The sequence below is a fragment of the Vicugna pacos genome, chromosome 36, assembly GCF_048564905.1.
Source record: "Vicugna pacos chromosome 36, VicPac4, whole genome shotgun sequence".
Classification (NCBI taxonomy): Eukaryota; Metazoa; Chordata; class Mammalia; order Artiodactyla; family Camelidae; genus Vicugna; species Vicugna pacos.
Window position 1 is genome coordinate 3,647,752 of NC_133022.1, and position 72,089 is coordinate 3,719,840.

Consider the following 72,089-nt stretch of genomic DNA (forward strand, 5'->3'; position numbering starts at 1 on the left):
CGTATGGTAAAAACTCACACAAAACTAAAATATATATAGTAAGTTAAGTCTCCTTCCCAATTTCTGCCCCTAGGTCCCGCTTTTCCCCTTCTCAAAGGTAACCATTTTTTTCATTTCTTAAGTATTTTCCAGAGATATGTATATATAGAAATGAATTTACTCAAATCCTCTACCTAGGACTTTAAAATATATTTTGAATACCAATTGAAGGCTTATCTATAAGGGAAAGAATAAGTTTGCCTCATTTGTATTATGACTAATCAAAATAGTATTAATCATAGTTTGAATAATAATAGCTGTCTTTGCTATGAAGCAGACACTCTGCTAAGTTCTAAAACCAAAGTATCTGATGTAGCACCTGTAGCAACCCTCTGAGGTGAGTATTGTTATCATCCCTAATTGATATATAAAGAAACAGTGGCCAAGAGAGACTACATTTTGGAGAAGTCTTTGGATATCACTTTCTTGGATGTAGATCCAAGGGAGCAGTTGCAAATTCCCTGATGCTAGAGAATTTTAAGTGTAATATGGGGATTTCTGTCCCACGAAACACTTTAGCAAATCTCAGCGACCTAAAGCTCTAGATACAAATACTTCCAAGGCATACTGGTGACATAATGCATGTACATATTACAGCATCTTCTTTGAGCCAAAAAGTGTCTCCTGACATTTCATGGGACAGTCCTCAGAAGTGTAATTCTGAGCAGTAGGCACTGAAAATTGTCATGCTTACTTTGGTCTGTAATGTCTTTGAGTCATTTTGTCTTTCACCACTGAAAGACTGATCTCACTGGGCAAAGTCAGCCAGAGCAGCTTCTTAGATCTGTTAGCATAATTTCTTATTTATTTTTAAGGAGGAAGCTTGAGTTTTTAGAAACTGGTGGAAAGACAGAGTTGGAAGGGGTTTAAATGAGTTCAGAAGTAAATGACAAGTGAAAATGATGCAGCAGGAGAAGTTGTGTTCAGCTGCTGGCCTCTGTCTCTTCTCTGATTGCCCTCCAGCCTCAGCACAGCCCTTTTGTACTCAGGAAAGCCTCTTGGTACTCATGTGGTCCCTTTATCTTTTCTGCAAGAACTTGCCTTCACACAACTGCCTGTAAAATTCCAGCGTGCTGAAGTGATTCATCACTAGTTATAAGGGCGAACACAAATTATAAATAAGAGGCTTAATTATCCTGTTTGAAAATAAGGGAGGAGACTCCCTACCCCTCCCCTTTCCTAGAGCATTTAGTTTAGAAACCTAATCATTTTAAGTTCTTTTCCATTTCTTTGAAATTCATGTAAATCTTTTAAAAGCTAAATAAGCCTCTTGCCAAGACTGTCTCTCTCAAGGACCTGGGAGCCACCTGTCAAATATAGTCAGTTGAGGAAGATAACCCAACCTGCGGGAGGGCAGGAGTCTGGCTTCAGTGAGCACTTCATTCCAAGTTGCAGAGCTACCTCCTTTCATAAAGATATGAGAAATTTACTTTTCCTCTGAACAAAGCCAATTAACCAACACAAGTGGTCACAGAGATTACCAGGTGAATTTAGGATGAACCATGTGTGAGACAAATGGTGCTGTTAAGTACTCTTATTTGAGGACGAGTTATTGGTTGTCTTAGCACAGGTATGTAATGGGTCGTATCTGCCCAGCTACATAGAAAGGTGAATTTTCTTTGTGTCTTTGCAGTCTCTTCAAAGGCTACCTATAATGCTCATCACATTCTGGTTTAATGCTTATTCAGTAATAAAATTGCTTTCTTTCCCTACATTTGTGAAGAGGTTTTTCTGGGTTGGGAGGAAATTTTTTTAAATTTTATTTCCCAACATAATATACTCTGTTCAGAGGCACCTATTTTTTTAACTGAGGTCAAACCTTAAAGATTATGTCACGGAAAAATTGGCCACTGCACCCTGAAAAGCAGATTCAAACTTGGAGGTACAGTTTTGGTAGCAAGGAGCAGCTTAATTGTTTAGCCCGGCATAGGGAGTCATAGCAGGCTAATGCCTTAAAGACTGAATATTCAGGTTTTATATAAAAACTGGATGGAACAGAAAAGGTGATAACAATCAGAGCATTTTACAGAGTGCTACATTCCTCTTAACCTCATTGAATCTTCAGGAGGATCTCTGGAGGGTCTGTCTATTTGCAGATTATCAGCCTGATATCTCCTTCCTGGAGCATAGTCTTTGGGTTAAAGTTATTCTCAGTAAAGAATGAATCAGAAAACAGCTTTGCATCAGGGAAGTCAGTTTGTTAGTTGCTTTATACTCCTTCAATTAGAACACAAATTTCTATAGCATTTTAAGTACCGTAAACTGAGATGGGAAGTTAATCAGGAAAACTGAGACTAGACATAGCCAAGGAATACCTGAAGTTCTATCCAATAGCCAGTCTCTTGGAAATGTGAAGTGCTTTCTTGATGGGGTGGAGGAAGGCGGGGTGGGGGGATGGACGGGTAACTACCCTCCAGTGTTTGACTCCTGTTTGGAGGACATTCACACTCTTCGAACATTAAAAGAGAGCAACTCAGCCTTGTTCATAGGAATTTCTCTGGCCTGAAAATCTGACATTGTTGCCACTTGTAAGTTTAAATACTTTCATCAAATAATAATAAGAGACACACACTAAATTTAACATATTTTTTTAGCAGTTCAACTGTCTTTTTTACTGGGCCACTTACCAGCTTCCCCAATCGTTCCTGAGTTTTTGTAGCACTCAAAGAGTATATTGTAGTTTTCCTTGCTACTGGTGATGTCATCCATGAGGTTTATATGTCCTTGAGGATAGAAACCATGTTTTATTCATCTCTGTCCCCCAAACATCTGGGCACATAGCAAGTGCTCATTAAATACTTGGACGAACAAATAAATACATGGGACTTCCAATGTACAAGGCATTATAAAACACAAGAAGAATACATAGGTGATTAAAAATAGCTAATGATCCTTGAGTTTTTACATAATTGATATTGAAAAAGCCTGACTCATGGGAGATAATTATCAAAAAATTTTATTGTCTCCCACTCTTGCTTTGAGATCTTCTCTTTTGGGATAGTTCTTCAACTACCCCGTACCTTTCCTGACTATGACTTGTTAAGACAAAATACTGAGTTCTAATTATCACCTCCAATTTTACTATATGAATACATAGTTTGAAGTTGTTTTAACTTTGAGGCACCTCCTCTCCAGCTCAGGTCTGACAAAAAAGGGGAGCATCCTCAGTCAGGGAATGGGGAGTGGTCAGCTTCTCTTCTCTTACCTCAAGTGAGATTTTACCCACTTGGGATCTTATTTGTATGGATTTCTGGTGTTGTGGGAGAATAGGTTCTTGCCTTGCGCAGGAAAGAATTCAAGAGCAAGGCATGGTAAAGTGAATGCAGGTTTATTTAGAGAGAAACACACTCCATAGACAGAGTGCAGTCTGTCTCACTCAGAAGGGAAAACGGCTTAGGAGATACACACTCTACAGGCAGAATGTGGGCCATCTCAGAAAGACGAGAGGAAGAGAAGCCAAGAGGTGTGAGGTGTTTAGTTTAAAGTAAAAGTAGATACTCACTCCATAGACAGAGTGCAGGATGTCTCAGAGGGCAAGAGAGAGCGACAGAGCCAGAACGACCAAGAGGTGCAGGGTTGTTGGGTTTTATGGGCTTGGTAATTTCATATGCTAATGAGCAGGACGATTATTCCAACTACTTTGGGGAAGGGGTGAGGGTTTCCAGGAAACACCCCCTGCCCACTTTTTGACCTTTTATGGTCAGCCGCGTAACTGTCATTGCACCTGTGGGTGCAACATGAGGCTCAAGGTCTACTGGAAGTCGCAACTTCTGCCATCTTGGTTCTAACCACTTTGTCCTGTCCTCAGTGGCTGTCATTCCTTCAGTGGTTGTGACCTGGCCCCTTCGCTCCTATTTCAGTGGAATGCCCTTGGATTGAGTTTCCTTTGGTCATGCCTGATGGGACAAATGGCACTGAGTTGTTTTAGTTGTTCAGATAAAAAGCTTTGGCGTCATCCTTGACACCTATCTTTCTTCCATGAGCTATGTCCAATTCTTCAGCAAATCCTTCAAAATTCTCCCCCATCCAGCTATTTCTCTTGCAAATGCCACTTCAGGCTGCGACCCCCACACCCTCTGTTTAAACTTTAGCACTAGTTTTCGAACTTTTCTCCCAGCAGATTCCATCCACCACCTCTAAGTCTACTTTCCACTCAGTACCCTGAGGGGTCCTTTGAATATGCCAGATTGTATCATTTCATTCTTCTATCCTAAAACCCAGAAGGATTCCCATCCCTCTTCGTTATGGGTGTTTAGGCCAGCTGATTTGAGAAGAGAAGGTAGAAATTGTGCCCTGTGACTCTGAATGTGTGTTTTTGCAGATAATAAATATCAGCAGAAAAAGGATTAGGTGGCTGTCATTTCACCAGTGATCCCCTAGATGACACTGTGGGACCGAGCAAATTTCTGCCCGGGTGGTGATTTCCAAGGGTCTCGGAGAGCACAGTCACTTCTAGAGGAATACTTTGCTTCAGGCAGTCGGGACTAAAACGGACAGAATTTCCTGATCTTTTTCTTTCTTCTTCTTCCCAACCCCATTTTTTAAAGGGAACCGACTGTAGCCTGAAAGAAATAATTGGAAAGATTCTGAAGGGGCTGAATTCTCGCAGAGAAACAGGTTGCTGCTGTTTGATGACGGAGAATGACGGGGATCCGCGCCCAGGAGGTTGGAGGGTCAGGGCGGGCGCGGCGCGGAGAGCACCCCAGCCCCCAGGAACTCGGACTGCTTGGAGGGGCTTGTTGCCGAGCCGAGATGCCAGACTGGAAGCGTTGGCGTTTGGGAAGAAAGTTCACAAAGTTTCATCCGAATTCGTCACTTTTACGAAACGTCTTCTTTTCTCTGAGGCCAAGCTTCTGCGAATGCAGAAACGAGGCGGGTGTCAACAGGCGGCCTGAGGGGAGCAGGTGCAGGGCGGCGGCAGCGGCGCGGGTTTAGGGCAGCCGCTCCTCGCACCCGGGCCGACGGGGAGCTGAGCCTGCGCACGTGGGGTGGGGGCGGGGGCGGGGGCGGGGGAGCGGACGGTCCCCTCAGGCCTGCGGGGAAGGAGGAGAGCGGAGGGCGGTGCCCGCGGCCTGACCCAGGCCGGACGCGGCCCTGACCTGTGTCTGAGGAGGGGCCGGCCGCCCAGGGGCCAGCGGGCCGGGCGCTGTAGGACGCGGCGCCCCCCGCGGCCCGGGACGCTCGCGCGCTGCCGGCGGCCCCGGCGAGGCAGTGCAGGGAGCGCGTCCCGCCTGGAGGCCGCCCCCTGCCCTCGCCCCCCGAGGCCCGCGCCGGGCGGCCGCCCAGTCCTCCCCGGTCTGCGCGGCGCCACGCCGGCGCCTGCGAGTTTTCTTCAGGTGGGCAGGGGGCCCGCTGGGACGCCTCGGTGTTTAGGACGGGAGCCACCAGAGTCGCCAGTTGTGTCCCGGGTTGGAAACAGCCCGCACACGCCCTTGTTGCAGCTCTTTCGCTTGGTCAGTGTTTTTCTCGCGGAGGCTGGAGGGCTCCATGAGGTTCCTCTGGGTCGTGAGGAGAACATGATTTGCGCGGCCCAGAGAAAAATGAAATTGTGCGAAATTTTAAGAATTTCAAGACTGTGGTGGCAGAGCATTGGAACAGACTGGTCCTCATGAGTGTGACTGCTCAGGTGTTGCCCATTAAGCCCACGACGCCAGCCCTGCCTCCAGGCACCCCCTTTCCCGTGTTCAACCGGGGGTATCCGTTTTAGCCCCGTCTCCCCTACTTTCTTGACCTTTAGGGGACATTGTTGTCTATCTCGGACCTACAGGGGAGGGACTCTTTCAATAAAGGGTGAAAAAAGCCACTACCTTTTTAGAAACCATGCTCCTAACCCCTCTTCTCATTCATGTTAATTTAATGGCTGCCTTGATATCTTTCAAAGGAGCTTCCTCAAAACCGTGTGTTTCTGAAGCCCAGGAACACTTTCTGTGTTGTTCTGAACACGCTTGTAAGGAGGACAATCCTCGGTGTGGAAGAGCTCAGGAGAGGCCACAGCTGAACTCAGACATCAGGAGAGAGGGGCTTTGAAACTGCCTGAAAGCCATCCTGGTTTTGATGACAATGTGCAGGTATCTGGCTCTTTTTAATGCAGGGAAAAGATGTTAAGTTTAAAAAAACTTTTTTTTCATTTAAAATCTTCCAGATTATTTTCTTCTCCCTTTTGAATGAAATTTATTTTATGTTTTGCCGTAAATAAAATTAGTTGATTTACCATTCTTTGATTAGAAATGAATAAACATAAGTGCTATAGTCAATTTTTAGTAATCACACCACTCTCACACACAAGATTTCATTTAACTCTCACAGAATCCCTGTGGGGAGACCCTCACATTGCCATTTTCCAGAAGAAAAACAGCCTCAAGAATATGAAGTGACTGACCCAAGGTCACACAGCTAGGAATAAGTGGGGAATCTGAGGTTGGATTCTCAGGACAATGCAGATCTTTTATTTCCAAATCCATACCTACTCCATTGTATCACAGTGCCTTTTCAATAGTTAGTCTCTTGGTATACAGATATGAAAGTTCACAGGTTAATCCTTTGTTAGAGTCTCCACTTTTTGTAGCCAGAGATAGCTTCATAGTAGATTAAAATAAAATTCAGTCAGCATTACCTTTCTCTTGAAAATATTCAGTTAGTGGTCAAAGAGTGGGATAGTTTTGGCCTCATTTTTAGGATAGTTTCCCATGAAGAAGTCTGTGTTGAACAATACCAAAAGTATGCCCGCTGTGCCTTCTCCCATCAGCCAACATCTATTGCATATGTAAAAATCCTTTCTGTGGTAATATAAATAGAATAGACTAGCATTTATCTTTTATAAATCTGCCTTTCCAATTGACCTTAAGTTTTCTTTTGACTTTTGTAGTGGTAGCCCATCTGGGGCTGAGCATGCACGTATTATTTATATTTTATCAGTTTAGAGTCTATATTTTAGTTAATAAGTTTCATCTCACATGCTTGTCTTGATGATTGGCAATGAATTTCTATAGCATTGTTGTGAAATAACCTTCTCCCACCGTGCAGCCCATCATTATAAATAACACTAAAATATACCTAAGTTGTCTACCATTCCTCATCTACTATAGATTATTTATACTGGGGTTGAGGGAATCATGTTTCAATGTGTTTATTATGTCTACCATTGCCAGGAAAGTCTGCTGGTAGTCTGCTGAACATCAGCTAAATCTTCTTTAGATCATAGTGACCTGTCTGGAAGCACTAAAAATTGCTGTCTGTCTTCCTGTTGTTTATCTGGCTGCTTCACTGCATCCCAAATCTAATGCAGATTTTCCTGGCATCCCAGTAGCTCCTTGGTAGATAGACCTCTTGCTTCCTCCTGGCAGGCCAACTGACAAATGCCAGATGCTACCTCTTGGCTTCCTTTGATTTGCCCTTCAAATATGTGGCCAGGTCTTTCCTCATGTGGCCGTCTGATTCCATGTTTTGTGTGCTCTTCAAAGACAGGGGTCTCAGGCACAGAAATTTTTCAGAGAGAAATAAGTCTATGTAGAAATTTTGAGTCTCATCGACTATAGTAAAATACATGAATCAGATAATTAGAAACTTGAGAGCTGATTCAGTTCACAACTAAAACATTAAAAGTCTCTTTATGCCAGATAAGTATTTGCCAAATTTAAATCAGAAGATCATTGGAGTATGAGAACCTTAACAAGTCTCATGATTGGGCAAGCAATGGTTCCTTTATTTCAGCCTTGAATTTTTCACTTTTTTAGGACACATTTAAGAGAGCCAGAGGAAGTCTGTCCTTCTAAGCACATTTAAGGGGAAGCTAATTTATGCTTGTGCATTTTTTTACGCAAATTTATGGGTTTGGATTTTAAGATGTCAAACAGAAAGAGCAAGGTGGGAATAAATAGCATGGGGAATAGGAGGCAGGTGACTTTAAGGCGAGGGCCTCCTGGAGTCTGAAAAATACAGCTAGTTGTAGAGATCAAGTTCAACTTGAAATGGGGTTCTCAGGGGTCAGACTGCACAAGGCAGGGCTTTCACCTCATGTTGTTTATATTAACAGATTAACTTTATTGTCCCTTTCCCCGGCAACATCTTTCTCTCATGTTATTGATCTTTATTCAGTTACTTGTATTTATAATATTTTTTAATCTTAAAAGCTCCCCAAATTTGACCCTAGATACAGATATTCATGAATAGTGAACTGGTTCTAACACAGATTCTTTTGTGCCTCTTCACAAGATGGGATTGGAGACCTCAGTATTCATGAGTAATTCTACAGGTTTTAGTAATGGTTCTCCATTAGAATATTCTGAATGCCTCCTCTTTTCAGCTTTGCTAACTCTAATTCTAGAGATAAATTGAATAGGGACTCCACTTTTACAGGCTTGAAAGATGAGATCTGAATTGTCATTGCTTATGATGTGGGGAGCATCTGAAAAAGGAGTCACTGGAACAAAAATAGTGAACAAAAGGTAGCAGTTTAACAGACTGGTATGGGATGATATTGTAATTAAACAGAATTTAAGTTTAAGACCCCAAGTTAAAAGTCACAAGGGTAAAGTTGAAAAGTGAAAGATGATTTGCAATTGAGAAGCTTCTCACTTGGTGACTTTATGTGTTTTCATTCAAGGTAAGGATCAAAGGGATACTTTACTTAATGATAGATAATAGATAATAGTTCTTTGAATGTAGCTGGATAGGTCAGCTAGGTTAGAAAGAAGATTTTTTTTCTGTGAATATTTAAAAAGAAAATATTGAAGAGCATATTCTGAAATCAAGTTAATTTAAATGTTTTATTTTTGAAAAGAAGGTCAAAGCTGTATTTAAATATAGTTGGTTAATTTCTTCCATCCAGTTTTTAAGCTTTCTGTTTATAGTCATTGTCAATTTGAAAGCTTAGTCTTGCAGTAGAAATAAAAGTAGCTGGGAAAACAGTGAAGCATGACTTAGAGTTTCTGCCTTCTGCTGTTAAAGTGATCTTTTATAGCTTCTTGCTATTTCCTAGCTCAGAGGCAGTGTTAGAGAAGCAAAGCATTTGAGGTCAGAAATCATTTGTCAGGCTAATAGGAATGATTTTTTCAAGAGTTTCCCTAAACATGACAAAGTTAGGTGAGGGAGGGAATGTTTCCAAAATGAGAGAGAATTGCTCACATGGGAAAATTCCTCAGGGAAGCTGGTAGGTGGAGATGAAAAGGAATACATCACATTTCTTAGTGACTTAACATTGAGAAGTAGGAAGATGGTTGAAGTAATCTCTTGTTATTATCTCTTCAACTTCTATCATTTGATTAACAAGAACCTCAAGGAATTAATATTTAGAGTAATAATATAAAACATTGGATTCCCCAAGTATTGTCAATAAATGACTCTTTCCTTTCCACCCCCTTGCTTTATTCTTATGTCCTTTTCTTTCTGGCAAGGTTACTTCTGAGCTGCTTAGTGGGTATAAAGTCCAGAAACTCCTTATGGAAAAGTGTTAAATGACTATCAATATTAAAATCATAAACAAATTAACACAGGCATGAAGAAAATCTCTCTTCTGGAAAGTAAAATAACAGCAACACTTGTTAAGTGAACTTGAAAATAAAAACATTAAAATGTATGTCAGCACATTTGCATCCATTAATGTTCAGTTTTACAAGCTGTGTGATAAGGCAGTTTTTTTAAAGAAACTTTTCTGTGTTTTAGTATTTTATGTGCTAGTACTTGTTCTTCTCTTTGTAAGCCTAAAAATGCATTTATGAGAGATGTAGGAAATATCAAAAAAAGGTAAATATAGTAAGATGTGCTTAATATATATTTATTGATAGGAATTAATTATATGCACTTATTGGATATCTATTAAGTCCTATGCTTTGGAGATAAGAATAAAATATAAGATATAGCCCCTGTTCAAAGATGTTTACCACTTAGTTATGATTTTAAACTTAAGGGTCATTAATCATAGAGGATCACTGAAAAGAGGTTTACTGGCCCTGACTGCAAGTCTATGTGGAGTTTAAAGAAGGGAACAATCTTGAGTTGAAGTCATCCTGGGTAGCTCATTACATTAGTATGAATGTTTTCTTTTTGACTTCCAGAGAGTAGGGAGACCTTTCCTTTCCAGGGCTAAGTCTTCTCTTTATCTCTTGCCTAAGGCAGGAGTAATTATTCAGAATCCTGAAGAGTTTTGGGAAGAGAAGGCAAGGGAGGAGGTGGATAAGGTGAGAAGATTGTGGTGGGCAATTTCTGTACATCTATAGGTGTTCTAAATTAATAAAGTCTGAATTAGAAGAATGGGAAGAAAATTTAAATATTGTTCCATTACCTTAAAGTAGATGTAAAATTGTAATCTATTAACTAAGCACTATAGTCTATGAGAGGTCCCTACAGGTCTTACTTCAATGTTAAGACTTGGTTTTCCACAGATGATACATTTGACCTCAGTTACTGCTTTAACACTAAAAATAATTTTATCCAAAATTTCTTCTTTTCTTAAACAAAATCTGCTTAATAATACTCTTTTGTAGACAATGGGACAATAAGCTTTGGCCCCAATTCAAAGCAGAAAGTCACAAATTTGAGATCTGAATTTACAATGATTGTATCTTTTATTTATGTGGTTTTTTTTACAGGTGACTTGTTTGTCATTTAACAAGTATTTTTTGAGCTCCTGGCATGTGCCAAACACTGTTTTTAGGTACTAGAGATACAACAGATAATAGAGATAGAGTGGTAAGTAAGACAGTCTCTACTTTTGTGGAGCACATACTGTAGTTTGGGAGTGGAGAGTGAGAAAAGGGAAAACAAATAAAAAGCAAAAACGTAAACAAGGTAATTTATGAGCAGTGTTGTAAAAATAGAGAAATGGGGTGATGGGTCAAGATAGAGGTGTAGGGCCCAGGTAGATACTGCATAGAAAGATTCCGATAGGACAGAGAAGGTTCTCTGTGGAGATGGTTTTTAACCTGAGAGCTTGACAAGGAGAATGGGTTGGCCATGGGGAGAACATTCCAGGCAGAGGCAGCTTCCATGGTGAAGGCTTTGAAACTGAAGTGAACTTGGTTTGTTTGAGAAATGTGAAAAAAAGCCAGGGTGGTTGTAGTATAGTGACTGAATAGGGAGTGGTATGGATAAAATTGAAGAGGCAACAGAGGCTTGATCATGTAGGGCCTTGTAAATAATAGTGGGAAATTTTTCATTGCTCAGTTCTATGTGCAAAGTCAAAATATTGGAAGGTGTGTATAGGAAAGCACAAGGCCTTTATGTTTAAAAAAATACTGTTCTGGCTGCATTCTGGAGAATGAATTGAGGATGGCAAGAGTAGAAGCAGGAAGACCAGTTGAGGATTCTGCAGGGGAAGGTCCTGGCTATTCTCATTTTTGGTGGAAGAGACTGGGATACAGGATGCTCAGTGACTTGCCCAGGCTCATACAATCAGGAAGCAACCAAGTGAGCCTTTCTCAATTTAGTTCTCTTTAACTCATATCCCGGATATGAAGAACTGGGAGTCTTTGAGCCTAGTTGGGAAGAACAGAAGACTTGGTGGTAGAAAGTTTCATTCAGGTTCTGGCTCCGTCACCTACAAGATGAGAGAACCTGGAGGAAGCCACTTGGTACTCAGCTTCTGTCAATTTGTGATTCCTTTTTCAAAGAGTTCTTATTAGGAGATATAATTCTTATGAGAAATAAGATTTAGATATGAAAGAAATATCTGTGTTTCTCAATGCAAATGAAAGAGCTATAAATTTTTAAAAGGCCTCATAAAAGTAGAAAAGTTGAAAGGGATTAAAAGTGAAGACAGCCAGGAGCTTGTTTGCCTTCCTGCATTTTAAAAGTTGTGAAAGTTCAAAATAAATTGATCAGGAATATACTGATTCTGTTGTCAGTGGCTTGAGGGCAATAAAGGGGTCAGTTGTTTAGAAGCCAAACCCCTTCTCTGCTGACTCTGGGAGACTTACATCTTTGAGAAGACAAGATATTCACCTGGAACGATATACAGACCAAAATGGAGCTGAGAAGTAGTAATATAGCTTATTAGATGAGTGACTTATGAGGGGAAGGTAATATAATCGTTTTTCTTGGTGTTTCTTAGTGTTTCATTTATTCTACAGAGGGATGGCAACATGTTTTATGGTCTATAGAGCTTGTTTTCCCCTAAAGTGAATATCCAAACTCATAAGGACTCATTTATTTGAGATCACAAGAGCTAGACAGTTCTGTAGTGGGTGGGCATTTGTGTAAAGAAAAAATCACACAAGCTGTTTGGCATTGTTTTGGCGAGAACCCTCTGGGTTTGGACTGAATGTTTCACTTTGCATCCAAGTTACATTTGTGCCCTGTTGGCACAGCCTAATGCTGATGAGTTAGATTGGGAGAAGGAAGATTGTTGTCTCACTACTTGGCTCTGGGCCATTTTGGTGCTTAAAGAAATATTGATCCCGGAACTTCCAAATAATAGCTAAGAGTGGACATGAGGAGCAGGTCAAAATTTCTTTGACAATTTAAATAGATTTTCCAGAAAATATATAAACAGTTCAAAGTCCAACATATTTTAAAAATTACTGGATTTTGATTTGGAGGCAGAAAGACTGTGACTAGGAATGATTGCACTAATTGCTTTGCTTACATGGAAGCAAATCAGTTACTTACCTGTCAGCTGTTCAACGTTATCTAAATTATTTCTTCTCTTTGAACCTCAGTCTCCTAACCTAAACAATATGAGGAAACAGTACATCTTCTCTGGGTTACTGTGGTGGATAAATGCAGCAATATATCTGTAAGAACTGTGTGCCTGGCACATAGGAAGCATCAAACCTATGTGAATTTCTCACTAGACCAGGAGCAATGTGTTAACTGTGAGGTCTTTGGCAGAGCAGACCTGGGTCTTTGTTTGAATATGTAAACTACCAATAATACTGACCTTTGCTTGTGTTCTACATGGATTTTTAAATTGACAAATATTAAGTTGCTGAGCTGGGGTATAAATTAGGAGTGAAAGAGGAATACTTTCCTCAGTAGGTAGTTATCTTTTTTTTTAATTTAAAAATACTTTATTGCTAAAAAATACCATCATCTGAGCTTTCAGCAAGCCAGTTTTTTTGCAATAGTAACATCAAATATCACTAATCACAGATCACCATAACAAATACGGTAATGAAAATGTTTGAAATATTGTGAGAATTACCAAAATATTTCACAGAAACACAAAGTGAGCAAATACTGCTGAGAAAATGGTGGTGATAGACTTGCTTGACATATGGTTGTCACAAACATTCAATTTGTAAAAATGCAATATCTGCAAATCTTTTTTTAACTTTTTTTTATTGAGTTATAATCATTTTACAATGTTGTGTCAAATTCCAGTGTAGAGCACGATTTTTCAGTTATACATGACCATACATATATTCATTGTCGCATTCTTTTTCACTGTGAGCTACCTCAAGATCTTGTCTATATTTTCCTGTGCTATACAGTCTAATCTTCTTTATCTGTTCTGCATATGCCTGTCAGTATCTACAAATTTTGAACTCCAGTCTGTCCCTTCCCTTCCCCTCCCCCTTGGCAACCACAAGTTTGTATTCTATGTTGGTGAGTCTGTTTCTGTTTTGTATTTATTTATTTATTTATTTATTTATTTATTTATTTATTTATTTGGATTCCACATATGAGTGATCTCATATGGTATTTTTTTTTCTTTTTCTGGCTTACTTCACTTAGCATGACATTCTACAGGGACATCCATGTTGCTGCAAATGGCATTATGTTACAATTTTTTATGGCTGAATAGTAGGTAGTTATCTGAGTAGATTTTTAGGAGCTGGAGGAAGCATGAAACAGTGGAAAGAGCTTGGACTTTCATGCCAGACAGTACTTGCCTTGAATCTTAACTGTGCTACTTACTAGCCCTGTGTCCATAGCAGGGTGGAAGAAGTTGTCAGTTTTGGAGCTTATACCTACCTCTTTAAGCCAGTTTTTATCTCTGAAACATTGTTTGACTCTCCTGGTATAGCAACAAAAAAATGGTCTTTGATTATTTTATCTTTTATTTCAATCGTAGGCCCCTAGATCTTAATAGAACACTCCTCCAAAACTTACCAGTCTTGGATCATGTATCATGACTAAAGGATACTAATTAACTATTTAATTAACTATTCCAACTAATTTCAACTAAGGTGAGTATGGCTGACAGTGATTAAATATGTGACTCCTTTCAAGAAATGCTTGTACAAGTTACACAATTCTAAAATAAAATGAGTTAATATTAGAGAAATTCTTAGCCCTATAACAAGACAAACTGGGTAAATGTTTATATATAGGAAGCTTAAGTTTGTAATTTTTAACTTATATCACATATGATTTGGAAAAAAGGGATTATTTTAAATCTGAGTTTAACTTTGTTTCAGCATAAAGCCATTCGGTGATGCTGAAACTACTTTAGTCTGTTATTGTAACAAACTCCACCCACTGTCAGTCACAGCAAAGTTTCACACATTAAAAGAATGATAATCTTTCTATAGACATTTGTTAAGCACATATTGTCTTTTCGTATTGGAAATAGTGGATAAAGGAATATATCCCTCCCCCAACCTCCAGCATTGAATTAATCCTTGAAGGATTTTGAACACACGGTTGTAATATGAGAAGTACACTCTCCTAAGAAGGCATGTAACCTGGGATCTCCTGGCCTCTGGCTGGTTAGGATGGGCTTCTTAGAGACCGTTGAAACTGGGGCTGAGAGAAGGAGTGTGGGGTTCACCATTTGGAGGACAGTGGGAGCAGAGGGAGCAAGTGTGCTTGGATTTTACTTTGAACTCTGTACTGCTTACCAACTGAACTCACACTGGCTTGTAATTGTGGTTCAGTTAATGGTATTTCCTCCTTCTGATGGACCTGCCAGCAAGCCTGAAGTGATAGTGAAGGTTGTTTAAAATATTTAGATACTTCAGTGCCCTCTTATTGGGTAATTCTCTGGTACAAAACAGAGTTGACCTTTTGCAATACTTTTTTTTTTCCTCTTTGTTTCCACAATACCAGTCTCTATTCCCCCTCCTTTCTTACTGGCTTGCTTTCTGATTATCTTTCATTTGACTTCTAAATTTTGAAGGCTACCAGGTCTTGATCCCAGGCAACCTCATTCCTCTACTTGTACCCTTTCCCTGAGTCATTTCATGAATCCCCTGGGTTACCATGGCTTTAACTACCATCCATAAGCTTATGACTCCCAAATATATCTTTCCTTGGACTCTAGAGTTGTGTATTAAGATGCCCACTGACATCTCTATCTTGATAAAGGCATGTAAAACTTACAATAGGCAGAGTAGAATTCATGATTCTAGCCTAAACAATTCTGTACTCACCTCTGTTCCTCACTGCCTGCTCCCTCCCATATAATCTATTAAGAAGTTTTGGTGATTAGCCTTCTAAAGGGTTAACTTGCTTCCTTATCTACCACTCTGGTACAATTCATCATCTTTTCTTTCCTGTTCTCTTGAAAAGCCCTCCAGACTGATCTTCTTTCTACTTTTGCCTCTTTACAGTCTATTCACCATAAATCAGTCAAAGTTATGTTTTTTGAAAGATCATTTTTTGGGAGTAGTTTAGACTTATGGCAAAATTTAGAGGAAAGTACAGAGATTTCTCGTATGCCCTGTACCCCATCACATGTATAGCCTCCCCTGTTATCACCGTCTCACAAGAGAGTAGTGTATTTGTGGATGGATCAATGGATGGATCTACCTTAACACATCATTATCACACAAAGTCTATAGTCATTCTTAAGTTGTATATTCTATAGATGTAGACAAATATTTAACGACATGTAGCCACCATAAACATGTCATACACAGTATGTTCACTGCCACCCAAATTCTTTGTGCTCTACTTATTCATCCTTCTCCTCCTAAAACCCTAGCACCCATCAATCTTTTAATTATCTCTGTAGTTTTGCCTTTTCCAGAATATTATATAGTTGGAACCATACAGTATATAGCCTTTTCATACTGGCTTCTTTCGCTTCTTTTCACTCATACACTTACGTTTTGCCATGTCTTTTCATGCCCAGAGTTGTCTTTTAAAGACATAAATTCAATTATGTCCTTCTCCTCATTTAAATACCTCCATTATTTTTTCAGTACCCTTAGCACAAAAATCCAGCTTCTTTACCCTGGACTATGTCCCCATCAGTTCTCTTCGATTAACCTCTTACCTTCCTTCATCCTACTTACTGTGCTCCATGATCATCTTCACGTTCTCACAAATGTCAGAATTGTTACCACCTTCATACCTACACTTGCCATCCTGTCTGCTTGGGATGTTTTATGTCCCTGGTTATTGTACTAAGAGAAGTGTATTGACTTCTCATTTCAGGTCTCACTTTAAAAATTGTTTCAGAGAGATTTTTTTCTGGTCATACCATTTACAGGAGTCTACAGTGCTTTTTGTCAAAGCACTATCACAATCTGAAATTATTGTAAATGTTGTTTTTTTCCTCACATCTACTCTGTCACCTCTTAGGATATGAAAGTAAGCCTCATGGTGATGGTTTGGTTGACAGAAAAGACAGCAGATCCATGTAAAGATACTGGTTCACAATCCCTTACTCTTTGGGGGTCAGAAATATTTTAGAATTTAATTTTTATCAAAAGATCATTCTAATTTTATAGAGGTGTTATGATACCTATACAATATATTATGTAGCATCACCATCTGGGTCTAAAGCAATATCCCATAATCAAACATGTTAGTATTTGTTTAGAGTAATTTAAGAATATTCATTCTAAGTGGAATGAATGGAGTTCTTATGTTGGTAGGTTACATTTTGCTGTCAAGTGCAATTTGGAAAAAAATGTTTTGTTTTTCAGAACTTCTCATATTTTGGAGTTGTGGATGAGGGATTGTGGAACTTGGTGAAGTTTCATTAACGTTGGGTGTAAGAAGCTCCTTCCGTCCTCGTGAGATCTTTTTCTCCCTCTGATCCCTCCTGACTGTTCTGGAGATTGTTCTGGAGATGCCTACCTTCCACTAGGTCCAGTAATCCATGTTATGTCATGTAACTGCATTACTGAGGGCTTTCTACCAGGCTGAGTGAATTAAGTCTCTTTCTCAGACACAGCATTCCTGAGCAGCCCTGCACTTCTTGCCTGAACTCTACTCATAAGTGGCAATCCTAAAACAAAGTGATTGAATTGGAGAAGAGAAAGGACCGTGAATGGCAGGATGTTTTTATACTTGGTTGCATTGTTCCTTTTATAGACTTTCCTCTTGCTAAGTTTCATCTTAAGGCCTGATTTGAGTCTCACTCAATAAAAGATAATGAGAAAAATAATTGCTCAGTAGGAGAGAACAGAAAACTGAGAGTAATCTTAATTCATTGACTGTTTATCCATATAATTATTTAATAGACCATTTAGAATTTATAATAAATCAAAAATCTGGTTATTATTTTCCTGCACTCCTTTTAAAAACAGATTTAAATAGTGCTTAAAATTTTAGCCAAATTTCAGAAGATAAACTTTTACATTGTGTTAAATTTTATAAAACAATGGTTGTAGTGAAAAATGACAGGATGATCTTTGATTCATCACCAAAGGTGTTGGATAGCTTAATAAAATAATCTGTTATACAATTCACATGGTAACTATTTCTGCATTAAACCCTTTTAGTTTTTACATGTCACAGTGTAGATCCTGAAATGACTGAATGGGAATAAAGTTACTGAACTTTGGATCTCCTTTAGCTTCTCTGCATTTAAATAATAGAACCATTTAATTTCTGTACCACTGCTCTCGACTAAATGGCACGTGCTTAATTTATTGTTTTTACAAGGAAAATAATTTATTTCTGGATGTTGAAATTTAGTCCCATGCAGCTTCTTCCCTACATTTTCTTCTATGAAATTTATGGTATCTGACCTTATGTTTAAGTCTTTGATTCATTTTGAGTTTGTTTTTGTGAGTGGTGCAAGATAGGGGTCCAATTTTGTTTTTCTCTGTGTTTTCCTTTAGTTTTTACAACACCGTTTGTTGAAGAGAGTATCTTTTCCCTGTTAGGTGTTCCTAGTTCCCTTGTTGAATATTAGTTGACCATATATACAGTGGTTTAAATCTGAGTTGCCTATTCTGTTTTAGTGCTCTGTGTGTCTGTTTTTGTGCCAGTATCATACTCTTTTAATTTCTATAGCCTTGTGGTTATAGTTTGAAATCAGGAAATGTGATGCCTAAGGCTTTGTTCTTTCTCTGGATTGCTTTGGCTATTCAGGGTTTTCTGCAGTTCAATACAACTTTGGGATTGCTTTTCTTTTCCTATTTCTAGTTTAGTGAATGCCATTGGATGTTTAACAGGGATTGCATTGAATCTATTGATGGCTTTGAGTTATATGCACATTTTAACAATATTCTTCTGATCCATGGATATGGGATATCTTTCCATGTGTTTGTGTCTAGTTTGATTCCTTTCAACAGTCTTGTGAGTTTTGTTGTACAGATTTTTCACTTACTTGGCTAAACTTATTCCTCAATATTTTGTTGTTTTTGATGTTATAGTGAATGGGATCATTTTTTAAAATTTCTTTTGAAGATGTTTCATTATTAGTGTAGACAAATGCAATTGATTTCTATATGCTTATTTACTATAATTGTTCTATAATTGTTTTATAACTTTTCTTCTGCAAATATTCCTCCCTTCATACAAGTAATATCAGATGTATTTATCTAGACCAGGAATGATGAGTGTAATGATCTATTGAGAACCAAGTCATCCTTTTGAAGCACAACACCTCATGTAAAGTCTTCTCTTTCATAGAGTATACTTCAAATTTGATACGTTGCAGAACAGACGTTTACTGGAATTACATTAGTGAAACATGCCATTACAGGTGCAGTTAAGCTTGAATTCTATAGAATTCCAGAGGAGAGAGAGTGCCCTACCCTATGGCATCTCTCCACTTATTCCACCATTGACTTTTCCATGTCCCTCCATAATAAACCTTTATCATATTAAGTATTAGGATAAATGGTTTACAATTACTCCAAACTACTTAGAACACTTATTTAATCCATCTGTTTTTTTATTTCTGTGTTATAGAATGCATCCATGTAGAGTGATCATCCGCCCTTGCAAGAGCCCTGTAAGTTTGGTATAGGTACAGATGTGAATAAAGCTAGCTTCCTCTCTTGGCCCCTCTGTTTCTACTGTTCTATGTTGCTAAAGAAATTAACAAGGTAATACATTAGAAGTGATGGGACAACAGTCAAAATTTTTAATATAATATTTATTGATGGACTTTTTACGTGAAGATGTTGTAGAGTGATTGGATAAAGTAAAATTTTTCCTTCAATGGCAAAACCCTTTACTGGCTATTAATGTACTTGAGTAGATGCGGAAACAATTCTCTGTGTCTCTGTAATAGTGATTGTCAGAAACTGGCTATTAATTCAGGAGGAATTTATTAAAATGCAGACTACCAAGATAGAGATGTAGGACATGACGGGTAGGATCCAAATAGTCATAGTAATTGAAAAAAATAAGAACAGGTGATTTTCAGAATTCTACTAGAGAAATGCATTGTCTGTTTTTATTACTTAATAGTGGAGTTATCTTATATTTGCTAATGTTTCTTTTTTTCCCCCTTATTTTCTGTCTTCAACAATTTTCTGTGCTTTTGTTAAATCTGATCATCTGATCCTTGGTTTTGTTATTCATACTTTTTTTTCTTAAGTTTGACATACTTCTTGTCACCCAGCTTAGATTCTGATTGTTCTTATGCTTACCTAAGTTATGTGCAAAAGAGAAGATTTACTTAGCTATAATAAAATGAGCTAAATCTGCTTAAAGCCAAGATAGGAAATTAAAAAAAAATTTTTTTTTTAGTTTTAATCTATTTCTTGGTGCCAGAGGGAGGGGTAGTCTGTCAATTATGTATTAAGTTAGACTTTCATATCCACAGTGCACATACAACATCAAAGTTCTGAGCTAAAATGATTTCTTATTAACATTTAAGTAAGATTTTTATCTAATCCAGACACAGTGAGAGGCAGAAACCAAAGGGGTTTAATAAGCACCTTGTCATTGAAGGTCAGGTTCCTAACAGAGCCCTTAATTAGCATGTGGAACATCTTAGGGCTGAAAAATCTCTTGCCAAGTGATTTTCTTTTTTGGCCAGTTCACTCATACAGGTGATAGTGTCAAAGAACTTGCGGCTGAAACTTATTTTACATGTTCTTTCCATAATAGGGATACATTTTCTGTGCTCATGGATTCTCTGCAGACTGAGTTGTTTTCTGGGGGAATGCATATAAGAGTACTAAACATTTTCTGTAAGGTGAAGGAAATGTCAGATTCCATTAGGAATTTGCATAACAACATCATTTATAGGCATTTCATTTGGTTTTGGCTGTTCAGCTGCAATGAACATATTGGGAACTATAAATAATGTGGTTAAATTGTAGGGTTATTTTGTGTTTTATTTTATATATAACTCATTTTGATATTATGGCATAAGTCTCTTATTTAAGGGTTGTTCTTGATTGTTCTGGGATGGCTTTTATGCTTTCAGGGCTATTTGTTAGGTCCTGAAGTCTGTCTAACCTTGGCACTTCTCAAGCCTCATCCCTAAAGCCTATGATCCTGTCTTGTCTCTGTTAAAACCCTCTCTGTTGAAAACAGAGTTTAATGAAGAATTATCATGCTGGGACTGGGATAGAAGTGGGAAATAGTCTATTATTTCACCTTGTCGTACAGAATTTATCACATTGTTTAATGAGTAATCATAGATATGTAGGGATAGAAGGTCCTGTGTGGGTTTGCTAATAACTGCCTATTTAATATTAGATGCCATTTGGCCTCAGTAGCATTCCTTTATTAAAAGTACATAAAATAAATGAATTGGATTAAATGTTCACTGGGCTCTATCATACCAAATATTCAAAGGATCTTAGTATTTGTAATGAAAAAAATTTTTTGTCTAATTGATAAATCTAATTTTTTAGTTTGAACCTGGGAGCAATTTTGCTGTTATAATTTGATTAATTCAATTCAAAACAGCACGCTTTAATGAGGAACCCACTCTGGGTAAAGAACAATAAATAAATATCCTTATAGGTCACATCCATATTCTATCAATGTTCTGTCTTCTTGGGAAGATGGGGAGCTGTTCTAAGGTAAGCAGCAAGGCTCGCTCTTACAGAATTAAACAGGAAAGGAAATGAGGAGCTGCAACTGACCTCTGAGGGGACCAGCACCAGGCCTCGGGAATGGGCAGGAGTGGTGAGGATGCAGAGCAGAGCAACCTCCTCCTCTGAGGCAGGACATTTCTGGGCAATATTAGAGCCCACTACTGTGAGCAAGTAGACAAGTTAGTATAGTCCATACCTGCTGTCAGGAACCTGGTTATATTTAAAGGACACACATAGATAAAAACTTCTAGATAAATCTGAACTCTGCCTGTCCCAAATCAACTCCAAGCTCAAAACTGTATCTTGGAGGCTGTACAGTAACATCTCTAAGTAATCACATTGATGAACCAACATTTCTTTAGGACTTTTAGTTCTTTATTTAAACTGCACATATCATTTTTTCAGCTGAATTTCCAGTGCTTGAATAGGAAATTAACCGGTGCAGACACAAACCTGAGGGAGAGAGACCCTGGCTAAATTGGAGGAGTGATCTTAATCTGCAGCTCTGCTGTGTAGAATAATAAGACATACAGGGGTGTTCTGAGAAGGAAAATGGCAAACTTGACAGTTGAGGAAAGAAGATGTTTCTTTCTGTGAAGATTGACTAGAGTGAGGATGACTGTGGAGGAAGGGGGATTTAGCATGGTTATTTGGTTAATTTTTTCATTCTTAATCCCTGGCATTTCACCATCAGTCTATTAAGTCACTTGGGAATTAATTTATGCAATTGCTTCTAGTTTAATAAAGAGATTAACATAATTTGTAGCATACTCCTGTCCATTTCTGTAACACAGCTATTAATGATCTTTCATTTTGCTCACTTCAAACTATCTTAAAGAAATGCAGTGATTCTTAAAGAAATAAGTCATGAGGCATTTTTGATTTTCCTTATTATCCTCCCATTTTAAATAGATCATTAACTTGAAGTGCATTCTTTTTTAAAATGGCGTTCTTTTTAACTGAGATTGGGTATGTCCATACTTTCATACCTTTCTGAGTTATCATAGAAGAAACCAAAGACTTTGTTTCTGCTTTTGATTTATCCACATTGGGCAGTGCCTTGCTCAGTTGGATGTCACCTCTGAATCCAGACCCATTCTTAGTCTTTCCCCTAGAATATTTTTGACTGATAGAGCTCAAGAACCACCTATTGTTTGTTTCTGGTGCCTAAAGCAGTTATTTATCAGGGAATGAAAAAATGGATTTTATTGGAGAGCAATAACTGAAATGCATTTGGAATGTTGTGAGCAGAAGCCTCAAATTAAGCTTATCACAAGCTTCAAAATGGCATATACCAGGAAATCCATTCTTGCTTTCAAGATAGGAAGAGGGATGACATTATAAATGGAGGTACCTTATTCTTTTCATAAGGAGGACACTGGGAACCGTTCTGACTTGAAATGATGCCTCTTATACAAGTGACTCTCAATTTAATTTGGAAGGTACCTATGCTCACCACTCTAGCACGATGGCCACACCATCGAAATTCAACTTGAAGAGCCAGGCAAATTGGCAGCTGAGGTTTCCATCTCAGATATTCCACTTCAGCTTCTTTTTTCAAAATAGCAGTGGTTGACCTATTTCCTGGGTGGTTGAACTAGATGGTTTTTAAGTTTCCAACCAGAGGAAACAATCTAAACTTGCAACAAAATTAGTACAATTAATTATTTCCAGACCTACAGACTCCCTCCTTCCTTCGTGAACTCAAAAGAGGGCCGAGAAGTTCAATAAACTGAATTTTTAAATTTTGTCCTCATTTCTTCCCTCAGTGTACCTTTGGATTATCTGTGAAAAAAGAAAGGAAATTAATAATACAAACAAGATTATAATGCAAATTATATACCAATTTGGGATAATGCATTATTCAATAAAATAATTTTTTATCTCATACTTATGGAGCATGAACTACATAGCAGGGTATTGTGTAAACACAAATGATGTTTACAGTCAAGAAGTCCTGACATCCATCCATGGACTTTTATCTAATTCCCTGTGGTGTACTGAGTGGCAGCAGGGTGGTGGTTAATCTCTTAAACTCAGGGGTCAGAAAGTCTGCCTTTGTGTCCCATCTCTTTCATTTGCTAGCAGTGTGACTTTGGACAAGTCATCTAATCTCTAAATTTCTGTAAAATGGAGATGTAATCAAGCCTAGATCCCAGGGCTGTTATGAGGATTGTGAAACAATGCATAGAAAGTGCTTATCTCAGTTCCTGGTACATAGCTAGTACTTTATAAATGGTAGTGATTATTATTATTACATTTCTTTTTTGATAGATGGGTACACACTGCCTACTGCAGCCTTTCTGAACAGGAAATCAAAATTTACATGGCAAAATGTCACTAATTCACATTAATGGGAAATATGACCTTATGTGGAAATAGGATTATTCCAGATACAATTAGTGAAGTTAATTTGAGAGTATCCCTAATCCAGTATAGCTTATGTCTTTATGAAAAGGAGACAATTGGACATAGAGACAGAGAGTAATTTATTATGCAGCAACAGAAAACTAACGAAGGTTTTTTTATCTTCTCTTTATCACTTCATCCCTTTTACAAGAAAGTTGAGATCATTTAATTAACAGTAGTAAAAATTAATGGGCACCTGTTTTGTGTTAGGAGTTCTGTACTAAAGAATTCCCGCTAAATATTTATACAAACTTTTCAATAATTTGAGATAGATGTTAGCATCTCCTCCATTTTATCTAAGTAAATACTGAGATTCTAAGGGTTTAAGTTGCTTGTGTAAGGTTCCACAGTTGGCCTGGTGTATATTTAGATGCAAATCTAAAACAATTTGACCCCAAAGCCTTGTGCTTTACAAGTGCTCTTGTCCACATGCCCAAACTGGTACTTGAAGTCTGTGCAATGTTCGGAGTGTCTGTGGGACATGGGGAGGTGGAACATAACTCTCTTTCCATGGCCATCCCTTCCACACTTGATTTGGGTGGCTCTGTGTTAGAGAAGATGCTACTGGGGCTCCCAGCCAGCAATTAGTACAAGTAGGGCCATGATTCTGCCCTTGACCTCAGCTCAGCTCTGCGAAGGCATGTGGGTTAGACTTCTGAAGATTCTCCTCTGCCTTTTGCTTCCAGGTAAAAAGCGTTTCCAGAGAAGTGGAGGAAATTCAGCTTGTCATGGTGTAAAAAAATGTTCATAAATGAAACTCTGAAATAATTCTTACAGTGAGTAGTCTTAGGTGACCATTTTAAGAAACAGTCAAATTTGAGGACTCTCTCAGACCTATTGTTTCTCCTCAGCAAAATTTAATATAACCTATAAAAACATAGGCTTTATATTTCTCTTTTATTATCCAGTCCACATTTTAGTTACTCAATATAATCATGTTTACATTTCTTCACGCATTGATTTACTCATCAAACATGTTTTGAGTGCTGACTATGTGCCAAGAATTTTCTGGGTATTTGGGTTAAAAGGGTCAAAAAGAAAAGGTCCTCATGCTCAAAGGAGGTTCTCATTTTAGTAAGCATTAACACTTTCCTCCACTAACACCTAGGAATATATCCCATCTCCTTTCTTTTGTCTTTTGTTTGTTCTGATCGTCATCATTTTTTTCTTTTTGTTAATCTATTCCAAATTTTAGTGAATCAGTTGCTGATTTATTTGACATGAGCCATATGCTGTCTTTCTTCTCTGATAGACATCAGTACTGCCACCATGAGAATAATATTTTTTTATTGTCCCCTCTACTGTGATTATAATACTGAAATTTTAATATTTGGGCCACTGCCACAAATAAAAAAATATTAAATCACAGAACTTCTGGGGGATAAGATCTGGAGTGCAGATGGTGGTATCAATCTCCAGGAGAGTCATCTCTGAAAAATTTTCCAACAATGTGGCTTAGTAAACACTGGAAATATTAGAAGCCCACAAACCTTGATTTCTCAACAGTACCTTGTGGGGATTCACGAGGATCTTGTAGTGAAAGAAGTGCATGCCCTTTTTATATGACTTCAACAGCTACCAGTAATGCAGTGCTGAGGCAGTCCATATTTAATCCTCAGAAGAGATAGAAGATTATACATAATACCTGAGAGAGGCAAGTTGTATTTTACAGGTATTTTGGCTCATAGCACACATAACCTATTTCAGTTTTTTGGAGGGCCGTGTAACTGAATAGTTTTAATGGAAAAAAAGACTTACTCATTTAAAGGCTGGTTTATTTCTTGCCTATTGTCTATTATTTATTTACTTTTATTTATTTACTTAAAAATACTCTACATCACAGTCACAAAAGTGATGAGCAAATATTGACTGAATCAGTATTCACGATACTCATTACTTCATGTAGGAAACCATTGCTACCTAAATCTGTTCCCAGAGTTAGGGCTCAAAATATATGGTCTCCAATCTAATATAATCCATTGTGCAAACTGATAATCTAATAGGAAAGGCAAAAGGCAAGGAAGGAAGTAGGCAAAGAAGGGAGGAAGAGGGGATTGCAATGCACAATAATAATTACCAATATTCACATTGGTACGTGGCACTAAGGGATCTCAAGGAAGGGTACCCAACCTAGAGTGACTGCGGGTGTGTGTGAGTGTGTGTATGAGAGATCATTCTAGGGGAGGTGATCTGATCTGAATCCTGAAGGGTAAGGAGGAGGAAGAAGTAGGAGGGAGAACATTCCAGGAGATGTTAGAGGAACCTGCTGAGACATGAGGCTTGGAGATAGAAAGGGGACAGGTGGTCACGAAGGACCACTTGTATGGCAAATAAGCAGTTTGAATTTTACTCAAAATGTATTGGGGAAACACTGAGGAATTTAAGGCAGTTTGTTGTGCTTTTGAAAGCTCATTCTGGGAGCCCTGGAAAAACTGGACTGAAGGGATGGTGGGAGAGGAGGGTAGATGGAAGAACAGAGGCCAGTTAGTCTGCCGCAGTGAGTGAGGTGACCCCTGAGTAGTGCCTGAACTCAGGCCTGCAGAGGTGGAAAAAGGAAGTGTCAGCATGCAGAAGTGGAAATAGAATCCCGAGTATTAAGAAAGTAGAAATGACAGATGGGTAGCCTGTACAGAAAACACGGCCTTTTCCCTGAAGCAAGTGTGATTATTCAACTGTCAAAGTGGTACACATTCTCTACCTTCAAATTTATACTAATCCAATTCATGTTTTGGAAGTAGACAATCATCGGTGTTATAACCAGGGCATCTTTATCTTTGAGGAATATTAAGGGCTGTTAAGCATATAGCATCCTGGGCTGCAGTGCTTAATGCAACTTGAATCTTTAATTACTGTTAAATATTCAGATTAAAGAGTTCACTTGGCAGGTATTTTATAGTGTGAATAAATTAAAATCCTTCGTTAAATTAATTTACATTTCATGTGTTTTCTGATAAAGTACAAAACGTGGTTTTCCTGTTTATCTATACTGGGTAACGAGGTTGTCTCAAAGTGCCAAGAATCTAATAATCTCCATTTTGGTGAGAGGTGGGGAGGCTTCTAGATATCAGACTGGCTTTATTAGACAGAAAGCTCTAGACTTTCGCAGGCTGCTCCTTTGGAGGGGTTTCTGAGATACTCTTCTTTTTACTAAGGAACCTTGTTTGCTCTTTATTAAAGTAACACTGGTAAGTCACATCAGTCATAGCACTAGGGAAGCCGATTCTGTATCTTACACGAGAATTCCCACAAAGTAGTTTAGTAATATCCAGTAAATACACATTAGGTTTAATTTTATCCTAATCCTAAATATAAGGGAAGTTGGACTCTACATTTGGATAATAGAAATCTGTGCTTTATTTATCATAGAGAGGATGACAAAAGGAAAATATTGACTTCCTCTCCTTGAAATCTTCCAGCAGGTTGATTTGTTATTCAAAAGTGTGCATAGAAAAATTGTCTCTTGGTATAATAAGAGGAATATAGAAGATAAGAAAGAGATTTTTTTCCCCTTCTACTACCTCGAAGCAGATGGAAGTAATTATGTTTGACATTGTATTTGGGTGGGATGAATTAAGTATTTCTGATGAGACCCAGTACGGGCTTGCAGGAAAACTTGAAGTAAGAAAACAACTTAATTCTTTTAGCAACCTGAAGCATGGTCATTCTGTCATCCTGTTACTGCTTCTGTCCTATTTGCTGATTCTGGCATTAGGTAAGAGGAGCTAAATCATATAGTATTTTTTAAAGTGCAAGATGTTGGGTGAAAAAGTAATTGTTTTGGTGGCAGATTATTGGAAGAAAACTGGCTGGACAAAGTCAAATAGATTGATTTACTGCAGTTTTTCAAAATCTTTACATGCTGATGTAACAACCATGAAAATAACCATGTTTTGAGTGCCTAACCTGTGTCAGGCACTGTTCTAATTACCTTGCCTGAGTTAACTTGTTTCCTACTACTTCTCTATGGATGGATGAGTGCCAATATTATCCTCATTGTCCAAATGAGGAAACTGATGGCAGAGAAGTTCTGAATTTGCCAAACTTACACACAGCTTACAAGTCTTTCTTTGAGGGCAGAATCCAGTTTATAGTATTTCAGACTTTGCTGACCACACCAAAGGTCCATCCCCTTTTCCTTTGGACATCTATTGAAATTAATATTCTGTAGGATACAATCTGAAAAATGTAGCAGAGGAAACACTATGGAGGAATGTTGGGAAGAACATTGCAGAATAATTGTATCTTCTCAGACATAAGAGATATGTACTACTCTAGCCGAAGATCAGGAGATGTTTGCCTCCTCTCACAGGTCAGCCAAAAATACTACAGGCCCATGATTTACTATTTAAATTCCTCAGAACCTAGACTTTCATCCTGGGTGAATTCTTTCCATTTATGGTAGGTAAATCTTTGCTGAGATAGTACTTACAATATTTTAATTAAAAAGACAATGATCCTGACCTAGGCTGTGTCAAGCATGAGCCCTGTGTCCAGATCCTTTAACTTTACCAAGCTTGTGGTCTTAGCCACACTGGCTAAGCCTCAAATCTAACTTTTATCAAATAACAAAGAATTTTAACAGCTTGGCTCAGTTCCCTGCTCACACTAAACCTTTATTCTTCCTAAATTATCTAAACAGGCAGTGCATAGATCAGGAAAATTTAATGGCCAATAAACATAAAATGCTCAATTTTTCTTGTTAATCAAAAAAAGAAAAAGAAAATTGATGGAATATTATTTTTTCTGCCAATCAAACTGGCAACATTTTTTGAGACATAATTGAGATATAAAGAAGTGCACATATTTAATGAGCTTGGTCAAAAGGCACTGTTTCTATTATTTTAATTGTAATAGAAATATCAAGGCACCAAAAAGTAGAGATTAGCCAGGCCATTATATTGCTCTTGTTTATGTAAAATCTGTGCCTGGCAAAAATAGTTATTAAATACTCTTACTGTGTTCACTGCATAAAGGTGGCACTTTTCAATTAACTAACCCGCCCTGGGCCCCAGAGCTAGCACCGCTCAAGGGATAGATAGATGGCCTACTAGGTGGCCATCAACTACAGCTTGACCTTTGCCAGGATTGGTAAATCAGTCATTCCAGAAGGGATGGGAGTGGAAGGCGCTGAAGCCTATACGCCCATGATTTACTATTTAAAATAGTAAATCTGGGCAGAGTTGGGCCCATGTAGCACATCTAATAAGCCCTGCTCCCATTCACCATTTGAGATGTTGAAGTTAAAAGTAAAGCACATATGAAATCTGAATAAAGGGGCCTCATCGAAAGCATGAGATTTTCAGACATCTGCCTTCCTCTCTCTACTTTTCTGTGTGTAGCCTACACACTGAGGAGGGGCACATACATCTTTGTGACTTGTTTAAAACTTATAGGTAATAATGGTCTGGTGCCATGAGAACAGAAAACTGTTACTTGCTACCAGATTATCTCATGCCTAATGAAGAGGATTTTCCTAAGGATTCTCAACAATAATGAGGAAGAACTTTCTAATAATTAGGGCTAATGAAGAATTAAAGGAACCAGGTGACTCCTCCTAGCCAGAAATACTCAAATAGTGTTAGTATGGAAGGGATCAGTTACCAGATAGGGATTGGACTCAGTGACCTCTAAACTACATTTGAAAGCTGAGGGTATATGGTTGTTTTTGTCTAAATGTCTCCAGTCCCCTTTGTTTTCTGAGGCACTTTTTGTCATGAGCAATTAGCAGGATATATTTTTACTTAATGTATGCAAATGAATATTTATGAGCAATTTTAGAAAGCTTCATAAGATAGTACTTTTTAATATAAGCTGTCAGTGTAAAAGTCCAAATTTTAAAGGTGACAACCACATTTGCTTATAACCAGTCTAGGCAAAGATAGAGTAAAATTGAATGATTCAAGAAAGTGTCCGGTAGCACAAAATAAGCAGCCTTTATTAAGTGGTGCAAGTCAATATCAGTTCAAGGATCACCATCTTTTAAAATTTTTATGTCCAGACTCTAGTCTACAGCTCGTAATATTCACTCACTAATTACCTTAAGCATCAAGTGGTAATCCTGAGGCTTATCCCCCACTAACTTGGAGGAGTTGCCACAGTCTTCTGCCTCTGACTATTTTGTGGCTTGATTTATTTGTGTCTTAAAATAAATGTGAATTCATAGCCACAAGAAAATGAATCTTGCTCTACTGAATGGCATTCCCAAGGAAATGAGATTAGCATTACTGTTAGTTATTATTGTCATTGTTATGACTTTTAGGAGAACTAATTTTTGTTTCAGGATCAAATATAATAAAACAGGCATCAGTGCTCTCTGAAACAGTTTGTATCTTTGTTTCTAGTATGCAAATACCTTTTGTGGCACAATACTGAATTCTTTGGGGCAAGCAAATAATATGTTAAAGTGAAAAATTTCTCTTAACAAAGTTGGTTTATGATTTTAAATTTTCTGTCCTTTGAATTTGGAAATGATTCCAAGGGAATCAAGATATTATTTGCTGATTGAAATAATATAATTCTTGAGAAGTAATTAAGATACAGTCTTATAGACGGTATATTAGCTACTGCAGATGAAAAATAAAAAATGTTTTCATTAGAAAGGAATGGCAATGATAATAAAATGATGAGAGACACAGATTGTTCCCTAAACACAGTTAACTGGCATTTTCTTGGTGTGTGACCTTGAGTAAATTTCTTAACCTTTTTCAGCCTGAGTTTCCTCATCAGTAAAATTGGATAAATGTGCCTCACTTGTGCTTATTATATGATTACATGAGGACATATATAAATGCAAAACATGAAATGTTGTCTAGTATATAGTAGTATTTGATAAATATTAATCTGTTGTTACTGTTATTGTCACTGTTAAGTCTTACTGGGATTGAATGCTCTTGGCGCAGGTGAGGAAGTAAGACTAGCATGGGGGAAGAAATATGATGGTGGAAATTGTAGGAGATTGTACACTAGCAACCCTGGCTTCTAGTCCTTATTTTTCCGCTAACAAACTGTTGTGGTCAGCTGTTACTTACTTCTTTGAGTTAACATTAAGATACCAGTTCGTATTTTGTTTGTCTAGATGAAGGAATCCCCCATTTTTTCCAGTTACAAACTTCTTTCATTTTATGTGAGCCAGCATCATGATTTTCAAATATCTTAGTACATGTATTTTATTAATTGTAAATGTTGAGAACTATAGATAATAGCAATCAAGTGATTCACAGCTTCAAATAACTCAACCAGTTCCACAGTCTCTAACTGAGAACCAGCTGTGTTGAGGGCCTTATGAAGCAGAAGCAGAGAGGAATAGGCCCCACACTTAAGGAGTTCAGAGTTAGGATATGTAAAGTGATCCTCCACACATTCTTCTATAATCTTATCCTTTTATTTAAAAATACAATGTTGGTTATAACTCTATCAGATCATGTATGAAAGGATTAAGACCATACAACTGTGTGATTTTGAATGTCAGTATCCTATCATTCACATCTAATTGTGGTCAGAGCAATTAGGATGAAAATAAAGGACAGCTAAGGTGAAATAAATCAATATCTACGCTGGAATTGCAATATCAATTTATTATGCCAGGTCAGAAAAGTAAATGGTGAGTTCTTGTAAGTTACCTGAAAAGAAAAAAACTGTGAAAGTTTTAGACTAAAATTAGATAGAATTTATTGGACAGATGCCATGGTAGAGATCAAAAAAAAAAAAGAAAAGAAAAGAAATGATCTCATTTTTAGGTTGGGAAAAATCCATGCAATGGACAAGGCCTATTCTATTCTATTATACTGAATAGAACTGAAGAATTGTGGGGCCTAAGGAACTGAGCTGTCTGATGCATTTCTCACTCAAGGTGAAACTGCTGACATTAACCACCGAAGAATTAGTCACAAAATTTACTTTTCAGTTAAGGATTATAGATAAATTTGCCCTTCATTTAAAGCATTTTTTCACAAAATCTAGTCACTTAAATCTGTCAGGTCAAGTGTCCTGGAGGAGAAAAAGACTTAGTGAGTTAATAGTTTATGTGGGGGTGACTGTGATTTGCATTCAAAGCAAGAGTTAGTAATGAGCAGAAAGAGGGGGGCTCTCTCACTGACACCAAGTCGGATGGCAAAGAGGATCATCCAGAGCGAATTTCCCAGCTCTTTCAGGTAGAGAATTGCTTTCATATCTTGCTTGTCTTTAATACATTTGAACATAGGGTCTGAGAATACACTTTGCCAACCAGACATACCTTCTAATTATGATCCTTCCCCTCTCAGCCTTTCAAGTCAGAGGAGGCATAAATGAGCCTGGAGAAGGGTGATGGGTGGGCTTTATGTCTGAGATAGTTGATGGCCTTTTGGTGGGAAACTCTGTTAGAATATAGAAAGGGTCCTTTCTAAAAGGAAAAGTTAAAAAACAAATGTATGTGTGAAGCTTTGCTCTCTTTACATCTAAATGTCCATATCAATGGCATAGGTACTAAAAATGTCTGAAAAGAAGAGCTGGGACATCTTCAGAAGTCTATGGGATACCGTTGTTTATTTATATACATATGCACCCACATAAATTTAAATAGTACATATTGATATGTAGAAATTAATAGGACATGTAAATACATTAAATTTTATACAATGCTTAAACATTTACAGAACAACTATAAACACATGAAATGCTTTTTTTAAGCATACATTAAATTTACAGAATAGATAAATTTATATAAAATACATGTATAAATAAATTATATAAATATGAACTTTTATGTAAGATCCTATTTTAAAAAGCAGCATATTGTAAATCCTCTGTTACCTTCTCTTTGCAATTGTATGCTTTATGATTGCTTTTTCTTGTGTGAGGTAGCCTGGTATTTGGTATTTTCTCAGTTAGACCTGAATTACTTGTTGCTGACCAACTATGACAGGGGCTGACTTGGATCGAAGGACACAGTCCTCTTTCTTCCAGAAGATCATCCTGTGACTTTCCTCAAACTAACCTTAACAACACCTCAGTAAGATATGGTTTTGGAGGCAAAAAATAACACAAATAATTAGATCATTACTTTCTGCCACTGTTCATTTTTGGCTCTACTTTGAAAGTAATAAAAGCATGCATTTCCTCACAAGTGTGAAAAATGCCTCTTCCTTTGTAATTTCAAGATAAAATTTATTCCAAATTGGGTAACTTTATTAGAATTTTATGGCATTGAATTTTTTTCTATTCATAATAATAAATTAATGTTTTAAAATTCTGTCTTCAGAGAGAAAAAAACATTTGCTGTATATGTAAACAAATTCATACTGAGTAATTCCAGTATTACCATGAAGTTACATTTCCTCTGTGTACATTAAATCATCTTGATAACACCACAATAAGTTGATCACACACACAATCAATTTACAATGACTGTTTCAAGACTTAGATCAACATAGTTGATTCTTATACCACTCAGAGAGACTTCTTGATATCCCCAGAGCCAATTTATTCAGCCATGTTCATTATGGCAGCACTCCAAGAAATTCATTCTGCAACTTAGAGATTTGTATTGCACAAAGTTATTTTTAATTCAGCAAGCAACCCTACTTTTAGTAAGCAGCTTTTAAGACTTAACCACTAAGTTATTACAAAAATTGAAATAGTTAATTTTGCCCACTATGTTAGGTTTTGTTAAGTACTTTCATGATATTTTTAACATAATCCTAACAAAAATGCTCTGTGTGGGTGGTGATAATGCTGCTAATAAGTATTTACTCAGCACCCACCTTGTCCCACTGGGCATTTTACATAGTATCCTCTTTGTGCTGCTGGGAAAAACAGATTCTAAAATGTTATGTAGCTTAAGCAAAGCTTTTGATTGCATTGTAAGGTTCAGTTTTCAACTATTGAGTTTTTTGATTCCCAAAGATCCCCAAAAGCTAGTGTGCTGTATGGGCAAGAGGGACAGAGAAAAGACATGCTATATAACCAGCAGTGTTGATGGTCCACTCTCTCAGCTTCTGCCTGAGAAGACCTACAGTCTGCAAGAGGTGAATGTTTTTCGCCGTCTGTCATGGGCAGTCCCCATACTGTGTGCCCCGGCATCAAATCTTGTTTCTGTCCTTTTTGTTTTGCACACTACTGGGCCTCGATCTCTTATTGAGCACTTTGAGCAAAATACTATCTTCCAGCAAAGAAACACCTTGAACTTACTTGAAGTCTCTTTGGCCAGTTTCAGATGCAAGAGTGAATAGATGAAATGTGGACCGAACATTGCATTCCATTACTTCTTTAAAATAGCTTCTTAGAGAATGAAGGGTCCAGGTTGGGGGCTTGAGTTTTTCTGATTTCAGCGATAAAAAGTTCCTTCAGGACCACCACACAATGCAATCTGTTTGGAAAGCAAAGGATCATCATCATCCTTCTTCTCGTTATTTTGTCAATAATTACTCCCATGAAAGAATGCCTATTTCATGTCAAGCACTAGGCTTACATGTTTTTTAAACATTATCTTATTTCACCTTTACAACAAACCAAGTAGGTCGCATTCTCTCTATTTTTACTGATAAGTTCCCATAATTGGGACATAGTAGAGTCTCTTTGAATACTACTCTCTTTAAATCCAAAGTCTTTGTTCTTCCTGTTACTCCTGCTTTCTCCAAATCAGATTAGATAAAAATTTCATGCTTGCATCCACATTTCAAGGCCTGTTGGAATTCACATTTCAAGGACTCTGTGTTGGACATACAGCCTGTAAGGGAGGAAGTGTGACTGCATCTTATCAATAGCTTCACCAGAAAGGTGACATTACTTCTAAGTTAATTCCTCATTGGAAGAACTTTGGAAGAAGGTTATTACAGTGCATGGCTCTCTGAAGGTGTTTTTCTTAGATCAAGGTGGCCCCAGAGAATTATAATTGAATTGCTTTTCATTTTGTTTAGTACTGTTAGGACAAGTATGCACATGATCTTGAAGCATTTTGGAAAGTGATTTGAGACCTACTGTTTGATCAAGCAACACTTGAGGAACTCATAGTATTAGAAAAATATGTGCATGTACTAGATCATTTGTGATATAATGAATCTTGGTTGTTAGGTTAATACATATTTTAATGTATGTTTCAACTAGGGAAATGTATAGTATTTGAGTGGTGAGGTTTTTGTCTGCAGCAGATACTTGTGAGGATTTAAAAATTACAAGATGAAGTCACAGATTTTTTAAAATTCAGTTTTCATGAAAGTGAACTTAGGTTGAAATAAGAAGCCAATTAGGAAGGCAGCTACTTGTGAATCTCTCTAGACATGAAGTAAGTGTTAATTCTAAAACAAACAAATCACTGCAGGAAACTGTTAAGCCCTTGATCCTGGAAAAAACACAGTACACAATGTGGAATAGGGGAAAGAACAAAGAACTGGGGATCAGCACATGCTCTGCCAGGAACTAACATTATGTGTGACTTGGACAAGTCACTTTACCAGTGTCAGGCTCACTTTCCTCGTTTGTAAAATCAGTGCGTTTCATATAGTTTCTAAAGTCCTATTGAGCTAGATACACTATTATTTGAAGTGCATGTGGAATTAAGCACTTACCTTCTGTAAAGATGTTTATTTTCTATTTCTTTCCTTAGAAGTCCTTTAACAAAATGAAAGATAACTTTAAGTAGCTGAATTTAAACAGTACTGGTCTTTGTAAGAATCAGAGCTTGTTCATATGTTAAGCTTTTCTTATCACATCAACAACTGAAATATATACAATTTATACAGATAGGAAAAGGTAATAGCTACCCAAATTATACTAGCTTTACTGATGTGTAGACATAATGAGAAGGTAGCCATCTGCAAGCCAAGCAAAGAGATCTCAGAAGAAACCAAACCTGCTGATACCTTGATCTTGGACTTCTGGTGTCTAGAATTGTAAGAAAAAATATTTTTGTTGTTTAAGCCACTGTTCAGTCTGAGGCATTTCATTATGGCAGCTCTAGCAAACTAATACTGTAAACAGTATTATTCTCATTTTTTGGTTAAGGAAACATGACTCAGAGAGGTAAGGTAACTGATTTCTCTGGAGTTACTAACCAAAGATCATGTGGCTGGTAAATGGCAGAACTGGGTTTCAAACCTAAGTTTTTCTGACTGTGTACGTTCCATGTCACCACACACTTTCCTTATTAGTCATAAAGCACAATCTTCCCCCTTCCGTGGACCATTGTAGATATCACATGTGGTATTCTGTGTACAAATAATTGCTTACATATAATTTATGAAGATTTTCTAAGCATGGTGCTTTCACAAAGAAACATAGTCTATTGTTCAGGACCCTGAGTTTCTCATTAGACTGTTTGAAAAGTTACTTAAACTTCCTGTGCTTTTTTCCCCTTTATATCATGAATGGAAATCAAAATATCTCATAAATTTGTTGAAAGGATTAAATGAGATACAGCACATAAAGCAGTTATCATAGGCTTTGGTATATTTTCAGGACTCAATATATACTAGCTATTATATAATACTATTATATTAATTACTTTACTTTATCATACAACTACTTTGAATGATGGACAGCTTGAAGGATGTCTGAAATTTTCATTACAAACACTTTCATGTTAAAGAGGAAGAAAATTAAGGCCTTGAAATTACAGCAAATCAAATTGAATGAGCTCAAAGGGCTGTTTTATTTTTAATTTTACTTTTTTAAAAAACTAAATTAGCTTATTGTAACTCCATTCATATTGTATTTATTTATAATGGCAGTATGATTTTGACAATTTCTTATCTAGCTATTGAAATAATAGGGTGATGAATATTTAGCACAGACAGGTTAGTCGAACTAAACTGATTTTTTTTTCTTTAAACCTTTAAGATACTGTCCTCAGTATAAAAATAATCTCATTTGTAGTGATCTTTTATAACTCTGAGCAGTGGGGAATTAGACTGGAGAAGAAAGTTTAGGCAACATGATAGGGAGGGGAAAGTGAGGGTAAGGATTTTGTCCTTTAGGCAGTGAGGAAACTTTGAAGATTTCTTAGTGGGAAAGTAACTTCTGAGGAATTCTGGAAGATTAATTTGGCAAAAATATTTGCTATTGATTAGCTCATAAATAGAAGTTAAATGTTTATTTTAATTGTCCTGATAAGAGACAGTGAGCATCAGAACAATAATGCTTGCACTGGGAGTGGAGAGGAGATAAAGCAGATGAAAAAATCACTTAGGTTGATTAAATATGCATGAAAAATATGAGAAGTGCACCTTTAAAGTTTACTTGGTTAGGTCAAAAAATGATGTGTCAACTAGAAAAACAAATATTTAGGAGACATTTAAAGCACAAGAGATGGTTTTTAATTTTAACTGCTAAATGAATTTGTTTCAGCAGGTTCAGATGAATCATATTGCAGGATAATAGAAATAGCCTGAAACTTCAGGGAAATACCAGAAGGACAGTTCCCCTCTTCTCTTAGAATACCACCTCAGCTTTAGAGGCAGGGTGCTGGGCAAAGGCAGTTAGTCTTGGTCTGTCACCCTTGGCCTAGTCCTGCCCTATAATAGGGGACTAAGTAAGGAAAGAGCCCCAGGCTTCTCAGCTGCTCTTGCCCAGAGTAAAGCTTCTGCAACGCAGAGCTGGGTGTGTGTCATAAATGTTGGTGGCCTGCCCCTCATAGGGAGGAACTACAGCCCTAGACTGGGAGCTAGAGATGGAGGAGTCCTGTGTTCTGGGCTGCACTTTTAGGGGGAGAGTTTTAACTGTGCTGAGCTGGAGAGGAGGGGAGGGAGTGGACTGTGGGTTAAATGTCACAAATTCTTTATCTTTTTACTGAGATTTAGTGAATTTTCTTGAATAAATATATCCGTGCGCCCATAGGACAATTTACAGAGGCCTTAGTTGCATGTGCTGTTTAATACTTTTCACCTCTTAATGATTGTTTCCCTGGGGAGAAAGTCCAGAGCTTCTCACATTGTCATTCCAGAAGTTGCCTCTTTAGTTGTCATTTGTTAATTGAGATGTTGGCAAGTGAAATGTGCTTAGAAGAGGAGAAAGAATTGCTAATGGGTCTGAAAACTAGGCCATACAGCAATATCTAGGAGAACGAAAACATTGAAGAGTTGCCAGAAAGCAGAGTTTTTATAGATATAAAATAGTAAAAATAACTTTAATCTGTGTAACTCCACTCAGAAGAACTAAAATTAATACACAAAATTACTGGGAGGCAGGTTTCACTAAATTTTTGAAACAAGTTTGAGTGAAAAATCAATGGCAGCTAAATGTATGACACTGAACTCTCTTTTACTGGAGATGTGTAAACAAAGCTGAGACCATCTCTTAAAGTAATACCAGAGGAGATGTCTGCAATGACACATCATCAAGCAAGATGAACGTAGAAATGTGTACATTGCACAGAGCAGTTGGAGGCTTCTGTATTAATCAAGATGAGAGATGATGCTGGTTTGAAGGGGAGAGTAGCAGATAGAATGGAGAGATGTGTTCTAGCACCCAATGCTATGGTAAGTGCTATGGGGAATGCAAACATTTGAAAATGTGAACCTTCGCCTGACATACCAAGCAACAAAGAAAAAAATAGTTACTAACACAAAATTTTTCAAGTTATTTAACTTTATCCTTATACCCAATAACAGAAGTTTCCAGAAGCAACGAGATGAACAATAACACAAATGGAAACAAACAAAACAGTGAATAAATGTTTATAAACTGCAGACCCAGGTCACAAGGTCAAGCATACTTTCCTGAATTTTTAAAGCCAAGGAATATAAATGGATTATCTCCACACTGAAGATTTATAAAAAATATAAAGCAGCACAGGATCATCAGAAAAATAGGGGAAGGTTTCAATAATACAGTTTTTAAGTAACAAGTAGGTAGAAACTCTAAAGGGAATTTAGATGTAGTAAGAAACATTCTTGACACCAGATTACCAATTTTTGTAATAATGAAAGAATATAAAAACCTCACAATTTAAATTGTGATTCTATAGAGTTCACTAAACTTTTTTTTTTTTTGTAAAACCACAGTATTTGAGATATACCTAATTAGGTAGAGCGCTAGAAACACTTTTTGTTATGCTTGTGTTTTCCTGATCTTTACACAAATATTTGATTAGCTTAAAATGATAAATTTTTCTGTTAAATTCTACCTTGGTTTAGGAGTAGGTACACTTAAACTGCATTAAGATCTCGTAAGAGAAAATGGGACCTTTGTAAATATTCAAGGATAAGAAGCCAATTTTCTGTAATAGTTCTGTACTTTGTTAGGTTTTGGTAATGAGATTTGCAAGACACTTATTATTATAAAATGTATTCCAGCTGCCTGATGAGATCGGTGGTCAAATTGCCTGTCTGGACACTTGGTCACCATTTTTGTTCAAAGTCTGCACCTTTATGTGTTTCAGCTCTGCTCTCCCAGTAAGACTGGTGCTGTGACTGAGAGCCTGGATTTCCTTAATTTTGGGATGGCTTCCCTAGGGTTCCCATCAACATGATCATGTCCCACTTCTGGTCAGGGAACAGACTGCAGGTTGGGGCACTGACGGAATTTTGGCCGCAACCCTCTGGCTGCCACCAGAGCACAAGACTGTTCCTCCTCTTAATTGGCATTTTCTTAACGTATGGTACTCAACTCCCACCTCGGGCAGGACAGGCAGGCTCTGTCTTTTAATCTGCTGCAGACCTTCTTCACTTTTTCAATTCATTTTGCAAACAGAAATTAGTTCAGTGGGTTTCAACTGGAAACAGGTGCTCTTGTTTCGTATCACCTCGATGAGTGACATAAACTAAAATGCACTTTTATCTCACTGGTGATAATCATGGACCCCAATACATTACCTTTTTTATATGCTAAGCCACTAACTTGCTCTAGAGAGGATTACCTCCAGATTCCTAACTGAACCCAAGCCAGTCTTTTAGGCCTGAGTTTTCCAAGTTGGCTATATGCGCTTTGCAATTTCACCAGAATGTTGCCAACACTCCAACATGTGCTGTGTGGATATGGAAGTAAATTCGCTAAATCGCAAGAGTGAAAGAAGTAACATTACAAGTTCTACATGATTCGCTGGACTGGTTTTCTCTCAAATTTACTCATCTTGGTAAATAATACAAGTTACAGTTTGATTTTAGTTTTATTGATCCCTATTTACTCTCTGGGCTTTTTAATTGGTCAAGAAAGAAATTTGGAGTTAAGAGAAATTACTCCCAATGGGATTATAGTCTAAGTGGAGAGAAGAACTTACTGTTTATTCCAGTGGATTTGTGCAGCATTGACGGGCAGACATCCCATACAAGAAGTCACCTTGGGGCAAATACATAAAATTCTGCTTTCTCATCACACAACATTATCCTGGAACAAGGACTCAAGGTTTTTTGAGGTTTATAGATGATGTAAAAATTCTTTAGAAATCACTGAGAATTAAGATCTTTTATAAGTTATAAATTCTGTAATATTAAAAACAAAAAGCCCTTAAACTAGGGAAAACCAGTGCTGTCTTCTGAGAACACCCATCTACATTTGCCGTGTGGCTAATTTCAAATTGCGATTTTCTCAAACCTGATTTGTATTTTACACAGCTGTTCAGTGCCGTTCCGTTTCTTGCATTTTTCAAGGAGTTATATGGTTCCCCCTCTTCCTTCCTTAAAGATAATTTTAACACAGCTTACAGACACACACACACAAACACACAAGTTTGTTAGCCAATATCCGTAAATGACCAAAGCCTGGGGGAAACTACTGAAAATCAAACTTGGTTATAGCAGAGTGGTATCAGCCAGGTACTGGCTACGTTCCATGTTTATAAATAGGATGCAAAAGTTTAATTTTATCATAACTGAAGAGCAACTTTGAAAAAGTCATGTAATTTAATGGCATAACCATCCTTTATTGCTATATGTAAATAGACTGAATAACAGCAGTAAATGTTGAACACAATCTAGTTGCTGCAATTTCTTTGGAACACACTTTAAATTTCAAATTATGTTTAATGCCTTTGTACATAACACAGGTCTCTTTTTTAAAGCTTATCGCATGGAGTTGACTTACTTGAGGAAAATGGCATTTGGGAAAAACAGAGAAGTAGAAGCAGAGTGGGCCATTTGGAAATCTGACCACATATTTTTTTTAAGGTGAGTCATTTAGTTTTAAATTGTCTTTTCCTTTCATTATTTTGAACTTTATCAATGTCCTCCTGTGTTAGGTATTTACATCATCTATGAATAAGACTTTTCCCAATTGCACTGTGTGACTTGGCCACAACATTTCCCTTTCCTTTGGTATAATTAGGCTTAAAGGGAGAAGGTGATAGACAATGGTGTGCACATGCTAGGCTGCTTCTTCCCATGGAAATGATTCACTAGCTGGTATCCTTTGATTCTGCCCTTGGTCCTGCCCTCAGGACCAACATATCCTTCCTATGCTCAGTGGAAGAAGGGAGGAAATGCTGTTCTCTTTGTATCCCGTCTGATTTCAGAATGTTATAATGAAGATACAAATGTGAAGGTGAGATAAGAAGCTAAAAAGTAAAAAGTTCTTTTGAGAGGCAGAGGTAGAAGGCTCTGATGAAATTTTAACACAGGGGTGTTAGCAATAGGCTAGGAGGTCTCCCCTGTGCTCTCCTGGGCTGCCATCAGCAGTGCGGGGAAGTTTACCCTAAAGCAAATTCCCTCATGGGATTGATAAGTCTTAGAAGGTGAGTCCTCAAAGTACATCATGCACACAATAATATACTTTGATCTCGTGGATTTTTTAATTTTTAAAAATTTAGTTTTGTGCTCATTGGATGATTTCAAACAAAATTGAGAAAATAGGGAAACAATTTTGCCTTTAGGTTAAAATGAAATCTATAAATCCACCATGATCAGGGCAGTGCACTGTTTACAGCCATACTATTAATGCATCATCAGGAAAATCATGGAGAAGTTGTTTATCCTAGAACTCTTACCTTCTCGAGCAAAGTCTTTTCTTATGTTCAACAAATTCTCTCATTCCCAGGAAAGTTGGTTAAATGAATGGGTCTAATTCATTTATTTGGGAATTCATCCTTATTGTGTGCCAGGCTTAAAGATTTCATGGTGGACCAAACAGTAATGCAACTCAAAGGCTTACGAAAAGGATGAACAATACACAAATAATTATATAATTATAATGAATCCCTAGATGGAGACTGGAAGGCTGGAGCAGGAAGGAGGGACTTGCCCCTTTCTGTCAGTTCCCATTCATGTCAAGATGAGCCCAGCTCTTGAGGCTGGCAGCAGTCCGTCGCCTCATGACTGATTTGTGGTTTCTCCAATATTCACAGAACAAACCTTATCTCCTAGCACCAGAGCCACTCCTTCAAGTACTGAGTTCCAACTCTGCCTTCTCGCCTAAACTTCTAAGTTTGAATAATTTCAGTCTCTTCCCTTTGTTTCCCGGTCCTGGGAGTGCTAGTTGCTTCCTGTAATTCATACCTCTGTGATACCTTGCTGTTCCAATTCACCTTTTCAGTTTTCTGATACCTGATTAACAGTTTTTGCATTAAACTCTCTCTGATGAAATAATCGGTATGGTAAAATCTGACTGCAATCTCTCTGACGCAGTGGGCAGAACCTAACATTAATCACATGTACATTTTTCCCCCTAAGGACCTACCTGGATCCCCTGTGAGGGCTGGTAATCACACAGTCAGGGTATTTGAAGTGGTATTCAGTTAAAGAAGAAAGTCCGAAGAATAAGCCAGCCACTGCAGCAGGGTGTGGGAGGTTACTCATGTTGAGTTTATAAGTTAATGGAGAAGATGGAGACATAAACACTTGACAATAAAGTGGCTCATGAGATGAAGGAATGAAAGATGCTTTTGAGGCTTTGCCAGCCTAGTGGTAGAGACAATTGGAAAGCTAATGGAAAACTCATTACTCCTTAACTTAGCTTTATGTGTGGATTCACAGAAATTTATTCATTAACCTAGGCCCTCTTCTGGCTTTGGATGGGTGAAGCGCAAAGGCAAATATTAAGTTCTAGCCGAAAAGTAGGAGTAGTGTTGTAAGTAGATGACAAAACAGATCAGCAGACCTGACACGGTTCAAGACGGGACAGCAATCTAGACAATTCGTCGAGTCACATAGCAACCTTGGTCATGCCTTGGTGTTCGGGCATTTTAGAACTCTTGATAACCTCTTCACCGCCCAGATGCTGCCTGTCTACCTCAAGGCACCATTGTTGTTGCCACATTGGACCCTTTAGCATTAGCAACTGGCCTACACCTCCACATTTCCCACCTCCAATTTTATGGTTTGGGGTTTAATGCTAGTTCTTGGCCTCTTACCATCTTTCTTATTTGCTCACACCTAATTGGATAAGTTCTCTCATGGCTCTGGATTAAATGTCCACCTTTATAGGAGCATCCCAGTATCACAATACTTAATACACACTAATATGACAGCTGGTGACAAATGCTGTAAGAAGAGAAGAGCAGGATGCGCATGTGCTATTTCAAAGGGAGTGCTCAGTAAAGGTCTGACTGATGGTGACATTTGGGCAGAGGCTTAAATTGGGCACAGAGGCAAGCCATGCAGAGATCAAGTGAAAGAACCTTCCAGGCAGGAGGAATAGCAGAGGCAAAGTCTCAAGGCAGACACGGTCTCAGCCTGTTTGAGAAAGTGCAAGGATGTCATGGAGGTGACGCTGAGTGAGTGAGAGGTCACTAGAAGGACATGATGCTAGAAACGCAGTCAGAGTGAGGCCAGGTAGGACACTGCAGGTCATGGGAAGAGCTTCAGATTTCCTTGTCAGTGTGGTGGAAAGCCATTGGAGGGTTCTAAATGGGGAAGTAATGTGATCTGACATATTTTTAAAGGATAGCTCTGACTTCTGTGTGGAGAATGAGCTGTAGATGTCAGGAGTTCTGACCAGGTCGAATGTCGCTGTGGTGGCATTCACTATAAGAGTAATGATGGTTTGAAATGAGGTGCTTGTAATGAAGATGTTGACAAGTGTTTGGACCAGAGATACATTTAATGTTCAGCTAACTGACTTTGCTAATGGTTTATATGTGAGGCTCCAAGAACTATTGTACAGTTAGATGAACAATGTACCAATAAATGAGATGAGAAATCTGTTGAGGGGGTGGAGTGTATATGTGTGTTGTATTTGAGATGCTTATTTGCTACTCAAGTGAAAATGTCATATAGGCAGTTATAAGTGCAAGCTGAATGCTCAGTGGAGAGTTTGGGCTAGAGATACAAAATAGATACTATTAAATGACACTAAAAGCCATGTGATTGGTTAAGATTATTTAAAAGATGAGTGTAGATAGAGAAGAAAAGAGGACAGAAGGCTGATTCCCAGAGCACTCTAACATTTGGAAGCCAACAAGCAGAGGAGGGGGCAGCAATGGGGACTGAAAGGAGAGTCAAGTGAGGCAGGAGAAAATCCAAAAGTGTGGTGTCAAGTGATCTACTAAGGAAAGGTTTTCATGAAAAAGAGAGTGCCCCCCTGTGCCAAATTCTCCTGAGAGGTCAAGTCAGATTCCAATGGTGTGCTGACCACTGGATTAACAACGTGGAGTCATTAGAGACCAACATAAGACAATAGAAGGATGGAGATAAAAACCTGATTGATGCTTATTCAAGAGAAAATTGGAGATTGTAAAATATCTAGTATAGTTAAATTTTAAAGGATTTTCTTTAAAGAGCATCAGAGAAATGAAACAGTAGCTAGAGATGTCTAATTAAGAGAGCAGTTTTTTAAAAAAAATTAATGGTAGCTATGCATAATTTTATGTTGATGAAAATTATTTGGAAAGGTGGGGAGACTGATGCAGGGGAAAGAACTGAAAACCAGAGGAATGAAGTCCTTGAGTTGGCAGGCAGGGATACAATCCTGCATAAGCACGTTGGGGTTTGCCTTTGAAAGAAGTGTGGACAATAATTGATCCATTGAAACATGAAGAAAGAAGAGTGTATAAGTTTAGAGGCAAGTAGGATGACAGATTTAGTTGTGAGAGAAGGAGGTTTTCCCCTGGCTGCTTCTTGACATCAACAGCTGAGAGAAATAAGGGGGCTAGAGGATGTTAGGGTCCAGAGGGTAAAATGCAAGATGCAGAGTCATCCCAGAGAGCAGGGATGTGAGGTGGTTGGGTGTTGCAGTTGGACTGTTAAGCAAGACTGAAGCTTTGAGGTGTGTGGACACAAACTTATAGTGATATCAGCGTAAAAGCAGAGAGTGGAGGGAGAGTCCTGTTTAATCAGGAATATGGTTTTGCTAAGTAATTATAGCAGAATTAAAGACGGGCAGGGAGACCACGTATATACATGGGAATAGTTATAACAACGGCGCATAGAATGGAATGCAAGTTGTTTAGAGAAGGAAACAAGGATATGACAGGGTGATACAGTGAAAAGGTGATTTGGTCAGTTTTTTAAGCTCCTTGGTGGGGGATCAACTAATTGCATGACCATATAGTTGATATTTTTGAGATGATTTGGTTATTGGTGGTGTGAACGTGGAGTGAGGGGCCTGATATAAGGAGACGTGATTGATGGTAAGGACATCAAGGAAGTGAATCTCCAGGAATTGAGTTTCCATTGAGTTTTTGGAGAAGGAAGATAAGAGAGACAGTGGAGAGAAGGGCAGCAAACTGAAGCCAAACATTCACTGAAGGAGGGAGAGTGGCCGGAAGAGTGGTAGATCAGAAGGCTGGGTCCAGAAGGATGGCAGATGACTGCAACGTGGCGGGGGAGTAGAGTCCAGCGGCAAGTGCTTCAGAGGAGCAGGGCCCTGTTAGGGACGTGGAGGGACTGACGACTGGGGATAGCAATGAAGGGCAATGAGTGTACATGCCATTTTCAGGCTTAGTGGTAAGTGGGGTGGAGAAGGGTAAGCAGCCACCCTCTGGAAGGGCTGCAGAGACAGCGATGCCCCAAGAGCTTTCAGATTTCAGTTAGTGCAAGGAGGTGAAGCTGAAGGCAGCAATCAGAGAAGTGTTTATTCAGAGGCATCTATTCCTATAACATAGCAGCCTATGGACACCAAATAAAAATCCAGGTCCAGAATGAAGAACCATTATGAGATTTAGCAAAGAACAGATCAAATGTCCTGATGAATACTTGGCTTAACTTATAATCAAGTTATTGTTACAAATATCACTTAAGTGTAATGCAGGGAAGAATTTTGACAGTCAAGACTTTTTATCCCATGTTGTGGTTTTTACTGTTGCTGGTGTTGTGGGTGTGTGTTTGGCAGGTAGCACATTATATAGAGTAATTTGTAGACAAGGTAAGGCACAAAGTTGTGCTCTTCCTATATAATAGAACAGAAGGTAATTCATGTGTGGATCTGTACTGCTAACTGTAAGGAATGCAGTATTGGATATACTTAGTTGGGTTTTGTTTTTCCCATTTCCCATCTGCTGTTTCCTAATCACAGGCTTTCAGTTTGTATTATAATTTTCTTTATCATCTTTGCACCTTCTAGCCATTGTGAGGGTTGATCTTGGTGATAGACACATGACTTTGTTTTGCAGTTTATGGAAGTAATCTTTGTTTATTTTTTATTTAAATTACAGACTTTGTATATCCCCCCAACTGACTGTTAATTGTGCTGGACATACAAATGACAAATGCTGGAGAGGCTACACTGCTGGTGGGAATGCAGTTTGGTGCAGGCACTGTGGAAAACAGTATGGAGATTCCTGAAAAGGCTAGAAATAGATTTACCATATGACCCAGGATAACCGCTCCTGGGCGTATATCCAGAAGGAACCCTACTTCAAAATGACACCTGCACCCCAATGTTCATAGCAGCACTATTTAAAATATGCAAGACATGGAAACAGCCTAAATGTCCATCAACAGATGACTGGGTAAAGAAGCTGTGATATATTTATACAATGGAATACTATTCAGCCATAAAAATGACAACATAACATCATTTGCAGCAACATTGATGTTCCTGGAGAATGTCATTCTAAGTGAAGTAAGGCAGAAAGAGAAAGAAAAATACCATATGAGATCACTCATATGTGGAATCTAAAAAAAAAGACATAAATACAAAACAGAAATAGATTCATAGACATAGAATACAAACTTATGGTTGCCAAGGGGACAGGGGGTGGGAAGGGACAGACTGGGATTTCAAAATATAGAATAGATAAACAAGGTTAAACTGTATAGCACAGGGAAATATATACAAGATCTTATGGTAGCTCACAGTGAAAAAAAATGTGACAATATATGTATGTTCACGTATAACTGATAAATTGTGCTGTACATTGGAATTTGACACAATATTGTAAAATGACTATAACTCAATAAAAAAATGTTAAAAATAAAATTGTGCTGGACATGATTTCCTGCAGAATAGCTGACAAACATGTCCACATTCACGTTTAACCTTTATTTAAATTGAAAAGTTAATATTGATATAAGGATTTGGACTATACTACCAGCCATTTATGGATGGACCGCGGCCTGAGCTCTTCTTGTCGCATGACTAGCCACGTCACCAGATGTTTATTATCCCATTCATCCTGTGATGCAGCCATTTCCTTTTGGTTATAGTCAGGACATAGCACTAAGATGACAAGAACCCAGAGCAGCCACGTGTTTCCATGTTTTGTTACTGGAGGTGGGGTTAAGGGCATGTGATTTCAAATGAGCGCTTGATAGAAGTGCTGCATAGGGTCAGAAAAGAAGCATGTTTCCCCCACAAAGAAGAGTCTCCATGGAAGGTTCACTTGTACTTCGTGGGGGAGGAGTTTCATGTCCTATGGCGTAGAGGAGCTATCCCCCGCATCACAGACACGTCTGGTGAGTCCGTGTCGCACAGGCACCTGCGCTAAGGGCGCACCGAGAGTGGGGGCAGTGAGCGTGGTCTGCCCTGGGTGCAGCTCTGCCCTGGGAGAATTTAAATACAGTGATAAAACTCATGGAAAGTAGGTTGGATTTCATTATACCCACGTGCTGGAAGTTCTAGACGATGTCATTGACAAAATACTTCTCTCTGAAAAAAATGTTTGTTGGCCTAAGTTCTAAACATTTATAATGGCAAATTTCAATAATCTATATGTAAGCTTCAAATTAACACAATTTTGTTGCTTGGCCTTCAATAAACATTGTTTTTTAAGGAGAACTCCCAGTTATACAGTTGGGTCCTCAACACACGGACTCAGCTGTAAGTGCTTGTTTTGAGAAGATAGTTAAGAATTCAAATATTCAGGCACGATTTGTGTCTTCAGCTCTTAGGGCACTGCATGTTCCTCTGTTTTAAACAGTATATTTGAAATAAACGTTCTTTAATAAAGTGTTTGTCAAAAAGGAGAACTAGAACTTGAGTTACTTCAAATCTATCATCCTATGTGACCCTTTGGCATTTTAAGTCTACGTTTAAAATATAAAACATGCACTACAAAGTTCTTTGGAAGCACAAATTGTTTAAACTTGAAATACTTTACTGCAATTGAATAACAGCTTTAAACTTCAATTTAATTTCTTTTTATATTGTTTTAAAACTAAAAAAACAAATAAAAAAATCACCAGGTCACATTAGTGATAAATTGTACTTTTTGCAGATGTTTTAGTTTATTAAAATCTACATAGTAGTTACTGGACAATTACCTACATAATGCATATACATTTCAATAAAAAAAACTTTCCTCTGCCTGCAATTCTTTTCTGTTCCTTATTTGTTTTATTTCTTGATTATTCCTGAAAATAATGTTGTCATGGAGAGGAGGATGTGTTAAAAATTATCTACTCTGAGTGTCACAGGCCAGATTGGCCAGTAGGGAAGCATTTCTATGAATGGAGATGCTCACTTTGTCATTTTGGGGTGTGCTCCCACGGGAGAGTTAGAATCAGGCTGCTAACGCACTTCAAATTTTGGGTGCAGATCTGCCCTGTAAGAATAGACTACTTGTGTTTGGAAAACTGAGTAGTGGAGATGCGCTGGCAACACAGTTGTTTTAGTTTGCCAGTTGCAGAGGACAGTGAGCTTTATATCTTTAGCATACTCTCAGAAGCTGGAGGCTAAAATGAGGAACAACTGCAGAATCATAGAGGTCTGTGTTTGTGTCTAAGCCCTATCTCTTGAGCAATTTAATTTCTTTAAGCATCAGTTTCCTCATCTTTCAACATGTAAAAAAATCTACAGCAATTTCAGAGGGTAATGAGAAATGGAAGAACTTAGCTGACACTCAGGCCATAGAAAGTGCTCAATGCATGTGTTTCCTGTTCCTCTACTTCCTTTAAATACTCAGTTCGGTTATTTGTTCTTTGCATACATTTTCACTAGATGGATACTTCCCTTATATTTTCTGCTGATATTTTAAGCATGAAGGATGTCCTTTTATAATATTTGCTAATAAGTTTGATATGTGACGTTAGTTTCTTGATGTTAAATTTTCCACGAATTATTTATTGACTGCCTTAGAGATAAAATAAATGAGAATCATCAACTTTTAGTTTATTGAACATGTATGTATCTTTCAATTATAAATGGGAGGTTTTTCAGCTGTAAGATGGGAGGACGGGGCAAGTCACGGGGTATGCAGAGTGCAGGGGTGGGTGGTGAGTGGGGATTAAACAAAAGTTGATCCATTGTAACAGTTTTCTCTCACTCTCTTTCCAGGGAAGATTTGTGTTGGTGGCCCCAAAGCAGACAGCTCTGTATCCCATTACCAGCCAATGAGTCATTTAGTTCCCCACAGATCCAAATAAAGTTTTACAGAATACCTATGTCATGCCTTCCAAAATATATGAGCACTATAAAATACATCATTTATTTTACCATATGAGCTGACTCTGTCCCTCTTTCACCATTTGGGGGAGCAATCTCACGTGTTTTTGGCTCTTAGGTTATTATCAGATACACTGGACTTCTCTGAGCTTTTCCATGCCTAGTCCCCATGGTCTTTTCAGGAGTTTTATAACTTGGTTGTAAAAATTCACTCTAAACTGAAACTTGGCAAACAATATATTAATCTGGGAAGTTAATTTCTTTTATAAAGTCCAGAATCTGTGTAGCCCCTCTTTTGAGTTTTCAGAGACCTTGGAAAAATAAAGTGAGCAATTAAATTTTTTTGCATCTTAAAAAATGTAACTCAATTTTTTTTAAATCCTCTCAACCCAATTTTTACATGTGAATAGCTAGTATTTTGGACTGAGTTCTGATACACTTTGAAAAATATTTTTTTTTGGCACAGTGAAATAAAGTAATTGAAAAAGGAATGAGGCTGAGATTTCCCATTACATCACTGGAATAATAAAGTATATTTAGAGAGTAGCGCCTTTCTGAATTTACAAAAAGGGGTAAGATGTTCATATCATTGGGTGTTCACCAACATACAAATAAATTAGTGAGAAGTATCACTTTAAAAAATGCGATGTGTCCTCAGTCTTGTAAGAATTACTAAATATTGCTAAAGCTTATGTTTAGAGTTGATTCATTGGACTTTGGGAATGACTTCGCCATCAGATAGTGCCAGGAAATGTGAGTTCAACTTTCATGTCCTTTCGGTGCCAGAAAATGCTGTCACCGCCCTTGCCTCTTAACCAGCATAAAGCTCCAGAAGGGACTGACCAGACAAGGTGACAGACAACACAGAACCTCCACGAATTACCTTCTCACCATAGAGACAGGCCCAGGGACAAAAGGAGCTCAACAAAGACAAAAGACAACACAAAGGAGCATTTAAAATGAGGCTTTGCCAGCTTTAAAATACTTTCAGGTACGTTTTACTGAAGGATCATAGAAGAGAATTAAATCACGCTCTCTGGAACGAGACAGCCCCGGTGGGCACTAGCTGTGTGGCCTTGGGGAAGCTATGTAACCTTTGCAGGTTTCACTTTGCTTATTCCTTAAAGTAGAAAGAATAACAGTATGTACTTCTTAGAGTTATACTAAGGCTTAAAATACCGAAATACATGTAGTGCAATTAGCAGAATGATTAGCAAGCAATTAATCAATTAATTTTGTTAAAAATTAATATTAATTTTGTTATTGTTTATACTATTCAACTTTTCAGTTAACTTTGTGAGGTTGATTTCATCATTATTATCCTTACCATTTTACAGATAAGAATAATTTAGGTTCAAAACGGGTTTTACTTTGTACAAGATCACACAGCGAGCAAGTATGCGTAACTTGATCTCAAATCTAGGTTTCCTGACAATAAGTGTGGCACGTTTTTTCCTGGTGTTTATGGTGTATATTTGAGGAACATTGTTTCTTACTCAGAATTTTGGATAAGTAGTTGTTTCATAGAGGGTGTAACCTTTTCTTCTCACACTGCAAAATTAGTTAAAAATTTTCATGCACAATATCAATGTGTTTGGTGGTAGAGTTTTAAGGTCCCTGAAGTTGTTGTTGTTATTGTTATTGTTATTATTATTATTATTATTATTATTATTATTATTATTATTATTAAAGTATATTAACCAAGTACTAAACTGGATGTAATGGATGGGATGTATCTGTTACAGCCGGCTACGTTAAGAGCACCCAGAGTTCCCGGTGGGCTAGAACGGTTCAGAATAAAGCAGCCATGAGAGCTTAATAGCTTACCCACTCACATCCGTGGAATCACTCGGTGCTGCAGGTCTTGTTTTGTACACGGTGGTCGTGAGGGCTGCAACTCACAGCTGGTAACAACTGCGTATTTAAGTAAGGTGTCTGTACTTGACGGAGAAGGAGAGGCACGAAGCTAGTCTGCACTTGTTTAAAATAAAGGAGGAGTGGGGCTGGCTTTGTCAGTTAGTGACAGACGTGGTGGGTGGAGCAGGGCACCCGGATCTCTGTTTAGGACTGAACCCTGGGCACCAGTGCTTCTGTCTGGCAGCAGAGGGTTCCTCTCCCTGTAATGGGTCTTAGCTGAAAGGAACTGTTTGCCCAAGGTGTTTCACCACTCCCAGAAGCAGCCTCTGTCCAATGACTGGTTGGTGGGGAGTCTTAAAGGCCTGATTCTTTTGCCCCAATTCAAGGTAACTTTGATGTGCCATCCAGCTTCAGAGCCCATGTAGGATTGGCTAAGACCCCGGGTGCAAAAGCAACACAGTTCAGCTTCTCCCTCTGCCCAGCCAGTCCTGCTCCCCTCACTTCCTGACCAGCGTTGCTCTGTGGAGTGCTCCCAATAAGCCTCCCGCCCGTGGATCTCCAGCTGAGGGTCTGTTTCCCAGGAACTCCAACCTAACGTTGTAGTCATACATGAAAGAGCTGGGTAGGTTTATCAGAATCCCCAAGGAGAAGAAGCAGCTTTCCAGTCACAGAGGAAGTGGGACGCAGACTTGGAGCCAAGGCAATGAGAATAGATGAGTTTGGGTGGATGCTAACGCATGCTGTTTAGAGAGGCAGAAAAAGGACTAAGAAGAGACCAGATGAGATGGATCCAGGAAAATCAATGTGTTCACTACATGGCAGCTTGGTGAACATAGAATTGGAGGTCAGACAGCTATAGCGATGGACCTCTGGGATGGTCTCACAAGTGGCTCTAGCAGTGATGCCCAGATGGGACATGCAACCTCTGCATGAGGTTTGGAGATCAATGAAACTCTCCTCTGGCGCAGCAAAGGCCAGAAAGTGTCCACACTGTAGTGATGGGCAAATACACCAGGCACAAGCAAGGGGGGGTCAATCTTTGTCTCATATAGGGCAGTGTTAAGGGGCAGATGGGAAGGTACCAAAACAGCAAGGGAGGGTTTCTCAGTCTTAGAATAATGATGTAAGGGACCAAAAGAGGAGCTGAGGAGTTGTGAATAGGGCAGGGATCCAGACCCAGGAACTGGAGCATAATCAAGTCCAGTGTGTGGCAAACTCAGCAAGGTGAGCAAGGGTGACTGGTTCCTGAATAAGAGCTGCACTAGACTGATTTTGATTGCAACCCGCTTGCTGATAACTCTGAAATCTCTGGGTCCAGCCCCATGTACTTCTTTTAATTTCTAGACTCATGTCCCCACTGGACATCTTCACATGAATTATCTACCAGAAATTCACAGTATACATAATGCAAAACTCATTTTCTTCTCCAAACTTCACCCTCCAGTTTCCACTCCTGGTTAACTGCATCACCACTCCTGGTCATATCATCTGTCCCTGTAAATACAAGAAGTGGACAGAGCAGCCTGCATGAAAAAGGGTCTGGATGAGTCAGTGTTCAATTCCAGTGTGGAAGGAATTAGGAGTGGGAGGTGTAGAAGCTCCTAGTATGTCTCTAGTCCATTCCCAAGCTTTTCTGCTCTTCTTCCTGGTCACACCCACGACCCACTGTCATCACAGTCTCCCCACCATATAGACTGTCTGTGCCTCCTAGTATCCCTGCTTCATCCACAAGAGCCTCAAACTCTTAAACTGTGGTAGGTGAGGGAATTGGCCTGGCCAACCACGCTCTGTGTCTTCATTTCTCTGTTTTACCCAGTTTCACAAATGAGTTTTAATTTGGCTGTTTGGTCACAAAGACTAAGGGCAAAGTGCTGGAGAAAAAATGTGTTGCACTTTATTGAACCTCAAGCTGCTCAGAAACCATTTGATGGTCTCTTTGAGCAGGATGACATTCGGCTCAGTGGAATCAAAGCCGATGCAAGTGGGGGGATCGCCTGGCAGTTACTTCCTTAGCCTTCATGCTGGAGGAGAGTCTCCACCCACCAGGGCTCCCCCGTTGATGAAGGTGAAGGACGGAGCGATGCGGGGAACTCCTCAACCTGCCCCTCTGACAGGAAGAACGCTGAGCACAAGAAAGGCCAGAGCTCCCAGCGGGCAAACTTGGGCAGTGGCTCCAGGTGACTTTTTATTTATTTTTATTGACTAAATGCATATCAAGCACTCTATCTTTGGTTCCCCTAGTCGCTCTAGTTTGTATCTTTTCTCCTATACCTCTGTCTTCTCAAGTACTCACTGTTCTCATGTTTCTTTTTCCCCCTCCTTCCATCAAAACCTTCTCTCAGGTTTTTCCCACCCAGATTAACTTTATAAGCTACTAAAACATTATCTTTCTTTGGCAACCTTGCAGCCCAAACTCTTAAGTTAAAGGATGAAATATTTATTGATCATTGCATCAGAGAGAATTTAGGCCATCTGGGCCTCCCCAGTGTCCCCGAAATCGCATTACCTGATTGATCTATGCAATAGGCTGGCCTGAGGGCCTGACATCCAAGGAAATGGACAAAGTGGAAGTAGATTGCTGTAGAATGAATCTTGTTGGAAGAGACAACAAAGAAACCTTACTGAGCAGGTGGCTGCGCAGAGCACAGCAGCAGGGGCTTCGCTGTCCAACAGGGCAGACTTTGAGGCCTAGTCATGAAACCAGCTGTGAAGGTCAGCTATGACCTCCAGCGGGCTGTAAGCACCAGTTAGTTATTTACAAAATGGAAACAATAGTATTACAAGGTCCTCAGAGCTGCTGTGAGGACTGTGACACACCTCCCGCAAAGTGCTTCTGGAACATGCTGGCACAGCATAATTGCTCCAGAGATGTGATGATGAAGTGAAAGAGAAGGAGGAGGAAGTGGAGACGGAGGGGGTGAGGGGTCTCGTACCTGACTGGTCTCTGAGAGAGTGATATTGATGTTGCTGGAGCCAGACTGTTTGTCACGTGCACCTCCTCGTTTGGGATGCTGAGCACCTCTGAGCCCTTCTTCCTGTCTCCAGCTCAGATGGGCATTTTCTGGTGTGGCAGCGGTGACCACGGCCTACCTCTGGGGTTCCATTCTTGCCAGACTCTAGAATTACGAGGAATTCTTGTAATTTAGGCATTCCTTTTACTTCCTGTCTTTTCATTTTCTCTGACTTTTATGGAGGCTAGCAAGACCGGGAGTAAAGACTGGATTCTATAACTTCTTGTGGTTCTCCTGTTCTTTCGTTTAACAAGAACTTTTTGAAAAGCAATATGTACCCGAGAAGTGAGAGCTGAGGGTACAGTGGTCAGCATCAACATGTAAACCGCGTGCTAGTGGAGCTGAAAGTCCAGAGAAGAGTCACACGAAAAGATGCTAAATATCTTTAGTCATTAGGGAAATGCAAAGTAAATGGTAATGACCTAGCACTACGTACCCACTAGAATGGTTAGAATACTGCCACCACCACTACTACTAATGAAACACTGAAAGTGAAAGTGCTGGGGCACATGGGACTCCCATACGTTGCTGGTGAGAATGAAGAAAGAGCACAGCCGCTTTGACAAAAGGCACAGCAGTTTTTAAAAAAATTAAACATACCCTTGCTATATGACCCATCAAGCCCAGCCCTAGATATTACTAAAGGGAAATGGGAATTGTCAATTCACAGAAAAACCTATATAAAAATTATAAAGGCTTTATTCATAATTGCCAGAAAATGGGAGCTACCCAAATGTCATACTCATCTCCGGGGGCACCCATTTTATCTCTGCCGGGTAAGATGTTAGACATTGGAGAACCACAAGATTCTGTTTTCATCTGCCCTTTCTTCCACCCCACAGGCCACTCCATCTCACAGCCTCCTTTGTGATTTCCTCCTCATCTTGCACCACCTTCTCTACCTATGCCCTCTCCCAAGAGGTGACATCAGTTTCTCAGCACTTCAACACCATCTTTATAGTGATGGCTTTTAAATGTATATTTTAGCCTTCACTTTTCTCCTGATCTCCAGACCTCCCTACTTAACTTTCTGTTTTAGTTGAGTGGTCTACCTTCCATTCACTGGGTGTGCATAACTCAGATGAAAGCTAAGGTGGGTTCCGTTTTCATGTCTTGGGAAGAATAAAATTCTTAAATGCTTTTACGGGGCTGTTTTTCTGGCACTGGGACAGGACCACCTTATGCTCTCCGAGTCTCTAAAATATGAAACTGTTGATTCATTTTGGTTTTATTTAACAGCAAAGAGAGATAATCTCATCACTGTGATGTACTATATGCCACCATCTATTCAAGGTAATGAGCAGTTTTGAAACAGAGGCTATTGGTAACAAGAAGAACTTTAAATTCAGGGGTATGGAGGGGAATGTCTAGTTCAGAGGCAAAAGCTGTTGTCTTGTTAGGAGCCAACACCATCTATTGTTTCAAAAAAAATTTTCAAAATGGTAATATGTGAGGGAAACAGCTGAGTTTTGTAACAAATAAAAGAAGAAAAAAGCCAAAAGTGCCTCTCTTGGGCAGCAAGTGAGCCTGAGCTGAAAAGGCCCACAGGGTGGAGGAAAAGGTAAGTGTTCCCCATGACTGTACGTATTTTCAGTAAATAAATAATTAAGATAATTTATCCTGCCTGTGTTCCATTTGCAGAGACTCTATGACATGTTCTTTTTATCTTCTGAGTGCAAACACATAGGCACAAGGCAGCAACAGAAGTGCAGAATCACAGCTCTTCTAATCCAGACACTTGAGTTAGAAAGTGCCTGGGGCTTGCTTTTCTCAGAGTCACACTCCACCCTTCGGCCAGCGGCGCAAGGCATCACTGAATCAGAGCGGCAGGAGGCTTTAGGTCTGACTGCTTAGCTGTCCCTCGTCCCTTCCATCTGAGCCAGTTAATTACCCCGCTCTGAAGCCGCCTTTTCCATCAGCATCACATCCGTCCACACAAAGAGAGCTGGGTGAGTCTCACATTAGACGATAAACTGGTAAGTTACCCCCTCTTATTTTACATCCGCACTATGGCTAAGCGGGCTTCAGGTCCGTTGTTGCTGTTACTTTTTTTTTTTTTTCCAGCAAGACCAACAGCAGCAAAGAGCTCAGCTTTTTATTGAATGCGTTCCTGCAAAAGTTTAGTCAAAAAGCCCAAAGCCCATGTCAACATCAAACTCCTGGGATCCGAATCCGTCTTTCTTTGCTTCCGCTTTCTCCTCCTCAGCGAGGGTGGCGCCGGCTGCGGGGGTTGGGGGTTGGGGGGTGGGGGGTGTGAGGGGGTGGGGATTGGGGGAATGTGGGGGGGGTGCAGCGGCCCCCACGTTGCAGATGAGGCCGCCGGTGATGACACTGTCCAGCGCCTTTGCAAACAGGCCCCGCCAGAAAGGTTCAACACCAGCTGCTTTAATGAGGGCACTGATCGTGTCCTCCGTGACAGTCACCTCATTGTCACGCAGGACGAGGGCCAAGCAGATGAAGGCGAGCTGGGAGCGCGAGGCCGGGCGCGGCGGGGCGGGCGCAGTGCTGGGCGCCTGGTGACGTGGGGGCCTCACCCCACCGCCGCCTTGGCTCCCTCGGGAGGACGGAGCCCCTTGGCCACAGCCGAGGAAAAACGGTCCTTTGTTGTGTTGAAGTTGGTATAAGCTGAGTTTTAAAGATACCCAAATAACCTGTATTTTTGAGTCAAATAGATCAACAGAGTAGAGGGATTAAAAAAAAATACAAAACCAAAGTGATCATTCAATCCATTATTTTAAACAACCAGAAGACTCAAACCTTAACATCCCGTAATCCTATGTAAACAGGTCCTCGGAGTCTTCACCTCTGACCTGGAAACTTCCATCTAAGGAGAAGGGGCTCATGCAACATGCGACGTTCTTACACCTCAGCAAAGCACAGCTCCATGTCATTCAGAGGCAGCCCTGTTGCGGGCTGCGTCATTCACGTCCGTCTCACACAGATGTGTAAATAGCATTATTCACGGCACGGATGTCACCACAGCCCCAACCAAATTAACCTTGCGTGTGACACTGCGTGGCCGTGAAGCCTGCTCTTAGAGACTGCAGGAGGCACTCAGGGAAAACAAGGAGAAACAAGTGTATGTTACTTATTGCAAAGGTTGGAATGTACTCTTTTTTTTTCAGTGACATCAGTGCGTGTGCCATGATTCTTGGCTAAGTGAACACTAAATTCCTTTATAATTATGCTTCATCTGTATTCATGCAGGGGCAGAGCTCTCAAACAGCCAGTTTTGGCTTTGTTGGTTCTGTCCATATTGTCCTTTAGTTTATTAATTTTGCTTCTCTGTTTAGTATATCTTTAATTATACTTACTTGGGGTTTATTTTGTCTTTTTTTGTTCCAAATTCTAAAGTTAGACAATTAAATTACTAATTTTCATTCATTTTTTATATAACAATATTATAAATTTCCACTGAATATTGCTTTTTCTGTGTGCTATGTACTAGTCATGTTCTAGGTTGTCTGCCCTTTTTCTTGCTGAAGAAGAAGCACGTGTAGAAGCGTGTACTGATCTGGCACAGGCTTTGACTCTGGTTGCTGGTTATTTGTTGCTTTAGTTACTGATTTTTCTTTGACTTTTATTCTGAATTGCTTGTCTGGTTTTTGATTTATCAAACCTCCATGTTTGGGTACTTCCTTTGCTATAGATTTCTTACCACTTTTGAGTCACCCTTTCATCCAAGGTGGGCTAGTAGTCAGGAGCTCAGAGTTCTAGGCTTACCTTTGTTCAGCATGGTAGTCTTTGGTCTAGATGTGATTGCCTTAATTTTTCTATTATGGGTGTGACAAGTTCCCATAAACTAAGCAGCTTAAAACAACACAGACTTACTATGTTACAGCTCTGCAGGGCATAAGTCAGGCTGCTTACTGGCCTTACTAGGCTGAAAACAAGGTGTGAGCACAGCTGCGTCCCTTTCAGGGGGCTCCTGGGATTCCTTTCAGGATCCAACTCCATGCTCATTTGTGTTGTTGACTGAATTCAGTTCCTGGTGGCTGTAGGACTGAGTGCCCATTGTCTTGCTGGCTGTTAGCTGAGCGCTATCGCCCACATTTAGAGGCTACTTACCTTCCTTGGCTTGTGGTCCCTTTTCATCTGTCTTTAATACCCACAACTGTGAGTCTCATTCCTCCCATACTTCTAATTTCTCCTCTTCTTCTGTTTCATCTCTTCAACCCTCCACTTTCAATATCTCCCATTTATTAAAGACTCCAATGAAGACATTGGGCTCAGTTGGAAAATCCAGAATACTTTTTATCTCAAAGTCTGTAAACTTGATCACATCTACAGAATCCTTTTTGCCATGTAAGGTAACATTTGCAGGTTTCAGACCTTAGAGCCTGGACATCAAGGGTAGGGGCGCACATTATTCTGCCTGCCACAATGATGTTTACCTCTCTGTGTCTCAGTTTCTTCATCTGTGCAATGGAACTAAGGGGCCCGGAAATTAATTTTCAATAGTTTTCCTCAAATCCACCTCTTGCGTCTTATTTTTACTCTTGTTCCTTTTTCCTTTCTTACTCCACAGTGCCCCATGGATTTGCTCCTAAATTTCATTCTGCCTTTGTGTGTGTGTGTGTGTGTGTTCCTTATCCTGACTTAAAATCTCATTTCATTGATTTTTTTTCTATTATCTTGGGCTCAATATGACAAAAGCTACAGTCACACTATAGATAAGAAACAAATACAGAATTAGTACATTTCACATGTATTTATTGAGTGCCCTCAAGCTGCCCGGCATTGGGTTCAGAGCTGTGGGCACTCTGATGACACCATATGTCACATTTCATAAGCTGCTGGGCTCTGACTGAGCAAAAGATAAACCCTGAGGTCGGAGGGTCCTGGGCAGGGGATTTATCTAAAGTAGCCTGAGGAAAAGTAGCTTGAACAAAATGAGAACTGCTGTAAGAAGTTACATCTCAGAATCCAACTAGCAGAAATGTACGCAATAATGGGAACAAAGAATATATTTAAAAGCCTAGAGAGCTCTAAGCAAGACCAGACTTGTACATGTGAGGAGCGGGTACAGAGACCAAGTCAGAATTCAAGTGCCGAGGGGCGGGGACACAAGGAGAATCCCGGCCACATGGTGTTTTGGAGGCCGTGCCTGAACACAGCTTCATAGGGAAATGCCTCAATTCTTAAGCTGCTGTTTATCAACTGCCTTTGAAATCTTAATTTGGTATCAAAATCTCTTTCCAGAGATTTTTTTTCATCAGTCTCTTCTTTTTACATGTCAAGGCAAGTTATTTAATCTCTTTTAGACGTTGTGATGGTTGACACATATTGTATTACTGGAATTATTAATCTAAATTCCAGGGAAATTGAAGTCTCCATGAGAATATATTTAAAATGAAGAGACGGGACTTTTTTTTCTCCTGGAAAGCCTTTTAATAAAGTCACAAGAAGCACACACCATCTACCCTTGGTTTGGTACCTAACAGCGCACACTCTATGCTTACTATATATGGGGACAAAATATGCAGTTGTTTGCTAATAATTGTGTGGGATTTTGTACTTGAGGCATTCTCACATGTTATAAAACTCTCAGAATTAGGGAGCGTGGCATTCCTTATTTTGCTTGAAGTTTGCTCTTACCATCCTTGTTCACTGTCTCACCTCCTGATACGGTCTGTTTTGTTCCAGAAGTTGTGCCATATGCTGAGGAGGCTAAGACAAACAGATCACAATGCCTGCCTTTTGGAAGCCTCCAGCCCAGCGGGGGAAAAGACCATCAGAGGAACGTTCCATATCTGGTGAGGCAGAGGAGGGAGGGCCTGCCTGCTGAGAGTCAGGAGAAAACTTCCCAGAGGCTGAAATTTAGGTGTTATGTCCTGAAAGATGAGTGGGAACTTGTCAGGCAGACAGAGTTGGTGAAAGGAATATCATTTAATTAAAGTGAAGGGGGAATGGGGTTTCACATGCAACCATGCAAGGGCATTCAGAGGAAAATTTTCAAGTAGTCTGAGTGTTTGGAGGGACAGGAAAGGGTGGCCATTTAACAGGTGACACAGTTTCAAAGCCTAAGGACTTGCAGTTAAGTCAGATCTCTTGATCCTGGGTTCAAGTCTTTTCTGTTCAAATTTTCTCCAGCCCACGTATCCAGCCACCGGACTGCTTCTGACCTGGCTTGTTGGCATCACGCCCCCTAGTCCTCAGTGTCTGGCACATCTTGGGCACTCAGATCCTGTTTTGGAAGAATAAAAACTAAGCAGATGGATAGTACTCTGCTTCCGAATTTCTCTACAGGTTCTTTTTCACTTTAGGGCACCGTGGACAGACCATTCTACTTCTCTGTCTTACTGTCTTTTTCTTCTTTTTTCTTTCTTTCTTTCTTAGTCCCTTTTCTTTCTTTCTTTCTTTCTTTCTTTCTTTCTTTCTTTCTTTCTTTCTTTCTTTCTTTCTTTCTTTCTTTCTTTCTTTCTTTTTCCACATATGAGCGATCTCATATGGTATTTTACTTTCTCTTTCTGTCTTACTTCACTTAGAATGACATTCTCCAGGGACATCCATGTTGCTGCAAATGGCGTTATGTTGTCAGTTTTATGGCTGAAGAGTATTCCATTGTATAAATATACCACTTCTTTATCCAGTCATCTGTTGATGGACATTTAGGCTGTTTCCATGTCTTGGCTGCTGTAAATAGTGCTGCTATGAATATTGAGGTGCAGGTGTCTTTTTGAAGTAGGGTTCCTTCTGGATGTATGCCCAGGAGCAGGATTCCTGGGTCATACGGCAAGTCTATTCCTAGTCTTTTGAGGAATCTCCATACTGTTTTCCACAGTGGCTGCACCAACCTGCATTCCCACCAGCAGTGTAGGAGGGTTCCCTTTTCTCCACAGCCTCTCCAGCATTTGTCACTTGTGGCCTTTTGAATGGTGGCCATTCTGACTGGTGGGTCTTCAGGAACTTTGAAGCTGGTTAGTCAACACTCTTGTGATGAACTCTGGATACATGGGCTGGGGAGAATTTGAACAGAATATCCTAGTTACAACTTTCAACAAGTTCAAACCGCCCATAGAAGTTATGACTATATGTCAGTAATGGTCCCTTCTCTGGCTCACCTCCACTGAAGCAGAAGTGCTGAGGAAGAAGTGCACGAGCTCCTCTTTGGATCCCTCTTCTTAGAGCTACTTTTCCAACTGGTCAAAACAACACATGGAGAAATAACTACAAATCAGATAGAGTAATAGTCACTTTGAATGCATTGACTTTGATTAAAAACAGGAAACTTTTTATTACATTTAAGAAAATATGAAATCACCTTTTTCTTTGTAATTTGTAAGTTCTAATTGTGACTCACATAATCAAACACTAAATTGGAGAAAATGCAGCTGGTTTTCTGGTAAGTTGTCTCAGCTACCATGCGGCACAACCAGCGTTTACAATCCACACTCCTCTGTTTAGAAAGGAGACGCTCTGAGTGGCAGTAGCTAAAATGCTGTGAGTGGAGATTTGACCAGGCTTGGTGGGTGTTTTCTCTCTTTGCTCTGCTTTCACTTTGAATCTGACTTCTCCGGATAGCGGGCCTCCCCTCAGGGCCTCCTCCTCCTTCCTGCCGTCACGCTTTACTGCCTTGTGCGCCGGCCCCTCAGAGGTTTTCTCTCAGCAGAGTGATGGGATTCAGCCTGTAAACCAAAGCACGTTATTGAGTAGATGCGTGCAGACTTGGCAGCTGTCCATCGGAAAGCCCAGTCATGGCGTTCACAGTGGGATTTTCATGGTTACTTAAACAGAGAGGAGCGCATTTTCTGCTTGTCTGTACAGAAAGTACTCGTCTCAGTAAACACGTGGATGGAGAGAAGAGAAACTGACTGTGGCTTCCAGTTTTAGGGACAGATGGAGCTGCATGGACCAATGCCAGATTGTGGAGCTTGGAGTTAAATGTCCTCTTTGGTGCCTTGTTGAGTGGAAACTTATTTTTCTTTCTCTGGAAGACACATTAGACCTCAGAAAATACCTGTGACCCCCGAGGCATTGCCATAATTCCAGTGACATTTTAACTTACACTGACCATCTGAAAAGATTCCTTTACAATGATCTTTCCAGCTGCTCAGCTGCACAAAAAAGAGATGAATCACTTTACTAACAAGGGTATTTTCTTAACAGCATGGACTGAGTGGAAAGAGTGGAGGGAGGTGGCAATGAAAAAAGAAACTTGATTGCTTCTGTTTGACGTAACTGTCTGATTAAAACAACAGCAACTGTAACACCACCAACAAAGACGAAAACATCCTCTACCACTGAAACAACACAGCAGGTTTCACTTCGGATGGACCGTTTCCTTTGAAATGAAAAAAAAAAAGAAGCAGTTACACCATGGGTGTCCCTAGCTCAAGATGCAGCCAACCTATAACTTGTGCTTACTCAGAAATTCACTGAAAGTAAACCCAGATAGGATTAAGAAAGGCCCCAGGGACTAACAAGTGGGAGAATATTTATTTGTACCAAATAGTTGACTGAATAATGAATAACTATTAGCTTAAATTGCAATAAACAGTTATTTACCTGAGACCTAACGGTTGCATTTTTCTTTTTTTTTCCTCCTGAGCAGCCTCTGAGCAGCATCGTCAGAGTATCTCATAAAAGGAGGACTATGATCCCTGTATCTAAATAGCAGATTTGGTTTTTTTTTAAACAATTTTCTGATCGTTTCTTTTACTGTCTAACATGATGCTTGTCAAAATAGAAGAACAGACACTCGGGAAACTATTTCCCCCTGTTTGGGCAAAAGTAAAGATTTGCTTTATCTAGAAATACTTAGGTCTTTTAAAATGAAGTGATATTTTTAGAAACAGAAGACCAGGTTCTAACTCAGAATTGTTTCCCGATCACTTATTAGCTTCGCTGTCCTCTCCACCTGTGTCCTCTGGGAGTAACTTGTGTTGATATTAAGGTTTATCAAGTTATATCAGTTGACACATTTAATTTTTTCCTTATTATATATATTTTTGTAGAATAGCCCATTAAAGAATGAATTTGTACTCAGAGAACCACCTTGGAGTTTTAGGAAGCAAATCTTTAAAAGATGGACAGGACTTTCTAGAATTGCAATATTTTTATGTATACAAGAGCAGGACAGGGCAAAAGGACGTGTTTGGAGAGAAATGCAGTGTAAAGGGCATATTCATGAGCAGAGCTTAAGGTGTTAGCTTTGTGGAGTGTAAAGACAGAACCTGTAGAAAGGGTTATTTTTATCTTATAGGTGTATCTAAGGTAACAGTTTGCAATATTGCTCTGGAATCTTTCTCCCTAAATTATTCTCTCTTCCTTCCATCCAATTCAGGGAAGAGATATGAAAAGGCAGAAAATAGAAAGAGCTTGCTCATCTTTGGGGCTTTTTATTTGTTATCTTATCTGTTTGATTTTCAAAAGCCCCATGGAGGAAAGAGCAGCGGCATATTGGACAAAATACTTGGCCCAAAGCAGCAGGCAGAGCGGGACTCGGCCCCACATGGCTAGAGGGATGTGTCTTAGTCTGGAGGCAGAAAACAAGACAGCACGCACAGGCCCCGGTGTGGTAGTGGCTGGGGCCTCGGCCATCACCAGGAATGGCGAGCGAGGGCAGAATCTCTGAGCGGACATGGCTATGCGGGTGTCTGAGAAGATGGGATTCATAGATCAGCTCAGAGAGGAGTCCCATGCCCCACTGTGCTGATAGCAGGGCGAGCCAGCGGGTTAGAAAGGCGCGTGAGCATTAGCGCTGAGGGCGTCCCAGCAGCTATCTGTATGGGCGAGTGCTTGAGGATCAGAGAGTTCCCACTCCTGAATCCCAAGGCACCCTCCAAGGCCCCAGAAAGAGACAGAAAATCATGAATGGGACTAAGCTTAAGTTTCCCACTACCGTTGTGGGTAAGGTGAGTCTCAATAAAATTCAGTTGAGTTTTATGCTGCACAGGATTGTCTGTTTCTTGCTTAATTGAATTTGTGGGCTGAGCATCACACCTGTTAATAGGGTCAAGAAGCACAAGGACTCTAATTCTGGATTGATGATACAGGGAGTGGGGTTGACAAGGGAGAACATGGAAGGAAAATGAACATCCTTACATAAAGTGCTAGGTACCGGGACCATCCTATCCTGTAATCTGGGGCCAGCAGACCCAAAGCTGACTGCATAGGAGACTGAAAAGATTGAGTACTAACTGCTTCAATCAGTGCTGGAAGGCCGAGCCCACCCTGAGGGCACAAGATGAGTGCAATTCCTTGAAAATCAGCTGCGTAGCATTTAGACCCCTGAGACAGTCACAGCAGGAGACTAACATTGACAAGTAGACTGTGTGGGACCAATTTCCATTGTCCACTGTGTTGCGGCAGGATGCAGAGGAAGTGGTTATTTGAGACACCGAATCTCTGCAGGCTTGGGTGTGGAAGGCTGTGAAATCTTTTTAGTTTGTGTAAACTGCCATGATTCTGGAAAAAAGAAAACAAAACAGGGAAATGAGGCACATCAAGAGGGAGAAATTGCACTTCTTTTTATAAGGCAGGTAATGATTGAGTTATTGATAGGAAATACAAATATGTTCATATCTGTACTCAGATTTTGTGGAGCAATTCATATAAAAATCATTTATATAAAGTGGTTGTGTTCAGATAAATCTGTTTCACACTGCAGTTCTGATTCTTGGAATGTCAGGGGACTTATTGGGGCCACTTGGTCTTCAGTTACTTCATGGAAAAGATACAAGTTGAGTTCATTTCAAAGTTGTTTGGTTTCTTGAGCCAAGTAGAAGATTCTGGGTTGGAGTCTGGGCTCCAACTTTTAGGAGTCAGGTAATCTCGGGCAGACCTGCCTGACTGTTTCCTCATTTGTGAAATAGAGATGACAGCACTGCATGGTGATGTGGAAGGAGACGATGAGTACGGATTGACATTTTGATCTCTAGGGATGTATGATGGATGTACAGAGGAGGAAATCATTAATTCTTACTTAGAGATGGAATTAGAGTAAGTGACAGCTGACCTTGGGACTAGAGGTTGAGCAGAATTTCACTGGTAACAACAATCAAAAAGGCAGCCCCTACAGAAGTAACTGTTTAAGCACAGCAACGGAGGTGTAAGTGAGACTGTGTCATGTCCACTAAAATAGTCCTGCGTCCGTGCCCACCCATATGTCCTTGGCAGTCACCATTTTGGTAACATGCGTTCAGCTGGAAGCACCTGTAACTCTGCCAGAGATATTCTATCTGTTCATGCACGAGGCAGGCTAAAAATGCTAGGGAGCAAATGCGTCCAGGAGCAGTTCTTGGCCAGTGGCAAATTGATCGGAGAATGCATACCCCTTGAAAGCAATTGGGGTTGGGCACTGGATAACAGGGAAGAGTGTTCCTCACTGTATCCCAGGGTTCCCCAGTGAGATTGATCTGTATTTGCCCTCATTGTAAAACCTACTTATAATGCACACCTTATTGTTTCTCTTTTTTCCTGTCTTCCTTTCCTGAGTGTTTATGGTGCTTCACGGGGACATCTCCCAGATAATAAAGAATTGCACACAAATGCTTGCCTCTGGATCTGCTTCTGGGGAAACTACCTTAAGACAGAGACACCTGCTGGGAATACAGGGTGTATGGAAATTGTAGGCAGGAGCTGATGAGGACACTGCTGTTTGGAGGCATATAGTAAAATCCAGCAGAATACTGTAAGTATGTGACTAATAGAGAAAATAATGAGCCTTTGAAAGTCTAAGCAGAGGGAAAACTGAGAAGAAAGCAGAAGCAATATTTTATATCCATTTTTAAAAAAAGACAATTTTTAGAGCACTTTTAATTCACAACAAAATTGAGAGGAATGGAAAGAGATTTTCCTCAGACCCTCTGCCACCACATACATAAAGCCTCCCTCATTATCAACACCACTTACCAAAATGGTACCGTTATGAGCAAGGATGAAGCCTGCACAAACAGTTTCCTTCAACATCACCATGCAGTGCTGTCATCTCTGTTTTACTTCATAACCACCTGAAGTCCATAGATTACATTTGAGTTCATTCTTGGTCTTGTATATTTTAAAGGTTTGGACAAATGTACGATGACATACATCCATCATTATAATATCCATAGTGCTAAAAATGCCCTAAAAATCCTCTGTCCTCTGCTTGTTTATCTTTCCCCATCAACTGCCAGGAACCACTGATCTAATTGTCTCCATAGTTTTACCTTTTCCAGAATGTTCTGTAGTTAGACTCTACAGCATGTAGCCTTTTCAGATGGGCTTCTTTTACTTAGAGATATGCATTTAAGGTTCCCTTATGCCTTTTCATGAGTTGACAGCTCATTTTTTAGGGCTTACTAATACTCCAGCATCAGGATGTACCTTAATTTATCCTTCACCTACTGAAGGGCATCTTGCTTGCCTCCAAGTTTTGGCAATTATAAACAGAGCTGCTATCAACATTTGAGTGCAGGTTTTTGTGTGGACATGTTTTCAGCTTCTTTGGATAAATACCTGAGTGTGAGGGCTGGATCATATGGTAAGAGTATATTTGGTTTTGTAGGAGATCATCAAAATGTGTTCCAAAATGGCCGTACCATTTTGCATTCTCACCAGCAATCTTTGAATATTCCTGTTATTGCATATCCTCACTAGTGTTTGGTACTGTCAGTGCCCTAGATTTTGGCCATTCTAATAGATGTCTCACTGTTTTAATTTGCATTTTCCTCATGATATACGATATGGATCATCTTTTCTTATGCTTATTTGAAATCTATGTATCTTCTTGGTTAGATGTTTATTAGGATCTTTGGTCTATTTTTTGATCAGTATTTTTGTTGTTGCTGTTTTTTTGTTGAATTTTAAGAGTTCTTTGTATATTTTGGAAAATAGTTTACCAGACATATCTTTTGCAAATATTTTTCCCATTCTGCAGCTTGTCTTCTCATTCTCTTGACATCATCTTTCACAGAACAGATGTTTTTAACTTTAATGAAGTTCAGCCTATCAATTATTTCTTTCATGGATTGTGTCTTTGGCATTTCATCTAAAAAGGTCAGGCCCAATGCTGTTTTGATTGTCTTCTATGTTGTCTTCTATGAATTTCACAGTTTTACACTTTAAATTTATGTCTGTGATCCATTTGATTTAATTTTTGTGAAGCTGTAAGGTCTGTGTCTAGATTCTTTATTTATTTATTTATTTTTTGCTTGTGGATGTCCAGTTGTCCCAGTACCACTTGTTGAAGAGACTGTCTTTGCTCCATTGCATTGCCTTTGCTCCTTTGTCAAAGATCAGTGGACTATTTGTGGGAACGTATTTCTGGGCTCTCTACTGACTTATTTGCCTATTCTTTTGCCAGTACCCACTGTCCTGATTACTGTAACTTTACAGTAAGTCTTAAAAAGTCTTTTGCCTCTTCATATGAATGTGAGGATCAGTTTGTTGATATCCACAAAACAACTTGCTGCGATTTTGATTGGGATTACACTGAATCTATAGATCAAGTTGGGAAGAACTGAAATCTTGACAATATTGAGTCATCCTGTCCATGAACACGAAATATCTCCCTATTTGTTTAGTGCTTCTTTGAGTTCATTCATCAGAATTTGTGGTTTTATTCATGCTGATTGTGTACATATTTTGTCAGATTTATTCCTAAGTATTTCATTCTTGGTGTGCTGATGCAAATGGTATCATGTTTGTAACTTCAGATTGTTAGAGAGGAAATCAACTGAGTTCTATGTGTTAATTTTGTATCCTTCAACCTTGTTAGAATTGCTTATGAATTACAGGAAGGTTTTGTTTGTTTGGATTTTTTTTGTCAGTTATTTCAGATTTTCTACAAAGAACATGTGTAAACAAAGACACTGTTAAGTCTTCCTTCTCAATCTGTGTACCTCTTTCCTTTTCTTATACTGCATTAGCAAGGATTTTTAGTCTGATGTTAAAAAAGAGTTGTTAAGAAGGAATAACCTTGCCTCCCACCTGATCATAGTAAGAGAGCTTCAAGTTTCTCCCACTGCGGCTGTTAGCTTTAGTTTTGTAGGTAGTCTTTATCAAGTTGAGAAAATTTCCCTCTATTCTTAGTTTACTGAGAATTATTGTAACGAATATGTGTTAGAGTCTGTCAAGTGCTTTTTCTGCATCTATTGATATGATCATGCAGTTTTTCCTTTTTAGTCTGTGGTTGGAAGAGATTACATTATTACTTTTCAAATGCTGGACCAGCCTTGCATGAGTGGGGTAAATACCACTTGGCTGTGGTGTTTACTTCTTTTTATAAATATTTTTTGGATTCAATTTGCTATTATTTTATTGAGGATTTTTGCATTTATGTCCATGAGAGAAATGGTTTATAGTTTTCTTTTTTTGTAATGTCTCTGTCTGGTTTTGGTAGTAGGGTACTGCTGGTCTCATAAGATGAGTAAGGAAGTATTTCCTCTCCTTTAATCTTCTGAAGGAGATTGTAGACAATTAGTATAATTTCTTCCTTAAATTTGTGATAGAATTCACCAGTGAACCTATTTGGGCATGGTGCTTTCTGTTTTGGAAAGCTATTGATTATTGATTCAATTTTTTAAATAGGTATAGACTCATTCAGATTGTCTATTTCTTCTTGTGTGAGTTTTGGCAAATTGTGTCTTTCAAAGCATTGGTCTATTTCATCTAAGTTACGGTATGATCAGGCCATCCAATATGGCTGTTCTCTTGCTCTCTACACCTTCTGCTTGACTAGTCCCTGCTTTAGCTACACCCTACTCACACGACTGACCTTCCCTCTTAATCAGAGGCTAACCAGTAAATGTCTATGTACTTGCCTCTGTTCCTAGCTAGTGGATATTCTAATCTTCAGATCAAAATGACTCCACTATGTTAGTTTATCAAAAAGGTGGCGAGAGGCAAGCTCCTCTGCTGGTTTCTCTGGTAACTGATAAGCCAACCTGATGTCAAGTCCCCCTGTGACTGGTAACCTCCCTCTTCCCCTGGGACTGAAGACTGCTGCTCTGTCCTGCCTGCCAATGCCTGTCCATAGTGGGATGTAACTCCAGGACCCTCTTGTTTTGGACGTATATGATCCCCATCTATTAAACCATTGTGTCTCTGTCATTGACTCTGAGCTCTTTCTTTAGTCTTGAGGCCGGGCAAGCACAGGGTTTACAGGCCTGTAGAGTGCAGCCCAACAGTTACCAAATTTGTGGGCATTTTGTTGTTCACACTATTCCTTTATTATGCTTTCAATGCCAGTGGGATCTGTAGTGATGTCCTCTCTTTCATTTCTGATATTAGCAATTTGTGCCCCTTCTCTCTTTTTCTTAGTTAGCCGGGCTAGAGGCTTATTGATTTTGAAAGATGTTTTCAAACAACCAGCTTTTGGTTTTGTCGATTTCCTCTATTTATTTCCTGTTTTCAATTTCAGTGATTTCTGTGGTAATTCTTATTAATTTTCTTCTGCCTAGCTTGATTTAATTTTCTCTTCTTTTCCAAGTGGAAACCTAGATTACTGGTTTTAGACCTTTTGTTTTTTCTAATACATTCAATACTGAAACATTTCCTCTAAGCACTACCTTCACTGTTTTCATAAATTTTGGTAAGTTGCATACTCATTTAGTTCAAAACATTTAAAAATTTTTCTTGATATATCTTTTTTGATCCGTGTGTTGTTTAGGAGAATATTGTTCAATCTCTGTGTATTTTGAGATTTTTCAGTTACTGTTCTGTTATTGATTTCTAGTTTAATTTTATTGTGGTATGAGAGTGGTCATTGTATGATTTCTATTCTTTTAAATTTGTTAAAGTGTGTTTATGGCTCAAAACGTGGTCTATCTTGTGCTGTTGTTGGATGAAGTAGTCTGTAGTTGTTAACTACCCAGTTTATTGATGGTGGTGTAGAGTTCATCTATGTCCTTACTAATTTTCTGCTTACTGGATCTGTCCATTTCTGAAAGAGGTTGAAGTCTTCAACTGATGTTGAAGTCTGCTGTTGAAGTCTTCAACTATGATAGTGCAGTCATTTCTTTCTCCTTGCAGTTTTATTAGTTTTTGCCTCATGTAGTTTGACACTCTGTTTTTAGGTGCTTATATGTTAAAAATTGTTACGTATTCTTGGAGAATTGACTTATCATTATGTAGTACCCTTCTTTATCCCTGATAACTTTCCTTACACTGTATTCTGTCTGAAATGAGTCTTGCTACTTTCTTTTGATTAATATTAGCATGATCTATTTTTCTTCATCCACTTTTAATCAAGATATGTTTTTATATTTAAAGTGGATTTCTTATGTAAAAATATAGTTGGGTCTTGTTTTTTGATCCATACTGACAATCTCTGTTTTTTAACTGGTGCATTTAGACCACTGATATTTAAAGTAATCATTCATATAGTTGGGATTAATAGTTACCATATTTGTTATTGTTTTTTATTTGTTTCCCTTGTTTTTTGTCACTATTTTTGTCTTCCACTTTTTTCTGCCTTTTGTGTTTTTAATTGAACAATTAATGATTTGATTTTTTTCTCCTGTCTTAGCATATCAGTTATACTTCTTTTTTCCACCTTTTGGAAAGCAAATACTGCTAACTTTAAAGTGAGGAGTTGGAGAAAGCATTATACTAGGGATGAATGAATCTAAATGAATGAATCTAAAGTACTATTTTGGTAAGTAATAATGAAACCCAAATTTGTGTACCAATAGGGAATTTACAGTCTGTTGGATTCGTTAATTGGATATAAAGTTCAAAGTGGCAGACTGCCTGGTCATTGAAGCCAACATTTTTGGCTTTGAAAATGATAGGTGATGAAGCAATCTACAAAGACAGATAACGATGGGAGAAGAAGATACTGAATTTGTAGTGCTTGTTGAAGATTCAGATGACAATATTTAATTTTCAATTTAACAAACATTTGTTGAACCTATTTTGAAGCAGGGAATAACTGGGTCCAAGGACCAAGAAGTCACAGCCTCTGCCCTCACACAGCTACCCTGTGTAGTGGAAAGGTTGTAGTTGTGATGTAGATTGAGACCATTTACCTCCAGGTGCTAGAGTAAACTGTAGGAGCTGCGGTCTTTATCTTGCAGAAAGAGTATCCTACTGCTTCTCTAAAGTAATGTCTCTAACTTGGTGAAATTTCTTTTCATGGGCAAACAGTTTTTTGGATTCAGGAAGAGTGGGTTGCAATATTTTATCCCTGAAAGCTTTTTACAAAGAGGAAAAAAGAGGTGCATACTCAGAATTATAATTTCCCTGTTTAGGGTGATATAGAATAAAACTCATAGGGCACTGTGACTTGCTATGCATTAATGGATTCTTCTCTGCTAACGTTAGTAGCACTTCAATGGCAGAGAATAGAAAGAAGTCTGTTTTCTTCTCTTGATGTTATTTGCTTAGTTTGTAAACTAATATTTGTTTGGCTTCCCAGGGAAGAAACAATGGCTGAATTGTATTTTGAAACTCAGGGAAAAATAATAAAAATGTTCTATGCATTGTTTAATTCTTTCTTTCCTTTTGTGTTTCTTTTTTATTTTTTGCAATATTTCAATAAAATTTGGGTATCAGTATTTTTTCCCCCTAAAGGAATGCAGTATGTGGTCTTGCCAGGACAGAATACCAACTTTTCTCAGTTTGCTGTATCGTTCTTGTGAGAGTTTATTTGTGTGATTGAAATAATACCACTGGCAAAGGAACACCTTTCAGAGAACCTGATGGGGTCTTACCATTGCCATCTGTGGAATTTGTAGGATTTGAAACTCTGAAAGCTTTGTCCCTTCTCTGTATTGCTCCTTCCTCTTTAAGGAGAAAAATCTAAACCTTAAGCACATTAAAAAGATGTGTATTTTGTGTGTGCAGTGGTGCCTTTCTGAGAATCACATCCTCATCATCCATGGGACAATAATACACAACCCACCTTTCCCCAGAACTCTACGTAGAAACGCTGGAGAGACAACGGAATAGAAAGGCCTCAACTCCGGATGTCTCAAAGCCGGGAGCACTCAGGACTGCAGTGCTTCTCGAGCTTCTCGTGTCAGGGCCTCTTTACAGTCTTACAAAATCATGGAAAACC

The 72,089-nt window shown here is 39.0% G+C and overlaps 1 long non-coding RNA gene and 1 pseudogene across 1 annotated transcript; one reads left to right on the plus strand and one right to left on the minus strand.

Annotated features, from left to right (window-relative positions):
- Positions 1 to 5,892: 5,892 nt before the first annotated feature.
- LOC140691625 (uncharacterized) lies at positions 5,893 to 46,620 on the plus strand. Its single transcript, XR_012067373.1, has 3 exons — positions 5,893 to 6,107; positions 40,543 to 40,648; positions 46,066 to 46,620. It is a non-coding gene; the product is annotated as an uncharacterized lncRNA (long non-coding RNA).
- Positions 46,621 to 56,223: 9,603 nt separating this feature from the next.
- LOC140691654 (large ribosomal subunit protein P1 pseudogene) lies at positions 56,224 to 57,025 on the minus strand (annotated as a pseudogene).
- Positions 57,026 to 72,089: the final 15,064 nt, after the last annotated feature.